Source organism: Arvicanthis niloticus, chromosome 16, assembly GCF_011762505.2.
Source record: "Arvicanthis niloticus isolate mArvNil1 chromosome 16, mArvNil1.pat.X, whole genome shotgun sequence".
NCBI lineage: Eukaryota > Metazoa > Chordata > Mammalia > Rodentia > Muridae > Arvicanthis > Arvicanthis niloticus.
In genome coordinates this window covers 54,453,487-54,525,575 of record NC_047673.1, presented here as the reverse complement: position 1 = coordinate 54,525,575, position 72,089 = coordinate 54,453,487, and the positions used below count along the sequence as shown (strand labels likewise).

General features: G+C 42.5%; 1 long non-coding RNA gene across 1 annotated transcript; it reads left to right on the top strand.

Annotated features, from left to right (window-relative positions):
- Positions 1-32,866: 32,866 nt before the first annotated feature.
- Positions 32,867-56,672, top strand: LOC143434708 (uncharacterized). Its single transcript, XR_013104432.1, has 2 exons — positions 32,867-33,000; positions 53,898-56,672. It is a non-coding gene; the product is annotated as an uncharacterized LOC143434708 (long non-coding RNA).
- The last annotated feature ends 15,417 nt before the right edge of the window (positions 56,673-72,089 follow it).

Here is a 72,089-nt window from a genome sequence, read left to right as displayed (position 1 = left end):
TAGGCAGGGAGAGAACTGAGCACAGCAAAGGGTTTGGATAAAACTGGGAATCAGAATAGTGTCCTAACCCTTCAACTGTCTTGCTAGGAGCTTGACTTCTACATCATGCCTTTAAAGATGAGACAGTAATGTTCAATATGAACATCTACACTTGGTGCGCCAGGACTGTTCTACGAGGGTATGTCTTAGTATCTTAGTAGATACCTAGTGGTATCTTACTTTATGTTTGTTTTGGTATAAGCCAGATCCCAAACACAGCCTAAATATTGCTTTCACAGATAAAATAAAGTATGATGAATTTTATCTTAAATAAAGTATTTATTCCTGACAATTTGTTTTGTTTGGGTTTTTACAGTTTGGTGTTGTTGTTGTTGTTGTTGTTGTTGTTGTTGTTGTTGTTGTTGTTGTTGTTGTTTTGGTGGTGGTAGTTGTTAATGTTCATGTAGTTCTTACTGTCTTGGAACTCACTATGAAGATCAAGCTGGCCTCAAACTCACAGAGGCAGATGTCTCTGACAACCAGGTACTGGGATTAAAGGTGTCACCACCATGCCCTGCCCTCCTGGCAATTTTAAAATAACTCATCCAACAAATGTTATGAACAATTCTAACACTACATATTAGAATTTCTTTTTCAAATTCTAACTAAGAGTTGACTATAATTTAGTTAGTAAAGTGTTTGCCTAGCATGTAAAAAGCTCTGAGTTCCATCCCATGAACTGTGAGCATAGTGGCACATACCTGTCACCCTAGGTGAAAGCAAGAGAATCAGAAGTTAGCCTTGGCTTAACAATGAACTTATGGTCAGCCTGTGCTACATGAGATCCTGGGGGTTTGCTATTGTTAGCAGGAGTGATAGTTTCAGTTTGGTTTTTTGTTTGTTTGCTTGTGTTGTTTGTTTGTATTGTTTTGTTTTGTATTGTTTTGTTTTTTTGAGACAGGGTTTCTCTGTGTGCCTTTGTCTGTCCTGGAATTTGCTCTATAGACCAAACTGACCTCAAACTCAGAGATCCACTTGCCCTTGCCTCCAGAGATCTTGTTTTTAAAAGCTCTAGATAGTAATTCAAAGTATAAGGGAAATTTTTATGAAAAAATGTATATATACCTATAAACAACATATAAAATAACTAGGAAGAGAAAAGTCATCACAACTTTGGAGAACAACGCCCAGGCAGAAAAAGATGGGGGGGGGGGTGGAGGGTGATTGTCTACTTCAGTTCTCTGTGAAGACAGCACCATCTAGTGGTCCATGTTAGCTTGACACTTTAAAGATATTTCTTTAACTTTAAAATGATGTGATTTTTCACAGCTATTCAAAATACAGAGTTGTAGAGCCCCATCCCAATGGATACATCTACAATACAACTCCTGTACCTTAGGCTCAGGGAATCATTGCAGAAAAGGAGCAAGGAAGATTGTAAGAGCCAGAGGATCGGAGAGTCTGCTGTGAGATTGACTACACCCCCCTAAGAATGCCAGACACTACACAACAGCTCAATAGAATAAGAAGAAATTGTCTCAAAACAGACATAAATAATCAAAGGTTTTTAAAATAATATACCTTCATAACTATGTAAAGTGTTCACGGTGCAGGATAATCTCCAAGATGTAGAAAATGAAATTTTAAATACAGAAAATGTGAGTTATAACATCCCTACTGTGCCTTTTTAAGGCACCCTGTTAGATTATATGCATAGAATCTCTATGGCTGGGTCCACTGACCAAGAACACTGGTTCTTTTCACTGAGAATAGCTGTACAGCCTTTAAGGTGGGAGTGAGAACAAGAAACTTTCCTCATGTGACATTTTCTAAATTTTAGCTTCATTATTATGAGGTAAAAAGTTTTGCCAGGCAGTGGTGGCACACACCTTTAATCCCAGCACTTGGGAGGCAGCGGCAGGTGGATTTCTGAGTTCGAGGCCAGCCTGGTCTACAGAGTAAGCTCCAGGACAGCCAGGGCTACACAGAGAAACCCTGTCTCAAAAAACAAAACAAACAAAAAAAAAAGTTTTAGATTTTTGCTGGGGCAATGTAGGCACAGACCATGTGGGAGTGGCCAACCAATATTTAGTTTAACTTGAAATCCACCCCTAGAGCCCGTTGCCTGTACTGCCTGGAAGGCTAGAGACTAGATATTGGATAGTCCAGAGACCTAAGATAGAACGAAGCATGACAGACAGGGGGGAAAGGGCAATGAAATGTTTCCTAATGATACTCTGTATACTAATAGATCCGTTCCTGGTCCAATCATCATCAGAGAGGCTTCTTCCAGCAGCAGATGGGAGTGAGTACAGAGACCCACAGCCAGACATGGGGAGAGAAGGTCTAAATAGAAGGTCTCCATCACATGCTTCCCCTCCGAGATGAGGGGAACCCAGGGGCAAAGGTGAAGGAAAGACTGCAGGAGTCAGAGGAGATAAATAACGCCAGGAGAACATTTCCCACTGAATCAATAAGGCAGGGCTAACATGGGCTCACAGAGACTGAGACAACAAGTCCAGGACCAGCATAGATCTGTACCAGGTCATCTGTGTATGTCACGGCTGTTAACTTGGTAGGTGTTATGGGATTCCTAACAGTAGGAGTGGGTATATCTTTGGCTCTTTTGTCTGCTCTTGAGACTCTTCCTCCTGTTGGGTCGCCTTACCCAACCTCATTGTGTGTTATTGTATGGTGTGGTGTCCTGCTTGGCGTTCATTTCTTGGGAACCTGATCCTTTCTGAAGAAGAAATGGACAGGGAATGGACCTGGGAAGAGAGGAAGATGAAGGGAGCTAAGAGGAGTGGAGGGAGTGGAAACTGTGGTTGTGGTGTATTACATGAGAGAATCGTATGTTTTTGATTTTTAGAAGTTTTATATTTTATATGTGTATGTTTTTCCTGAGTGCCACGTAAGTTGTGGACCCAACTGAGTTCTCTGAAAAGGCAGTAAGTGCTCTTACTCACTGACATATCTCTCTAGCCCCCAAAAGATTTATTTATTTTTTATGTTCTCTGTATGTACATGGATCACATGTGCCTAACACTGTGGAGATCAGAAAAGGGTGTTGTTTCCCCTGGAACTGGAGTTATATGGGTGCTGGGTCTCACCCGGAACCTCCGCAGGAGTAATACGTGCTCTTAAACTGATGAGTCGCCTCCGCAGCCCTGAAGTTAAAAGCTCTAAAAACAGAAAAACCAAGGGGATTTTCCTCTGTGCTGCTGTCAGAGCCTAGTGTTATGTGTCTTCTATTCTTTAGATGTTGTATCTGACCACAGGTTAAAGTGGGCTTTCTGTTGAAGTAAAACTCATCAAGACAGAGAATCAGATTATCTCTTCTTTGTGCTGGTCTAGAAACTATCTCAAATACACTGGGACAAACCAAACCGGAAGTTCTCTTCGATGAGAAAACAGCAACAACAAAAAATATCCCTATACTGTCCCACTCCGCAACCTCACTTCTGACTGAGGCCCCGGGGACTCCTGCTTTCCTAACTGAAAGCCAGTAGTGTCTCAGCCCAAGAGAGGACTTACCGCTAAGACATGCATGAAACCTGGAAAAAGAAGCTGAGATCTCAAACTATACAATAACAAGATCAATGGCATTACCAACCATGCATCATACAGTGACCAATGGAGTAGCATACCTGGCTGTCATCAAGCCCTCATCATGACATAGTCAGAGATGCTTCAGTGGATGGCAATGTCCATGCAAAGACTAGTAGTTGTGTTGAAAATACAACCAACAGGAATAATGATCAAAAAGTTTTAAGTGAGGTTGTAGATCGGGCCATGGAAGGGTATCCTAGTTCTTGGGTTGTGGGTGTTCCTAGCCTTTACCAATAGCTGTCGTAACCAACGTGGACCACGAACACCCACATGTCTACGAGAACTGTCCTGGCCGAGTCTGCTAAGCAGGTATACTTCCCATGAGGCTTGGCGCCAGAGCTCTCTCTTCTCAGCGTGCGCTGTGTGCTCTCCGCCTCCATCCTGCCGGTATCCAAAGACCCCAAGATGGTGGCCAATCTCGGCGTATGGACCTGTCCCCATGAGCCCCCACCTGCTGCGTACCCACCCCTATGATGGCTGGAGCCCAGAACGGAGATTTTCACCAAGAGCCCTGTGCCCACCCCTCCTACCCTGAGACATCCACCCCTGGCAAAACACGGCTTGACCAATGTAGGACTCGATCACCCATGCAACCAAGCAAGTACAATAACTTTTCTTCTGCGGGGTGCTACCAGAGCCTCTTTCTTCTCCCCTCCCCCTCTGGCTGTGGGCTAGCCAGTCACACTCCCACATGCCTCCTCATCTCGATCCTTCCTCGGCCTCTCAGCGGTCTGAGAGCCCAAGGACTTGAGACCAGTCGGTCTCTGGTCACCTCCAGGGATCACCAATCCAAGAGCTCTACACCCCACTGAACTTCAGACTAAGTAAATCTTCCCCCGCCAAATGGGGCCCATAGCGCCTGCCGGTGCGGTGTGGAACCAACTCAGTAAAAGCTCCCACACTTCTGCTTCTGCCATGCTGAGCTACGGTTCCAGTCGACTGAGCTGTGACAGACACATGGACTCATGAGACAACACAGACACACACCCATGCACAAGCCTACCTCGTTCCCTACAGGTGGTAGAGGACACAGGCAGAGCCAGCTCCAAGATTGCCTCCTCCCCACTGGTGCCCACAAAAAGCCTCTCCACGAAACTCCAGGACAGTGAGTAACCCCCAGCCTAGTTCACAAGACTAGGCAGGCTTCTTTCTGTCTCTCCCCCCCCCTCCTTTCTCTCTCCAAGTATTCTTTGCTAGCATCTTCTCTCTAATTCCTAGTGTAGAGTGAAAAATTATAAAGGCCATTTTATGAAATATGTGTAGATTTTTCGCCTTACAGAACGCGGAACTGAAAATAAGATTTCAGGCCTTCACATTCCAGGTAAAGGACACTTGCTGGATTACATTCCTCAAGCCTCACCCAAGGCAGGATGACATTCCTGATTACAGATAAAGATGCTACCACCTAGGTGGGGCTATAGCCCTATAGCCGGAAAAAGTAAAGATAGTAATCTGAAATGGCAGGATAGGACACAATAGCATGGTGAAAACCACATTTTTGAGAAGAATGAGTGTGCAGAGTGATCTCACATGACTCTAGATCATTTGGGCTAGATTCTCTGAAATGTTCCACTGTTCTTGGTTACCCCTCCCTTGGTCTTCCCAGTGCTATGTTCAAAATTTGTAAAACAACCAATCATGTGTAAGCGCTTGAAAATGCAACCATTCATGTGTAAGCACAAGAAATGCCTTCCTCCCCCCAACCCCATGCTATAAAAGACCCTTTAACCCACCACTCGGGGCCAAAACCCTGCTCTTGGAGCTAAAGAGCTTGTCGTTTTGACCGCCGGCTCTTCCCCTAATAAACCTCTGCTGATTGCATCCAGGTATGGTTTCTTGTGATTTTTGGGTGGCTGCAATGTCCTAAGACTTGAGGAAGGGTCTCCGAAGTTTGGAGCTCTTCATTAGCTACCACTAGTTCCTGCCTAGTTCAAAAAGACTAGGTCTCTCTCTCTTTCTCTCTCCATGTGTTCCTGGTCAGCTTCTCTGCTTTAACACCTCTCTCTTCCTCTTTCTGTCTCCCCCTCTCCACGTGCTCTCCAGCTCAAGGACAAGATGGTGGACTCCCTAGCCTCCACTTTGCCCATTCCCCAGCTCCACAAAAAGGGCTCCTTCACAGCTAACAGCTGTCTTTCAAGCCACAGCACCTGCTGTGACCCTCCTTCTAAGACCCTCCTTCTTTCCCTTGGTCCATTTTGTTTTAAACTTTCAGGAGCACTGACTTCAGTCTTTTGTGCTGCCTGCTAACATAAGTTTCTTTCTCTCTTTCTCTCTCCCCATGTGTTCTCCAATTCAACAAAATGGCGGGGACTTCCTAATTTTTGCTCTCTGCCCCTCCCCCCCAGGGGTGCCTGCTAGCTTTTCAAGAGCACTGACTCTAAACTCTAGTCCCCAGTGTTTCTCCTCCCAGGGAGTCATGCAGCCTGCTAACATAGGCTAACATAGGCTTTTCCCCTTATTCTCCGTCATTTGCAGCGACCATTTAGTTCAGCCGGTTTGCCAGAAAAGCAGCGGGTCTGGGACCCTGCTTGCTCCCTTCTCCACCTTTGCCTTTCTCTCAGCTAAAAACACCAGGCTGGGCCTGGTTGCCACGCGTCTCTCCCATAGACACAGCCTTTCACTCTTTCTGAGTCTTGGCTCTCCTATCAAGCCTATATGTCTCTTCCTCTAAGCTTTCTTCAAAGTTAGCCTTTTTCTCCTTCTCTACATTTAAGATTTTTTTAAAAAAAAAAAGGTGAATACAAGACCTCTCTGCCAGAGCACCCAGACGCCACATGGCAGAGCAAGGCCCTCCCCCACTGCTTCTAAACCCGCCATTAGTGCTTCTTCTCCCCAACAGGAAGACCTACAACATTTTTTTCAAGCAAAAATTTTAAATGTTTCTTTTTCTCCCTAACAGGAACACCTACAGCAACAATGTCCGTGCTTTTCAACCAAAAATTTTCTTGTTTTAAATGTCTCCTTTTCTCTCTAACACTCGTGAGATATGCCCAACATTTTTTTTCAATTTTTAAGATTTCTTTATGGTTCAAAAGTCATCTACTCTGCTTCCACGGGTTAAATCAACATGCTGGTCAACATTTTTCAGCTTTTAATTAACAACTAGTTCCCTTTTATAGACAAACTGTTGCTGCCTACCCCAGATACATAATTAACATGATGTTTTTCTTCTTCAGCCATCCAAAGCAGACTCAAAGGTGCCTTCTAGGACTAAAACTTCCTCAAACACCCTTTTATTTTTCTAGGATCTCAACGACAGACTATGACGTGCTTGCTCCCAAGTAGCCTAAAGCTTGGTACACACCCTTTGCAGACATCCCCCTGCCGGGGTGCTGCTTCCCTGTTGTGATTATCCTATAGGTGCTCCCACAAGTCCAGCAGAGACAACGCCATCTCCTGGAACCTGCCTGGGACACCAAGCTACCTTCTTCCAGCCACCTTTTCTGACTGAAGACCCCAGAGACGCACACTGAAGACTCCAGGGACACATGCCAGACCCAGAGACGCACACTACAGAAGACAGATCCAGACCCTCCAGCTGCAGATGAACTCTTTTGCCAAAGTCCAATAGCTAAAAGTTACATGTTAGTAAGAAAAACATAATGTCTGTCTAGATTAATCAGATGTTATTACCCTCAAACTGTACAACCTGTGTTTAATTGTTTCAATGATCCCTTGCCTTCCTAACCCCCACTCCCAGCTCCCCTACCCTGTGGCTTAACTGTGCCACACCCTATGGCCTTCATAGTGTTTTCTTTTGATTCCCTTATCCAAAATTTTCACTAAAAGAATAAGATGTTGGGCCATAAAGAGATGGTTGGTCTCCCTGGTAGAGCGCTGGGTTTGAGATAGCCGGGGACCCAACAGGACATTGCCTGTCAGGAGCATATATCACCCCATGCTCCCAGATTCCAGACTACTCCATGTGGTCCACATCTCTCATTAACACAGAGTTGCCCCTCCTTTTATGAAAGAAAAGAGAGTGGGATGTCGGCCATGGAAGGGTATCCTGGTTCTTGGGGTGTGGGTTTGGCCACACCCCCAGAACCCAGGCTCCTGACACAAGGTCTAATCTTCATTCAACCTGCGCCCTTCAGTCATGTACACAGGTGGAGGGCCTGATAAACAGGCCTCAGGCCCTAGAGAGATTTACATACTAATGAGGTACCTGAAGGCCAGAGGGTGGGGTCAATTAAGCATTCCTCCCCAGCCCCTCCTTCCTCTTCCCCTCCCTATTTAACTCAGGACTGCCCTGGGTTTTGGGGGGTTGTGCATCCAGATCCATCCACCATCCACCATGTCAATAAACCCGTTTTGGAAACTCAAGGACTTTCCCGTGTGTTGGGCCACCTGTGAGCAGCTGGGCCTAACTTCCAGCTGGAAGAACCCAGAGCATTCCCAGCCAATTACACACAGCCTGGCTTGAGGAACCCTGGGTTTCCCAGCCATTTTTACCTACAGATTTTGGGGGGCTTTGTTTGTTTGATGGTTTGCTTGTTTGATGGTTTGTTTGTTTGTTTGAGACAAGGTTTCTCTTATTGCCTTGGCTGTTCAGGAACTCACTTTGTAAATCAGGCTAGCCTTGAACTCACGGAGCTCCACCACATGTGAGTGCTGGGATTAAAGGCATACACTACCACAGTCAGTGTATGTTCTATTTTCTTCATTTGACCATTTTTGGACATGATCTCATGTCAAAGAGTCTACCATCTGGAGGGTGTCTTTGAACTCATGATCCTCATGCCTCCACCACCCAAGCGCTGGGATCACAGGTGTGCACCACTCAAATGCTGGTTTATACAGTGCTGGGGATTGGAGCCAGGGCTTTGTGCTTGTCAAGCAAGGATTCTATCCACTGTGCTGAAGCCCCAGCTCCTGTAATGTTACCTTCACCCCATGGTTTTCAGCAGCGTTCACAGTATCTTGACACTTAACCAAATCTGTGAAAGACATACAGCCATGAGTGGTGCCATTTACAATGGGAGATGGTTACAGTGACCCAACATTGGTGAAAAACTAATAAAAATGAGTTGGAGGAAAGAAATAAGGAGCCCTGCATTTATTTTCAAATTAGGCTATTGTTCCTGGCAAAGGACAGAGAAGGCCTGGGTTACATGCAGCAGGATTTTAAAAGATTGGAAATGTTAATTTTCTTAGTTACTTTTCCTGTTGCTATGATTTAAAAAAAAACAAAAACAAAATACCTTGACCAAAAGCAACTGACTCTGGCTCTCAGGTAAAGGGTGCATTCCATTATGGTGAGGTAGCCCTGGAGGCAGGAGCTGGGGGAGCCATTTGCATCTCAGTCTGGACCCAGAGAGCAATGAACACTAGTGTTCAACCGGCTTCCCCCTCTTTATGCAGATGAAGACCCAAGTCTGCAAAATGCTGCTGCCTACTTTTAGGGTGGGCCTCCACCCTCGATTAGTCTAATCTAGATAATCCTCACAGTTGACCCCAAGATTTGTCTCCTAGGTGATCTCAGATCCTAGGAAGTTGACAATATTAACCATCATAATAAGTCATTGTGTAAGTGAACTAAACTTTTAAATGTATTTTGGAACTAACTATATAATATGTAATGGTAAAATTATGTTTCCTGATTAAGAAGATAGCCACCCTCTGGAGTAGAAAGGAGGCACTAAGGCTCACTATTGGCACATCCCCGCAATCCCCACATGAGAGACAGCATTGCTGTTCTCCTGTGTTCTAAGCCTGAAGATCCTGCAGATTCTTCTGAACGCTGTACTCTCTCAGTAGACACTGAGCATCTTAGGATACCTTGGATTATTTTTACCATCCTAGAATAGTTTTAAATACAAGAGCCAGGGATTGTGCCAGTTGTGACAACTCATGACTTTTAGCCCAACGTTCAGGAGACAGAGGCAGGAAGATCAGGAGTGTGAGGTCATACTCAGCTATGGCGGGAGTTCAGGGCTGGGGTGGCATGAAGTCCTGTCTCAAAAAGCAAACCAACCAAAAACCAGAAGAACTACAATTTTTCAAATGCTTTGGTTTTTATGACAAACAAAAAGCAAGTCTCCAACAGAATGCTGCAACTGTCATCTGGACAACGCGACTGCTCTCTAGTAGAAGACATGATAAAGTGTCATATGTGCTTCAAAGCTTGACAATCAGCTGTTGTTAGCAGATGTGCTTGAAGTGGATGCTATGGCCTTAGGGGGACGACATGCAGCACTTCACCCTTAGGATGCTGTTAACAGTAGGTTTCTATACTCCTGCTCCTGATTCACTGAGGGTTTTTAATCACAGAAGTACTGTTGAGAGGTTAGATGTAAGACTGTCACATAACCATTAAACATCCTGACTAAGGAAGCTCTGAAAGCCCTTGAAGATTCCAGTCTCAGCTGCCAGGAACTGCTTTTTCAGTCAGAGGAGTGTTCCTAGTATTTGTGAGAAGGTGAGTGATTGACATACTCCAGATTTTACCAAATAGAGGAGAGCTTTCCAAACCCATATCATTATATACTCAGAGTGTGTGGAGATTTTTTTGCTTGCTTTCCCCACAAAGAGCTGTTTTGTTTTGTTTTGTTTTGTTTTGTTTTGTTTTGTTTTGTTTTGTTTCTCAAGAGAGGTTCTCATATATCCCAGGATAGCCTCACATAGCTCAGGCTAGCTTCAAACTCAATATGGAGCCAAAGATAATACTAAACTTTATTTTGTTTTAATAGAAGAAAGAGTTTACTTTGACATTTGACTCCAGGGGGATAAGAATCCATGATGGCATAGTGGAGAAATGGTGGCTAAAGCAGAAAATGAAGATATCATATCTTCAAACTGAATGCATGAGGCAGAGAGAGTGAACTGAGAATGGCCCCATGGCCTTGAAGCCCATCCCCATCTGATGTTGACTACATGACAATCCATATGGAAATCTGTGACAGCAGCAGAAACTGGCCTTGATATAGGGGGAAGGAACAAATCTGGGTGTGTGTGGAATGGGGTGGATCTTGAAAGAGTAAATAAGGTAAGGTGTGGTGGAAAGAATTAAAACACAATGGGCTGGAGAGATGACTCAACAGTTAAGAGCTCTTCCAGAGGTCCTGAGTTCAATTCCCTGCAACCACATGGTGGCTCACGACCATCTGTAATGGGATCCTATGCCCTCTTCTGGTGAGTCTGAAGATAGCTACAGTGTATTCACATATATACAATAAATAAATCTTTTTTTAAAAGAATCCAAACACAATGTACAAAATTTTCAAAAACGTAATTTATTTAGATCCCTTAATATTTAAATCCTTCTGTGATTAGCCTTTTGGAACATGTGCTGCAGGTAGATTTCATTTTTTAAAAGGCACAGTAACAGATACAAGAGAACATGAACAGCTTAAACAAGACATTCTGAAATATCTGAGCATCCATTATACAGTTCAATCATGATCAATGATGGAGCCTTAAAGGAAATATATGAAGAGTAAAGTATAGTACTCTGAAGTGCCAGCTGTCGAACACCTCATAAGAGACAATAGGACAATATTCCTTCCTCTATGATCACTATTTAGTTCAGCTGCATTGTGAATACCAATCTTGGTTGCTGAAACACCAAGGGTACAACATATCCACTGTATTGTTAGTCAGTGTTCTCTAGAATAACAGAGCTTATAGAATATAAGAATATATATAAATTACAGACACACATATGGGATTTACTACAGCAACTTACAGGGTATGGTCCAGCTATTTCAACAATGGCTACGTATGAACGGAAGGTCAAAGAATCCAGTAGTCTTTCAGTCCATGAGGCTGGATGTCTCACTGGTCTTCAGTATATGCCAGAATCCTGAAGAAGTGGGCTCTAATGCCAGTGAAGAAATGGACTTGCTAGTGAGAGTGAGAGCAAACTGGCAAAGAAAGGCTTCCTTCTTCTGTGACCTTTTATATAGGCTGCCATCAGAAGGTGTGGCCCATGATCACCTGAAAAGATCTTAATTAAAAGTGTGTTTTCTTATCTAAAAATACAGATTACAAGTGGGTCTTCCTACTTGAAATGTTTTAACTAAGAAATATATCCCTCAGAAGTGTGACCATCCATTTCAGTTTTAGTTGCTCACATATGTAATCAAGTTGAAAACCAACAAAATTCATCATACTGTCCATGAATTAAAGCAACAGAAGTCCAAACAACAAGGTGTACACAAAGCAAGTCATATTTGAGAATTAAAAGTCAAAACTGACCAAATAATGCCACAGCAGAAGTACACAGGCCACCAAGCAATTCAACTCAAAGGGGAAGCTGTAAATTCTACCATTTGCATTTATGAAGAAAGAATCTTATTATGATGCCATATCCCAAAATGAGCTCCCTCTGAGCCAAGTGGGAGTAGAACTGACTATTCTTACATAGTATTGATGATGAAACTGCAGAAGACATATTGGGGACTGCTTCTCCAGAGCTCAGATTCAGTCAGCAACTAGCCATCTTGCCAAAGGATTGATTGCAACAATGAGTGAGTCTCTTTTTTACCCAGTCCATCATTTTGTTGACTAACGAGAACCTCTGTCATCTATCCTAACTAAAACATTTAGTTCTGAACCTGGCTTTAGGATGAATGTCAGCTGATGACCATCCACTCAAATCTTTTCTCTCAAGGTAAATAGCCAGGACTGGCTATGAGACTGTAAGTTTTCAATCCTGTCAGAAATCCAGAATGACTGAGTTAACTGAAATTATGGGAAGCACTAAGCATAGCTTCTAAAACTTAGCCAATTTATAGAGACCTCTGAACACCTGGACACTCCCTCTACTACAAAACGTTGGAGCATCTGTTCTTCCGCCTTCTGGCTCAGGATCATCTGACAAACCTTAGTGCTGCAGAATTATTAAGGGCTGATTACTCTGTCTAGGCAGATATAATCAGTCGACTATTCTGCAAGTGTGTCCTTTTCTGGACAGTAATTTGTCTGTAGAAGGAAAGAGGCAACTCTTGTCTAGTGGCTGTCTCACAACAACTGGAGTAACTCCAAAGATGCTCAATTTCTTCTTAGAATTCAATATAGGAAGCTGTCAGGAGCAGACAGGTCTCTAATCAAAATGAACATTAATACAGAAATGTTTGTCACGTCAATTCTGTGGATTTCTGATGTTTTGAAAACCAACTATCCATGTAAGGTAATCTGGACTGTTGTCTGTTAACTCCACTCAGCTATTTCTAAATAAAACATAGAAAACACCCTAACAATAAACTCCAAGCCATGAATTTGCTATAGTCCCTTAACTCATAGGCTGACCATCTCAAATCAGTTAAAAAAGTTAAAGAAGGACTGGGTCTAAGCCTTGTATTCCTAAATGTGTTATACTGGTACAATGCCTATGAGAGTAACAATATTCATCTCACTCTTATATCAATAAGAAGCTCGTACCAATGAAAACCTTAAAATTTGTAATCAAAGTAAATTGGTGCCGTTTAAGAATTTATATCTTCATCTTGATACTAATTATACAGATTTCTACTAATAGGTTATGGCTATGCAATAAACCCTAGCTAATCCTCTCTATCCCCCTCAAAACCACTACTTTTCCCTAGAAAGACAGCCCAACATTTACCACCTTAGTCCCCAAGCCCAGGGAATAGGGGCGCTGACTCTTCATTAGCTTCTTCAAGCTGATTATGGGCGTTGAGATATTAGAAGAGGAGTGGGAGGAAGAGCAAATTGATATGCCTCTGATGCTGTGTCTTCACTGCCTCTAGATGCAGTTCTGAGGAACCGCCAGACTGACTTCCAGAGTGGTTGTACCAGCTTGCAACCCCACCAACAATGAAGGAGTGTTCCTCTTTCTTCACATCCTCGACAGCATCTACTATCACCTGAATTTTTTATCTTAGCCATTCTGACTGGTGTGAGGTGGTATCTCAGTGTTGTTTTGATTTGCATTTCCCTGATGACTAAGGATGTTGAGCATTTCTTAAGGTGCTTCTCGGCCATTCGTGTTTCCTCAGTTGAGAATTCTTTGTTTAGCTCTGTACCCCATTTTTAATGGGGTTATTTTGTTGTTTGGCGTCTAATTTCTTGAGTTCTTTGTATATATTCGATATTAGCCCTCTATCAGATGTAGGACTGGTAATGATCTTTTCCAAATCTGTTGGTTGCCGTTTTGTCATGTTGACAGTGTCCTTTGCCTTACAGAAGCTTTGTAATTTGATCAGGTCCCATTTGTCGATTCTTGCTCTTAGAGCATAAGCCATTGGTGTTCTGTTCAGGAACTTTTCCCCTGTGCCTAGATATTCGAGGGTCTTCCCCAACTTCTCTTCTAATAGTTTCAGTGTATCTGGCTTTATGTGAAGGTTCTTTATCCACTTGGAGTTGAGCTTTGTACAAGGGGATAAGAATTGATTAATTTACATTCTTCTACATGTTGACCTCCAGTTGAGTCAGCACCACTTGCTGAAAATGCTGTCCTTTTTCCACTGGATGGTTTTAGCTCCCTTGTCAAAGATCAAGTGACCATAGGTGTACGGGTTCATTTCTGAGTCTTCAATTCTATTCCATTGATCTTCCTGTCTGTCTCTGTACCAATACCATGCAGTTTTTATCACTACTGCTCTGTAGTACAGTTTGAGGTCCGGGATGGTGATTCCCCCAGAAGTTCTTTTATTGTTGAGAATAGTTCTCGCTCTCCTAGGTTTTTTGTTATTCCAAATGAATTTGTAAATTGCTCTTTCTATCTCTATGAAGAATTGATTTGGAATTTTGATGGGTATTGTGTTGAATCTGTAGATTGCTTTTGGCAGGATGGCCATTTTTACTAAGTTAATCCTGCCAATCCGGGAGCATGGGAGATCTTTCCATCTTCTGAGATCTTCTTCAATTTCTTTCTTCAGAGACTTGAAGTTCTTGTCATACAGATCTTTCACTTGCTTGGTTAGATTCACTCCAAGATATTTTATTTTATTTGTGGCTATTGTGAAGGGTGTCATTTCCCTAATTTCTTTCTCAGCCTGTTTATCCTTTGAATAGAGGAAGGCTACTGATTTGTTTGAGTTGATTTTATATCCAGCCATGTTGCTAAAGTTGTTTATCAGGTTTAGGAGTTCTCTGGTGGAAGTTTTAGGGTCACTTAAGTACACTATGATATCATCTGCAAATAGTGAAATTTTGACTTCTTCCTTTCCTATCTGTATCCCTTTGACTTCCTTTTGTTGTCTAGTTGCTCTAGCTAGGACTTCCAGTATTATATTGAATAGGTAAGGTGAGAGTGGGCAGCCTTGTCTAGTCCCTGATCTTAGTGGGATTGCTTCAAGTTTCTCTCCATTTAGTTTGATGTTGGCTATTGGTTTGCTGTATATTGCTTTTACTATGTTTAGGTATGGGCCTTGTATTCCTGATCTTTCCAAGACTTTTAACATGAAGGGATGTTGAATTTTGTCAAATGCTTTCTCAGCATCTAGTGAGATGACCATGTGGTTTTTCTCTTTGAGTTTATTTATGTAGTGGATTACATTGATGGATTTTCGAATATTGAACCATCCCTGCATTCCTGGGATAAATCCTACTTGATCTTGATGGATAATTGTTTTGATGTGTTGATGGATTCGGTTTGTGAGAATTTTATTGAATATTTTTGCATCAATATTCATAAAAGAGATTGGTCTGTAGTTCTCTTTCTTTGTTGGGTCTTTCTGTGGTTTAGGTATGAGTGTAATGGTAGCTAATAAATGAGTCTCAAGGGAAATTCCTCACAAGTTTCTCTTACCTGTCTTATCTGTTCTCACTTGACCCTTTACTGTTAACTCCAAGACATGGAAGACATACAACAAAATCTTTTGAGATTTCTGTAACTGTAATTAAAATTCTTATATAGTAAAAGAAATAGTGAATGGAAGAAGGAAGGAAGGAAGGAAGGAAGGAAGGAAGGAAGGAAGGAAGGAATATAAAAAGTCATAGTTTTAAGGGTTAAGGGTGCAGCTTGCTACTAGAGTATGCATTTAACATGTGGAAATCCCTTGGCTGGCTCCCAGCAACAGATCAAATTTTCTGTTCCTGTGGAATATGTAGAGACAGAGCCCTGTAGCATCTAGAAGTGTGTCCCAGAAGGGAATGAATGATTAATGATGTTTCACTTCCTAGCTTGACTGGAGACACCAAGGGTATTTGGCCAAGACTTGGAAGGGCCTTTGATTCTACCAAGATGGCTGTAGCAGTGAAGGGCTCCAGCAGGCCCGAGCATGGCAAACATGGAATCAATAGCCCAATAGCTTTTTCCCTTTTCCCTTCTCTGTCCTTTCCTAACAGTAGGTTACATTCCTAAAGCTGGGCCCCAAGTTCTGTTCCAACATTTGGCTACTGATTGACTCCCGAGACAAAACATCAAGATCCAATTGTTGGGAGCCGACTTTAGTAGAAATCGGCTAGATCAACTTTGCAGCCATCTGGAACCATATACCCTGATGAAAGACTTGGTTGTCAAAAGCTTATAACAGCTGAAGCACGGGCTAGAGCGATGGCTCAGCGGTTAAGAGCACTCACTGACTGCTCTTCCAGAGGACCTGAGTTCGATCCCCAGCAACCACATGGTAGCTCAAAACCATTTGTAATGGGATCTGATGCCTTCTTCTGGTATGTCTGAAGAGAGTGACAGTGTACTCACATACATTAAATAAATAAATAAAATAAATCTAAAAAAAAAAAAAACAGCTGAAGCACACTCTGATAAATATATTGTTTATCCCACATAGCTTGTTTTGCTGTTTAGTGACCTCAGCTGTATGGTGCACGTGGTAAAGTGTCTTCACCTGTGTTCTCCTGCTTGTGTATATAAATACCTCAGAATTCCCTTCAATAGGAGAGACTCAATAAGGGAGACTTGAGAAAATAGAAGAGACTGAATCACACCCTGTCTTGTCTCCATTCTTCGTGTCTCCTGCCCCAAGAGCCACACTCTCTCTTGACCAGAGCACTTAGCCCCAAAAGTGTTGAGAAAAAGTGTTGAGGCAGAGTGTGGGCCTCAACATCCAATAATCAAAAGTCATCGCTTGCCTAATATATCCAATGAAGACTCACCAGCTCACCCTAGCACACACTCCCTTTTTTCTCCTTAAAAGACCACTCCTATCATTACTTACCTCAACTCTTAGTTGCTGGGAACAGTAACTGTGTCAGTGTCACCCTCACCTTCTAACCCTTAGCTATCACGAATGAGCAACTCCATCCATGGTGACCAGCGTCCAGATTGGAGGTTGGTGTGGATTCTGTTGAAGGTGAGGGTGAGGAAGAAGGAGCGGAAGGCTAGTCCATTCCTCCAGCCACTGTATCATGTTAACTCGGGACATTAGCTCCAGCATTAGCTGCAGGCATTAATTCTTCTGGGCCGTTTCCATTCTGTGACCATGTCTTCTCCATGTGTACCTGTAAGTTGTCCATGATGTCTCAAAGTAAAAGCTTTAAGAAAAGGAAAAAAACAGACTCTTGCAAACAAACAAAAACACCTGCTTGGTGTCTGGGTGTGTCCTGTACTGACACTGAGGGGCTGACCCCAACCCCAACCCCTTCAGTCAACCTTCACACTGATTGAGGTCACATAGAGCACACTCTCGACAAGGCTGGGTGTCTGGCAGCCTGTGCTTCCCACCCCACATCCTATTGTTTTTGTTCCAGCTGTTTCGGGGCCATCAAGACAGTCCCAGTGAGTATTTAACTTGAGGTCCTACCTAGTGTTTCTGAAACTCTCTCCTTTTTCTTTTAAATTGCATTTGTGTGTGTGTGTGTGTGTGTGTGTGTGTGTGTGTGTGTGTATACACACATGTGGAGGGCAAATGTCAACTTGCAGGAGTTAGCTCTCCCCTGCTGCCTTGGAGGTCCCAGGGATGGAACTCAGGTCATCAGGCTTGGAGGAAAGTATCTTTACCTACAGAGCCAACTCACCAGCCCATCTTTATTTATCTTCAGTTTATTCTAAGTTTAGCTTGGTGTTTCTGTGTGGCATCTGCCACTCTCTTCATTACATTAATTTATTTCATAATATCCACCTGATCTTTCACAGGGTTTTTTCCTTCCTTCCTTCCTTCCCTCCTTCCTTCCTTCCTTCCCTCCTTCCTTCCCTCCTTCCTTCCCTCCTTCTTTCCTTCCCTCCTTCTTTCTTTCCCTCCTTCTTTCCTTCCTTCCCTCCTTCCTTCCCTCCTTCCTTCCCTCCTTCTTTCCTTCCATCCTTCTTTCTTTCCCTCCTTCTTTCCTTCCTTCCTTCCTTCCCTCCTTCCTTCCCTCCTTCTTTCCTTCCCTCCTTCTTTCCTTCCTTCCTTCCCTTTCTTCCTTCCTTCCTCACTTATGCTTTACCCATATTTACACTGCTATATACATCCACTCAGGTATATACTGTACACACACTACAAGTTAAGATCTACATATGAAAAAATATGCATTTTTTGTCTTTCGGAGCTTGGGTCACTCAATTAATATAATACTTTCCAGATCCATCCAAATAGTTTTCATAGCCTGCAGATTTTGGATAGCCAGGGAGCAACGTACTGTAAGGCAATCTCAGAAAGCACTGAAAGTATGCAGGAGAAAACAAAAAGCAAACTCAGCACGCGGCAACGAAGTCTGAAAGTTACCTGTTTTCCTAAATTCTAAGCATTCTAATCATAGGCTGTATCCTTAAAGTTAATGAATTGACCACAGGCACATACGTCATGCCTATAAGCTGCTTGCGCTCCTGCCCATGGGTAGTGTTTGCTCGCTCCGGGTCGTATATATAAGTGGTATTTGCAGATAGGTGTGTGATAGAAAGAACAAACATCTGAATGTTCACACCACTTCCTGGTTCCTTGTCGATTCTTCACAAGGAAATGAGTTCTTAATTTATTTATTCTTTGCCTTGAGAGTACAGATTCACCTTGAAGGAGTCCTGCTTCAAAGACACGGGGAGATTAGCGAACTAGCACGGTCAAGTCAGCATTAGCAGGACCTGGAAGAGAGCGAAAGAGAATGCTTACCAACTACGCAGCCTAGTCCTGACCCAACACACGGAAAACTCTGCCTAACCAGCCTCACAGGCTCCTTCCTGGCTCCTCTCAGGACAGGAATGTTTCTGGTAAGTGTTTACAAAATTCCAGTATTTTCTCTGCCATAGAATGCAACTTTACCGTTTTACTCATTCATATTGACTATTAAGATGTTTTCCTTATCCGGATACAAGAGCCTACTGCTTGTGCCTTCCTGGATATTTTTCTCCTGAATATTTTAACTGTAAAAGAAATATGACTCAAAGGGAAGGGGGACAGTGCGTGCTTTGCTGGAAACGACTCCTGAAATGGCTTTCCTTCTCCCTTGCTAAGTTTCTCTTGCACTTCCTGATTTTTCTTCCCCCAAGTTAGAAAATACGTATTTTTATTTAATTCACGAGCAGTTAGGCAAACTGAATTGACCCACAGAGCTTTACTCAGAACTTGTACTTTCTTACTGTGGAAAATACAGTACTATGAAACAAGAAACAATTACATGGAAAAGTGCTGAGAAATACAGATAAATAAGGCCCTTCTTATTTCAATAATACAATTAAAAGCAGATAAACAGTAGCATTCCCTCTTGAATATGTCTTTACCTTTTATAACAAACAGCTGATAAAAACCTGGGGCCAACATTATTTTTTCTTCATGTTCAACCTAGAAATTTTAGGGAAGATACGCAGGCATGTACATGTCTCCAAACTTAAAACTAACATATCAGATTTGTACATAATTCAGTAAGTATGGGAATTTTGTTTACATCAGGACAGAGTGGAAAAAAATACATTTTTAAGATTTTTAAAGGCTCTTTGGGATTCAATACTTACAGTAAATGTGTGTGTGTGTGTGTGTGTGTGTGTGTGTGTGTGTGTACACTGATAATGTTATTTTTTCCTACCTAGAAGTCTAGCCTAGGGTCCCTCTCTGCACCCCCAAAAGCAACTCTATTGTCTATTTTAATACAGAGACATTTAACGTGGCAATTGGTGTTTTGACCAATGTAATACAAACTCGTGTCAAGGTATAGAATGTCACTCTCGCTTTATATCTAGAAAGTTACTCATTCTCCTATCCAGTCAGTCATTATTCATCCCCACAATGGCAAACACTGCTTTCTTCAATACACTATGCACACACACATGGCCTTTTAAAGACTTGTGTTGCATCAGTATTTATTTCTTTTTAATTGTTGAATGGTATGCTATTGTGTGAATGCATGACAATCTATATGTGGATTTTCTGGTTGAGAGACTCCTGAGTCTAATTCAATTTTGGCTATTGTGAATAAGCCAATTGTGAATCCATGAAAGTATCTCTCTGGATGTGTTTTCAGCCTCTTGTTTAAATATATACGAATAGAACTGCTAGGCTCTAAAGTAACTGTCATTTTGATAGTACAAGACGCTTTGCATAATTTTAACACCCTCGAAAGCATTGTTTGAAGTCAAGTATAGTAGCACATATCTTTAATCAGGCAGACTGATCTCTGTGAGTTAGAAGCCAGCCTGTTCTACAGTGAGATTCAGACCAGCCAGGGCTACATAGTTAGGCCCTGTCAATAATAATAACAACAACAACAGTAACAATAACTAGCAGTTGGGATTCAGTACACGGTATCAGTAGGATACTCGTGTCACTAGAACTATTACAAAAAAGCAAGCAAACAGTTTTATCTTAGAAGCTACAGGTAACAAACAGAACAGTTTAATGGATTTCTCTCCTTCATGTAATTCCATCACTAAGTTGCCCTCGTTACCATGAAACAATTACTTGCGATCTACTTTTGAACTTTAGCAGGGCTTATCACATCAGCTTACAAAGCTAGTCAAAACGTGGATGCCCTTTGGAATTTAGCAATCCAGTCTTAACACACTGATATGCACACTATGAGGAGCCACAGGTAATTCTCTTACCTGCATAATTTATAGCTACATGGAGTTGGGTCAGTACAGACTCTGTCACCCGCAGTGCAGAGTACAGGAGGTTGGCTGCACATCAAACTCAAGACTCAATTTAATAAAATGTCTATTCCTTTGCTTTGGCTCTGTTCCCCAACCCCTACCCCATGCCACCATTTCTGGGGTTTTAGAAAGTAGTGTCTACAGAAGGAACAGAAAATACACCCCTCCTTCAGACCCTGCACTGCTTGAGACAGTCACAGAGAGTTGACACAAGTCAGGAAGTCATGAAATGAGAGACTCAGAAGCACTTGGAAGACAGAGAAGCAACTCTGTAACTTTGAAACCAGCTAGGTCTACACAGCAAATTACAAGCCAGCCAAGCCTACACATTAGGACCTTGACCCAAAGGAAAAAAAAAAGTTTAGGGCACTCCAGCATCAACCTGGACTCTGGGATCCAGGTCTAACATCCTAAATAAACAGTGCTTCTGAATCAGGTGTGGTCCTGCACTCCTCCTGTCTTTAACAGCTGTCTGAGTCATTTAAGATACATTAATGGATGCCTAATTTCATCAAAATGACTAAACACATACATTCAACAACCCTTAAAGAAAGCCAAGCCAAGTGGTCCATATTCTGCATCCTATCACTCTAGACAGAGGATGACTGTGAGTTTACAGTCAGTCTGCCTCAAAACAAACAAATGAAAAGTGCCCAGGAGGTAGAGGCAGAAGGGTCAGAAGTCCAAGGTCATTTCATCTACAAGTCCAAGGCTAGCCTGGGCTATAAGATAAAAAGCATTTCTTTGCGTGTGGCACACAATTCACCTCAATTCTATCAGACTAAAGAGCACAGAACACTAGGCTCTGGAGAGATAAGATTCTATCCTGCCAAAAGAAGGACCACTTTGAGGGTTGGAGAGATGGTTCAGTGGCTGAGAGCACTCACTCTTCTTCCAAATGTCCTGAGTTCGATTTCCTGCATCCACAGTTCACAATTGTCTGATACCATCTTCTAGTAAGCAGATGTATATGCAAACAAAATATCTATACATATATTAATAATGTATAATGTTTATGATATGGTTCTATTATATAATATATATTACTGATATTATATATTATTAACATTATATGTAATCTTTATATATTAAATATTTTTTAAATGACCACTCCGAAAAGTTTGCAAAAGGGCAGTTCTGCAGGTCTTTGCTTTCATGCTCAAGTCTGAGCTCAAATGAGTCTAAGTGAAAAAGACCACGGAGATCAATTATTTTTCAGTTACAGGATTCTGATGATTTCGCTTAGAGTATGACTGGTAACGCTGCTATTCCCAGCAAGAACCTGAGCACAGTGAGCCTACACTTAGGGAAGGCACCCATAAAGGTCTAGGGATGCACACCTCAGAGATCTAAGGAGATCTAGTGAGCTGCTGATGCTTCCTTCAACAACATAAACGTCTACCACCTGAAGGCTTCTGTGAGAACAACCAATAAGAAGCACAAACACTTGCATGAAGTTTTAATTCTTCCAAGTTTTTATTTGCCAAGATTGTCCAACAACTATCTCTTATAACTACAAATAATTTGAAAAGACAGGTTTAAAACAAAACTATAGTGATGCAGGAATTAATATTAAACTGAAACTCAGCCAAGTGTGCTGACACAAACCTTGAAGCCCGTTACTCAGGGTCGCTCAAGTCTAGGCCAGCCAGAACTACATATGGAGACTTTGTCTCAAAAAAAAAAAAAATTATTAATGAGTAAATAAACTGAAAACTCTGTAAAAGTTTTGCTGGGCAAGGTGGCACAGGCCTGGAATCCCAGTACTTAAGAGGCAGAGGCAGGAGGATGGAAAGTTCTGGACAGGCCTACATTAAAGAGATAGAGAGAAAGACAGAGAGATTGACAGACCTCATGCCTGTAAAGAAGCACTTGGAAGGCTGAAGCAGAAAAACTGAGATAAGTTTGTATCCCATCCAGAATAACAGTGCATTTGAGACCAACCTGGTATGCAGTGTGAGATCCTGTCTCAGAATTAATAATAATAATAATAATAATAATAATAATAATAATAATAATAATAATGTATTATTGTATATAAATAATATTTTATATTTATATTTATATTTATTTATATAATATATATTACTTATATAATTATATAATAGAATATATAGAGAAAAAATGTTGGAATAAAACACACAATATGTACATGGGGGAGAATGCTCTTTTTTTCATTCTTACTTTATTTTGATACAAGGCCTCACAATGTAGCCCTGGCTAGCCTGGAACTCAATATATAAAACAGGTTAGTCTCAGACTCATAGAAATCCTTCTGCTCGTATCCCAAGTCTGAGACTAAAAGTGTGTGCCACCAAACCCAGCATGTCACTTTTAGAATAACCATGTAGGGGGCTGGAGAGACGACACAGTTCTTAGAACGGCTTGTTGCTCTTGCATAGAACCTGAGTTCAGTTTCTAGCACAACTGCCTATGATTCCAATTCCAGGAGATCTGACTCCCTCTTACAGTCTCCTAGGACAGTCACAGCCACGTGCACATATGGACACACACACACACACACACACACACACACACACACGTAAAAGAAAATGTGTCTTTAAAACTCAAGTAAGCAGAGCTGAAGGTTACTCAGTGATTAAGAACACCTGTTGCTCTCTAGAAGAACTAGTTTGGTTTTGGAACCCTGTCAGGTAACTCACAAATGTCTGTAATTTCAGCCTAAGGGACTGTGAGGGTCCCTGCAGGCATCGATGCAAGCAGTGGTTGGAAAAGAGATAAGAATGAAAACCCAGTACAGAGTGATTTTGTCAACCTGGATCAAACCAAGGAGTCTACTGCCGAGTGGTTTATTTCCAATGTATTTAAGCCCAGTATAATTGGGGGAGAGGAGGGTTCCTGGTGTAAACCAATTGCTGGTGCATAAGAAGTGTAATTACATTGAAACTCGGGGAACTTGTCATTTCTTCCAAGAAGATGGCTTCTTGAGATATGCCACCTGTACAGGCTTAAGGGACTTAGAGTTTGGTCTAGTCTCAGACATCCAGATAGCACAGCAGAGCCTCTGCCTATAAGAGTCATTTAGGTGACCAGGTATCTCGGGTCCTGGTTGTGGGAGCTTGCTGTGGCCTGGCCCAACCGATAACACAGATGCCAGGCTAGTAATCGCCTCCACGTCTCGGTTTTTCAGGATGGAAGAATAGGGTTTTCATCTTTCTCACTGGAAAGACAAGCCTAGGAAATCTGTGGGCACAAAGGGTCTGGATCCTATGTTCCCAACAGGGGACCCAATTTCCTCTTCTAGTCTCTGTGGTACCCATGGAGACACAGACACATACATACATGCGGGTGTGCATGGAAACAAACAACACACTAATTAATTAACTAACCAATCAATCAATTAATCATGTAGCCTAAATGTGATGGCACACTTATGGTCGCAACACTCAGAAGACAGAGGCCAAAAGATCAGGAATTCAAGTTCATTCTTGGCTTGGTTTTATAGTAGGCTCAAAGCCAGCCTGAGCTATATGACATACCGTGTCAAAAAAAAAAAAAAAAAAAAAAAAAAAAAAAAAAAGTAATAAACACACACACCAAGGGAAAAAAATTCATGGAGCTAAAAGAAAATTTTAAAATGGACCAAATACAAATTGACACTAAATTTAAAAGAATGTTTTAAAGTGCAAATCTGCAATTCTTGGCAGGCACAGGAAGAGAAATGAATGTCAATGACTATGTTTATTGAGTCCTACCAAATGTCAGGCGCCATTCAACATGTCTCATTTCATATGCCCCTCCCTAGAACTCCAAAAGCTGACATTCTAAACTCCTGTATAAACAAACACACTGATAACAGTGTGTGTTGCTCCTATAGAACAGAGAATCTTGTTCCAGGCAATGTCTTCAGCATAACAAAAGGGAAGGCAAAAATTGCTTGCTCATTAAGCATGTGTGTGTATATATATAGGAAAACATCAAGCAGCACCCCTTAAATGTCTACAATTTTTATATGCAATTATACCTCAATAGAGCCAAAAAGAATCGTGTGGGTGGTATAAATCTCAAAAAAAAAAAAAAAAAAAAAAAATCCGTAGCTATGGGATAATAAGAAAATAATAGAGAAAGATCTTACATGGGTAGGATAGGAAATTATTTCAGCCTGGAGTTATGAAATTAAGTGGATATAAAGACTCAGGGTGATGGTGACACATGCCTTTAATCCCGGCACTCAGGAAGCAGTAGGGAGGGGTCAGATCTCTGAGTTTGAGACCAGCCAGGTCTACAGAGCAAGTCCCAAGACAGCCAGGGCTATATAGAGAAATTCTGTCTCCAGAATAAGTAAGTAAGTAAGTAAATAAATAAATAAATAAAATTTTCTAGGGATTGGAGAGTTATATTGGCACTTCAAAGAACACATTGTTCTTACAGAGGACTCAAGTTTGATTCCCATAACTCATGCAGGTAACTCCTGGGGGATCCGACACTCTGGCCTTCACCAGCACCTGAACATACCCACATGCAGACATGCACAAATATACATATGTCATAGTTAGCATTAGTATCGCTGTGATAAAGCACCATGACCAAAAACAGCTCAGGAAGGGAATGGTTTATTTCACCTCCATGCCTACATCTCAGTCCCACCTCAAAGGAAGCCTGGGTAGGAACCGAAGCAAAGGCCATTCGGGAATGCTGCTTACTGGCTTGCTTCCCTTGGCTTGCTCAGCTGCCTTTCTTATACAGCCAAAGCCCACACGCCTAGAGATGGCACTGCCTACAGTAAGTTAGCCCCTTCTTCATTAATTAGCAATAGGGAAATGTCCTCTGAGTATGGTGGTCCACACTATCCCAGTGCCAGGAGGATTTCTGAGTTCAAGGCCAACCAGATCTATATAGTGAGACCATACCCACCCACAGTTCCCCTCAAAAAAAAAAAAAGAAAGAAAGAAAGAACAGAAAAGAAAGAAAAAGAAAATACCCTTATAGACATGCCCACAGGCTAACCTACCAAAGATAATTCCACAATAGTTAATATTCTTATCTGCCTAGGTGTGTCAACTTAACAACAAAACTAACCAAGGCACATGCAGTTTCAGTTCCAGGGGATCTGATGCTGTCTTATTTAGGATTCCTATTGCTGTGATGAAACACCGTGACCAAAAGCAATGTGGGGAGGAAAAGGTCTCTTTGGCTTTGGCTTCCGTATCACAGCTCATAATTGAGGTAGGTGAGGGCAGGAACCTGGAGGCAGGAGCTGATGGAGAGGCCAAGCAGGGGTCTGCTTACTCATTTGCTCCTCATGGTTTGCTCTGCCTGCTTCCATATAGATCCTGGAGCCACCAGTCCAGAGACAGCACCACCCACAATGGGCCTTTAACTACCAATCACTAATTAAGAAAATGTGCTATGATCTTGCCTGCAGTCTACTCGTACGGAGGCATTTTCTTAATTGAGATTTCCTCCCCTCGGGCGTTTTTAGCTTGTATCTATCTGAGCAGGCAAACCACAACACATATAAGTAAGTTTTTAAAATTTAGAAAAAAAAAATGAAGACTAAGATAAAACATAGTCGGTAGAGTATTTGTTTAATATGCATAAAGCTTAGGGTTTAATTTCCAACACTGCATAAACCTGGCACAGGGGAGCACACCTATAATCACTCCAGAGGTGGAACAGGAGGATCATACATGTAAGGTCTCCCTCAGATACACAACCAAGTTCAAGGCCAGCCTGTGATATCTGAAAAAGTAAACTGGGGACTAATGAGATGTCTTCGTGGTAAAGCGCATTGGCTGCTTTTGTAAAAAACTTGGCTCAATTCCCAACACCAGCGTGGCTGCTCAGCCATTTGAAACTCCAGTTCCAAGGGATCAGATGCCTCCTGCTGACCTCTGCAGCCACCAGGAAAGTACATGGTGTGCAAACATGCATACAGGCAAAACACCCTCATGTACCCATAAAATGATGATGATGACGACAACAAGGATGACAACAACAATAGGAACAAGTAAACATTTGTGAGGCTTCATTGGGAATCAGGATATGGACAGGCACTCAAATTCAGGAGATCCGGAGCTGGCATCCTTTGGAGTCCAGTCAGTCTAACCGAAAGTGTTGTCTTCTCTGTTTTCGTTTGGTTGCTTTGCTTTAGAAAGAGTGAGAAACAAAAGAGAGAAAGCTGTTAAATTCACCGTCTTCATGATAAAGTAACTCTCTACCTCCATACTTTGGAACCAAATGGTACGAGCTGCTTAGAGGAAGATTTCTGCTCACCTGAAGATAATTCCTGACAAGCAGGACCATGTGTGTATTAATGATTTGCATATCCTGGTGATGAATCCCTGGTCACTAGGGAAATTCAAGCACAAGGAGCACATTGATTTCATAAATTCTTTAACGGGCAATTCAATGATTGCCTGACATTGGAGATAACTGTGTTGTGTAATGGGTTAGTGCCAGTCTCTGCTTTAACTGAAGCCCATGGGAATATCTGCACATTATACAACTTCCTTCTCAAGACCCTTGAAGTTGAGGAAGAGAGCTGGGCAGTGGGAGGCAGAGGCAGGCCGAGGACAGCCAGGCCTATACAGAGAAACCTTGTCTCAAAACGAGAAAGAAAAAGGCTGGTGGGGGAGGTAGCACTGTCTCATGGGATTGGGGTTGAGGGGAAAGGTTTGGTCATTTTCTGATGTAGCCAACCACCGTTAGAATTCCAATACCAAAAAATATTCCTTGGCAACCAGAAAGTTTACTTATTTGCTCTGGGTTGTGAATGAGCCCTTTATTTGAACTCTGGCAGATGTTTTCTTTGGGTTAAGGCATTCATTTTACCAGGGACTCTGGCCCTCACACAAGGAAGGACAAGAAGGGTCTGTTTGTTCTCCGTAGGCCCCAAGCCATCCTATGGTGCCACTCAAGGATGCTACATCACAGAAAAGCAGAGTGCGGAGTGCGGAGTGCCAGAGAGAAAAGAGCGGCAAAGGGCACAACCGTCTGACCAGAGGGCGAGGGCACAACCGTCTGACGAGAGGGAGAGGGTGGGAAGGAGAGCCAGCCCCTCCCAGCACACCACCGGTACTGTTGAGACTGCGAGGCCATTTCCAAAATGAGCTGTTAACATGCCACAGACTGCCTGATCTTGCTGACATTTCTGGACATATCTGCAGCACACATTTTTCCATCCCCGTGAAATTCAGATTTTTACACTGAGTTGCATGCCTGTGTGCTTTTTTCATGGATGACCAATCAAATCAATGAATACTTACAGAAATTTTTATTATAGGCTGGGGATGTACCTCAATGGGTAGTGTGGCCGGGGTTTGAGCTCACACAGCAAGGATGGCCGTGCAGACCTTTAACCACAGCACCCGGGGAATCACGCAGGAGAATCAGAAGTTCAAAGTCATACTCCCCACATAAAAAGCTTGAGACCGGCCTGGGCTCCATGAGACATGGTCTCAAAAAAAAGAAGAGACAAAGAAAGGAGTTCTTACTACATAGAAGCCATTTTTCTAAGCCCTCCCATGGAGGTGAACAACAGACGGCTGTTTGTGGGCCTTTAAGTTCACGGGGCCGTACAGACAACCAACAAAATCCAAGGGATCATAAACGTGACGACTATCAGTTCTAAAGGCAAGTAAAGCAGGGCGGTGCAGTTGGTTTGGTTTGTCAGGCACTCTTGTAGCCCAGGCTGGTCTTCTGTTACTAAATAGGACTTGCAGGTAGCCCTCACCCTGAAGACGAGCTGAAGGGAACTCATGGTTCCTTTCTGCATCAAGCACCCTGCTTTGCAAACTGTGTAAGGATGCTGAAGGGATGGGCACGTGGGCACAGGCCCTGAGCACTCCTAAGAAGCCCTGCTCTCCTCCCGGTGTGTCTGACCCATACTGCTTTGCTTCTGCATGAAGTTTCCTTGCTACTTTGCAAAAAAAAGAAAACATAAAAATGAAGTATCCACAGAACCAGTGTATGGAGTACACAATCCAAGAGAAAAAAAAAAAGCCACTGTTTGTTTCCGTTGTTCCTGCAAGAATTTCAAAAATGGGAAATGGTAGGGAAACTCCAGAAATACAATGTGTGCGTGTGCATGTGTGCGTGTGTATGGTGTTTTATCTCTGTGTAGTGTGTGTGTGTGTGTGTGTGTGTGTGTGTGTGGTGTGTGATGGGTGGTGGGTGTGTGTATGTGTATGTGGTGTATTTGTGTGTATATGTATGGCATATGTGTGTGGTGGGTATGTGTTTTTGTGTGTCTATGTGGTATGTATATGTGTATGGTATGAGTGTATGGTGTATTTTATTCTGTGTATGTGAAATGTATATGTGGTGTGTGGAGTGTGAGTGTATGTGTGTGTGTGGTATGTGTTTATGTATGTATATGTGGTATGTGTATTCAGTATGTGTATGTATGGTGTGTGTGTGGTGTGTTTGTATGTGATATGTGTTTATGTATTTGTATGTGGCATGTGTGTGTGGTGTGTGAGTGTGCAGTATGTATAATATGGGTTTACTGTGTGTACGTGAAATGTATATGCAGTGTGTAGAATATGAGCATATAATGTATGTGTGGTATTTTTTTTTAAAAGAAAATTCTCAGTTTTACTTTTTTTCTCCTAAGAGAAGGTTTTCTGTCCTATTCTTCACACAAATTCAAGAGCTCATACTAATCTTGAACATTTAATTTTCCTGCCTCAGCATCTCTGGTGATTGGTATTATGACATGCAACTCCACACATCTCAGAAGTACTTGTGAACAAGCAATCCTACATTTAAACCACATAACAAAAAAAACAAGAGCATGCACAAACACATAAAGGTTCTTTGGGAAGCTAGGGGGAGCTGTTGCCGAATACTTGTAATCCCTGACAGAAGGAAGCAGAGGAGAGGCCCAAAAGTTCATCAAAGGCATCTTTGCTACACAGTGAATTGATGACCAAAATGAGTGATGAGAGAATTTATTATTTATTTTATTTTATTTTTACAGTCCAGTCATTGTCCCCCTTCCAGTCTGCCCTCTCAAAGTTCCTCATCCCATTCTTTCTCCCCTGAATCCGAGAGGATATTCCTCCATCTCATGCCACCAGGCATTTTCACTCCCTGGGGTCAAGTCCCTCCAGAGTTAGGTCCATCATCTCCCACTGAGGTGTGGTATGTGTTTATGTATGTGTATGTGGCATGTGTACATGGTGTATGTGGTGTGTGTGGTGTACATATGGGGTATGTGTATGTATGTGTATGTAGTGTGTAAGTGTGTGGTATGTGTGTTATATGTTTATTGTGTGTATATGGAATGTGCATGTGATGTATGTGAGTGTGACTGTGTGTGTATGTGGTGTGGGGGGTTGTGTGTGGGTGTTGTGGTATGTGTTTATGTGTGTATAAGGTATATGTATATGGGGTGCTTATGTGTGTGAACACACTGGAAACTGAACCCAGGACAGCACATATGCTAACCATATATTCCACCACTAAACTGTGCCCCCGCCAGCCTGAAGACAATACATGTTGACTAGTGCACATGCGGATGATAGTGGTAAGAGCTTCTTTTGTGGAATTAAGGTCATGGCTGCTGAGAGTGCCTGCTCATGGGCTCTTTGCCCCCAAACCTCCAACAGAAGTAATTAGGTTCCTCCTTGGGAAGTCAAAGCATCTGACAGTATCACCTACTGTGTCTTTTCACCCAGCTTTCCATCGAAAAGGAAACGGTGCTACTTTTGTTTATTGTTAGTAGAATGACAGCCTGGGAGGTGCTGATGTGGAAAGAGCTCACTGTATGTGGCCTATGTCCAGAAAACATGCATGATTATCTCCATCCTGAACACCTACACTAAGGATACAGCTCAGCTCTAAAGGACCTGCCCAACAGACACAGGCTTAACCCCCTGGCCACCAAGTAAGCAAATAAATAGAATGTTATATAAACCAGGCATGGAAGCACAAGCCTGTAGTCCTAGCACTGAAAAGGCTGGGGCAGGACAAACACAATTTTAAGGCCTGCCTAGGCTATATGACATGACCCTGACCCAAAATAAACAAGCTAACGTGGGTTTTTTTATTTTGTTTTTGTTTCAGTTTGTTTGTTTGTTTGTTTGTTTACTTTGAAACAAGGTTTTACTCTGTAGCCCAGACTGGCCTAGAACTCACAGAGATCCACCTGCCTCTGTCTCTTGAGAGCTATGATTAAAGTCATGCACCACCACACTCAGCAAGCAAGAGTGTTATTCCAAGCATGGAATGAAGCTGGAGGATCTGTAAGGTCATCTTACACTAGCGTGTGGTACCATACAGGCAATAACTTGGCATCCCTGAATTCAGTCCTTCGGTCACTTCCTTCTTTTGCCATCTACATGCAGGTGCCAGCAGGTGGCACCAGACTTCTCTTTTCCTGCCTCCTGGGTTTTCCTGCATATTGGCAATCAAAATAAGTTCTGGTTTCTGGGACTCCACAGCAGGATTAATAATCTTCACAGTCCTTGAAGGAACAGATGTGATCCATCCGATTTCAAAATATTAATAAGTTACAAGATGTGCGTGACCATGTTTCTCTACTGACTATGGGATTGACATTCTCCACACTCAATTCACACAATTCTGTGGGATGGTTTTAGTAGTGAGCCTCATATCCTTTGAACCTTGGGGTCCCCTCTGCTCCCTCATACAGCCAATAAGAAGCCCTCATTCTCCTGCATGCCCCTCAAAATGAATCCTGTGATATTTTCCAATTACCATTTTTCCTTCCATCTACCCTGCATTTGGAAACACAGTTATTATCAAAACCTGCTTCAGTCTGTCTTATCCTACTAAAGACCTGTGTTCATTTTCTTAACGGGGCCAGGGAAATGAGTCAGCAGGTAAAACACTGTACAAGACTCATGACCTGAGTTCCATCCTCAGAACCCATAGAAAGATGGAAAAAGAGAAACAGATGTCACAAAGTTGTCCTGGGACCTTCATACTCATACTGTATAGCAGGTGCGCGCACACACACACACACACACACACACACACACACACACACACAGAGAGAGAGAGAGAGAGAGAGAGAGAGAGAGAGAGAGAGAGAGAGAGAGACAGACAGACAGACAGACAGACAGACAGACAGACCTAGCTTTTACCTCCATCTTTGGCCCAGAATTCCACTGTGAGAATGTGTTGAGATCATTTGAATACCACACTCAGAGGAAGCTGAGGCCTGGGGGAAGAAACTGACAATTACTTCCTCACAGACCAGATGAAGGATCGAAATACGGTGGGAAGATGTGACCACTCTTTCTGTAAGTGTCTTCAGAATTCGCCTAGGCTCTTAGCAGTGTTTTAAATGGTTGGCATTTATCTAGAAGACAGAAAGATAGTCAGCAGTTGTTCCGAGCAAGATAATGCTTCCAGCTGTGCGTGTGTGTGTGTGTGTGTGTGTGTGTGTGTGTGTGTGTGTGTGTGTATGCATGCATGCACCTGTGTATACTAACCTGTGTGTGCATGGGCTCTTGCAGAGATGCACGGCCACAGTGGGCTTTTTTCCTTTCATTAAAGTTATATATATATATATATATATATATATATATATATATATATATATATATATATTCTGTGCATGAGAGTGCAGTGCAGGTGAAGACAGAAAAGGAAGTCAGGCCCTGAATTGAACTACATGCAATTAAGAGTCACTCCACTAGGTGGATGCTAGGCATCACCTCAGTGCATACATACTCTTAACCGCTGAGCCATCTCTCCAGCCCCAACATGTGGGTTTTTGCAAGGATGCTGAGATCAAAACTCAGATTCTCTTGCGTTTTTACCTACTGAGTGTTTTTACCTCCAGCCCTAGTGCGAGGATCTTTTTTTTTTCATTTCTTCTTAAGATGTATTTATTTTGATTTTATGTATGTGAGTGTTTTGTCTCTGTGTACTTATGTGTACCGTGTGCAAATATGGTAGCTGGGGAGGGCAGAAGAGGATGTGGGATCCCCTGCAATGAAATTAAAGACAGTTATGAGTCACCATGTACATGCTGGGAACCAAATCCAGGTCTTCTATAAGAGAAGCCGGTGCTCTTAACCCCTGAGTCTTCTCTCCAGCTTCCTTCTCAGCTTTTGTTTATGTGCTTGTTTTGGCTGGATTATGTTTCTTAGACAGAATGTTGACGCTACATATTGCACAGGCCTCAGCTCACACTTACCATATCCTGGCCTCCCCAGTACTGAAATAACAGCCACACCACACCACACCACACCACACCACGTCATACTTTATTTTCACCAATGCCAAGTACACTGTGCTGGGCACATAGACGTTTTGGTAAGTCTTACCACACATGTGTTCGATTCTAAAATAAATCATTGCTGAGCAGTTTGCTGGGTTACCGTGTCCTAAACCAATGTTTGTTTCCTGCTGTAGGTGAAAACACCGTTAGTCTTCCATGGAGCTACCATTCACCAACCTGGAGGTGGCGTTCATTTTACTGGCTTTCTTCATCTTTTCCTTGTTCACTCTGGCTTCCATTTACACCAGCCCTAATGAGAGGAATGAAGGTAAAAAGAAAGGGGGGGGGAGCTTCCTGGATGCTGTCTTTTCCTTCACAATCGTGCATGTGTGTGAGCACGAGTGTGTGCGTGCGCGTGTCATTTACATGGGAAAGTCAGCATTAGGATTCCTTACACAGATTCTTTGTCAGGGTCTGGAAATGTAGCTTAGTCCGGGCTAGGGCTATAGGCGCAGCTGATATGGTGCCTGCCTAGCATACAGGAAATGCTCAGAAGTGCATATGCCTGGTGCAGTGGCATATATCTCTAATCCAGCCCTCTGAACTAGAAGCCAGAGGACCAAGAGTTCGAGATCTAGCCTGGAACACAAGAAACTCTGTCTTAAAAATTAATTAATTCTCATCAAAGCTCAAACATACAAAAAAAAATCTATTTTGAAACTCAATACCATGTTTTTGCCAGTAATAGCAAATATTAAAACACAGGCATATCATCTAAATGAGTGTGCTAGGTAGTCTAGGTTCCACCAAGATTTATGCAGAATAAATGATAACTTACGAGCATTTTGGAGACCCAAAAAATTGTGCATGTATATATAAACACATCCCAAGGTCATTTTACATATTTATAGAGAATAAGATAAATTCATACACAAGTTGTGCTTGTAGATTTTTGGTTTTGTTTGTTTTGGAGACAAGGTCTCACTATGTGGCTGTCTTAGTTAAGGTTTTACTGCTGTGAACAGATACCATGACCAGGGTAAGTCTTATAAAAGACATTTAATTGGGGCTGGCTTACAGGTTCAGAGATTCAGTGTAGTATCATCAAGGTGGGAACATGGCAGCATCCAGGCAGGCATGGTGCAGGAGGAGCTGAGAGTTCTGCATCTTTATCTGAAGGCTACTAGCAGACTACTCACTCCCACACAGCTAGGATGAGGGTCTTAAAGCCCACACCCACAGTGACACACCTACTCCAACAAGGCCAGAACTCCTAATAGTATCACCCCCTAGCCGAGCATATGCAAACCATCACAGTAGCCTGGGCTGACCTAGGACTTACTATACAGACCAGGGTGACCTTGAACCCACAGGGTTCTTTACCTCCCAAGCGCTGGCATTAAAGACATGTGCTAATATGCCTGTCTGTCTTGGTGGTGATTTTTTTTGTTGTTGTTTTGAATTTTTACTTTTTATGTCTATGAATGTTTTGCCAGCATCTATGTATGTACGTGCCTGCCTGGTGCCTGAGAAGGTCCAGAGAGGCATTGCACCCCCTTGAACTGAAATTACAGATGGTTCTAGGACCCTAAATGGGTGCTAGGAACCAAGCCCAGGTCCCCTGCTCTACAAGAGCAGCAATTACATTTAAACTCTGGGCTATTTCTATCCCTCCTCCTCTTGTTTGTGTGTGGGGGGATAACCAAATCTTTCTCGTAGATTCTTGTCTTTAAGGAGTACTGTCTATGAAATAGATTGTCTCAGAGATGCTCAGCGCTTCCAAAACTGATTAGAAACACAATCAAAAGCTGTTAGAACACAAAAGCCCCATTCAACTGATACTCAGATGCCTGCTGACACCTAGTGTGGGAAGCCTGTTTGGAACCTATACAGCCTTGTTACTGTTTCATAGATTGTTTCTACTGTGCTGATTAAAAGGAATTTGAGCCACACTCACTCTAACTGGATAACAATGTGTTTTCCTGGGGGGGGGGGGGTGAACTTGTGGCTGGTACGGATTTCCTGGTATCTTGAAGCAAGACTATTGCTACATTGGTTCTTGTGATCTTGCTCTTGTTATGAGCCAACCTAGAAGATTGAAAATTAATTTTTTGGTCTCAGAAGTCAAACACGTAGTCAAAATTTTGAGTTTACATTTGTAAAGCAAGAAAGGTAAAACCAATTATATATATATATATATATATATATATATATATATATAATTTATTTGTTGAGGCAGGATCCTATGATGATATAGCCCTGTCAGGCCTGAAACTCACTACATAGACCAGGCTAGTCTTGAACTCATAGAGATCTGCCTTCCTCTGCCTCCTAACTACTGTAATTAAAGGTGTGCACCACTCCCAGCTTATTACTTTTGAAGACAGTAGTTTACACTTAGAGAATTTCATGTGTGTACACAACATCCTTAGATCACATCCATCCCGTGTTTTGCTCTTCAACTCCCCACAGACATCTCTCCAACAACTTCTCTCCCAGCTCCATGTCCTCCTCTCACTTGCTTGCTCTTCTTTTCTTTTCTTGCCTTTTCTTTTCTTCCTTTCCTTCACCACTGAGTTCAGTTACACTGCCTATATGTGGATGCAGGACCATTCTCTGGAGCTTGCTCATCATCTACCAGTGGCCACACCCGAAACAACAAGTTCTTCCCCAGCTCCCAGCAGCCACCAACTGTCAGCTGTGTTTCTGCTAAAGGTGGGGCCTCAAAAGCCAGAGCAAAGCCCATCACTTTGTAGGCTACATTTAAAAACTAATTTCAAAAAAATACATTTGGAGGCCAATGGTGTATTTCAGTTGGTAAAGTGCTTGCTAGGAGGCACTAAGTTCTACATCACTCAGTACCACATGAATCAGCTTGTGTTGTTGGAACTAGTCATACCACTGCAGGGGAGGTGGAAGCTAGAAGGCTGAGGATATCTTGAGCTTTCTAGAGAGTTTGAGACTAGCCTATGCCAAAGATTCTGACTCAAAAAATAAAGAAATAAAAAAAAAAAAGGAAGCTTCTTGTTACAGGATTATATATTCAATGATCATTTACCATCTGAGAAACCTGTAGACATGCATGTAAATCCATCCACGGTAATTTCCTTAAACCTCACCCAGGAAAGGCGAACATCTGAAAAGCATCTGTTCCTCAGACACTGCACCCAGCCTTTTGTTGTAGGAAAACCCCACTCTCATGTTTCACAGCAGGCTTTATCAGGAAGACCTGTGTACCCGACTCTTAGCTAAGGCCACTCGATGCAGGGCAAACAGAGGCCGTTCCATCTTGTCTCCAGCAGTTGACACAGACTCTCGCATACTCCAACTCTTTGTCTTATGGATGTTTTCACTGAGATTAGAACTGTTTGTCCTTCTGAAGCTAGCTGAAGACAAAGATAAATATTTCCTGTGAAGCTAAAGGAAGGAGAGTCCTCTTGATAGCAATGGTCCTAGGAGTCAGTCACTCACCTGTACCTCAGATACCCTTCCCTGTACCAGGATAAAGGAAATCCACCCTGCTGAGGCCAGGCAGCTTCGCATCTGGCATGAAGCCCACATAACACTGGGTTGACTCACGACACTCTCTCTATTTGTTCATTCTTTTTTTCTCTTCTCTTTTTTTTTTCCTTCTTTTTTTTTTTTTCATAAAAATAGGGTATAGTTCCTATGTATGAGCCTCTCAAATGGGTCTGATGCAAGGCCACATAGTCTTAGGTGAATTGTAACTATTCCTTTTCTGGAGGAAAGCAAGGAATGTTTAGTATAAGACCCTCGCTAGGAGGAGGCCAGCGTGATGGCTAAAGCCTGAAGGTATGAGCTCAATCTATGGGACACGCATGGCAGGAGAGAGCTGACTCCCATGGCATATATAGTCATTCACACAGTACACACATTCACCGGTGCTCTCTCCCTCCCCTCCCCTCCCCTCCCTCTCCCTACCTCCTTCTCCCTCCCTCCCTCTCCCTCCCATCCCCTCCCCCTCCCTCCCTGCCCCCCCCCCATCTCTCTCATGGACATTCATAAATAAATAAATAATAGTAATTTTAAAAAAATAATCTCCCTTAAAACTATAACTCAGTAAGAACAGAATTTAGGGGCAAAACTCCATCTCCAGAGCCCCACTGCTCACCACAACTCATGATTGATGTCTCCTGGAAAAGGGAAAACAGGAAAGAACCAGATGAATCATGTCCACATAAGGACAAGTCACATCCACATAAAAATAAAATTATTGAGCTGCTAAGATGGCTCATCAGTTAAAGTCACTTGCGGTCAAGCCTGATAACTTGAATTCAAATCCCAGAGTCCTCCTGCTGAATAGGTAGCATCAACTCCTGTAAGTTGCTCTGCTGTGCCACACACTTACATAAGTAAATAATCAAATTTTGAAAAATTAAATGCTTTATCTCCACTGATCCATTCCCTTGAAAAGAAAAAAGAAAATCAATAACAAGCAAACCAGGTAAAGCAATATTTTACACAAAGTAAGATGAAGCACTGTGCCTACCGTCGCGAATGTTCTATTATGTGCAGATTTGCTTGGTTTTAGTGTGTGCTCGAGCCAGCTCTTAGAACAGTGCCTGGGATAGAAGTGCTTCTGAAAAACTCATTACTGGATGCCATAGCAAATACACTCAGCCTATTTCGTTAGGCAATCTCACTGTGTGCTTTCCAAATTCATTAGCACGATGTATGCTTTTCTCTCTCACACTGTACTTCTGCCTCCTGACTCTTCCGTAATAACAGTTTATAGCTACTTAATCTTTTAAGCCTGTCTAAATCTATGAAGCAGATAATATTATTATATGTAACAATCCCCAGACATACCCACTGCAGTTTTTTTTACATAAAATTCCATGCCATGGAGCAGAAACCATCGTAGGCTGCTGTGTACACAGAGACAGCATCCAGTATGAGCTAGGCTGGTGATTCGCCCCTGGAGTCCTGGCTCTAACGAGGTGAAGACAACATGATCAGGAGCTCAAGGCCAGCCTGGGCTACATAAGACCCAATCTCAAAACGGGGATTGGGGCTGGAGAGATGACTCCGTAGCTAAGAGCACTTAGTGCTCTTGCAAGGGGACCCAAGTTTTGTTCCCAAGTGCTGACTCTATCACCTGAAATTCTAATTCCAGGGACCCTGATACCCTCACCTGGCCTCCTCAGGCACTAGGCACCTACATGGTACATGTATATACATGCAGGAAAACACTCATACACATAAAATAAAAATCTTTAAAAAAATACTAATAAGAGCTGGGCGTGGTGGTACATGCCTTTAATCCCAGCACTCAGGAAGCAGAGCATGGTGCATCTGTGAGTTGAAAGGCAGCTTGACCTACACAGCAAGTTTCAGGACAGCCAGGGCCATACAGAGAAACCCTATTTTAAAAGATAATATAATAATAATAATAATAATAATAATAATAATAATAAATAAATTTTTAAAAAGCTATTATCTGAGTCACCTATAAACACCCTCCAGTAAACTGTGTCACACAGGTCACATTAATTCAGAACAGTACAAATCTATATAGATAAGCACTGGATGCTGACGCTCAACGTATAGTTGTTGACCCATCTACAGCATTCGCATGTGATATGCTCATGAACTACATATTCTAACCTCAAATAAAATATAAGCTGCACAGACATATGTGTCTGACAGAAGAAATCACGTAACGCATGCCAGAGTCAAACACAGATAGGTTTGGAGGTGGGATGTAACCAGGTGATGGATTATTCACCCAGTGTGCACAGGGGCCTGCATAGCATGAAAAGCACCTCTGCACAGATAGGTTTGTAGATTTCCATTCTTGGTGTTATCCAGAGTACTGTGTCCTTTCTTGAGTCATAAAGAACCATTTCCATCTGTTTCTATCCTTGGTTTTCTGAACCTCATTGTGCAAAGCTGCAGCAGCAGTTTAGAAGAGACTAGAGAAATGGCAGGTATCTACTTTAAAGACTAACCCACTGGGTAGCAGGTAGGAGCCATTTCCTGCCTGGGTTATATTGTCATCCACCTGCCTTTGAAAGCTGCCTTGTCTAACAAGCAGGAGGAAGTGATAACTTGTAAGTGACCCAGGAGGGAATTATAAGGACATTCTAGGTAAGTAACGATCCTCCATCAAAGGTGTGTGCACAAGCTCCTGACAAACAGGAGCCGCCCACATCCCCATGCCAGACACTCCCTTCCAGGGGAGCTGTGGGAACTGCCAGGTAGAGAGCCTTTGTGACTTCATCCATGAAGCTCAGAACACCAGACAAGCACGGAAGCCAGAAGCTGAGGGTCATGGGTCACCAATTCAGATTAAGAGAAAACTTAAATTATCTTAGAGTTCTTTAGCTAGAATTGAAAGCTTTGCATACATTAAGAATTCACTTAAAGTCTGCTGTAGTGGTACCCATCTTTAGTCCTAGCACTCCGAAGGCAGAGGCAGCCTGGTCCACATAGAAAGTTTCAGGACAGTTAGGGCTTTATAAAGAGACCCTGTTTCTTATAACAACAACAATAATAGTAATATAAATTTATAGAACTAGAGAGATGGCTCAGTGGATAAGAGCATTGACTGCTTATCCATGGGACCAAGGTTTGATGCAGAGTACCCACAAGGCAGCTCACAACTCCAGGTCCAGAGGATCTAACATTCTCTCTGACCTCCACAGGCACCAGGCACCACGCTTGATATACAGACTGCATGCAGGCAAAAATATCCATATAAATCCTTAAAGAATTGATTTCTAAGGCTAGGGAGATGGCTCAGCAGTTAAATGCACTGTATACTGCTCTTCTAGAGAACCCAAGTTCAGTTCTCTGCACCTCTATCAGGCAGCTCACAAACTGCCTGTAACTCCAGCTCCAGAAGTACCTGATGCCTCTGGCACCTATTTACATACACACACACACAAGAGAGACAAAGACAGAGACAGAGACGGAGACACAGACGTTTAAAAATCATTTCAAGTCCTTGGTGATACTATACAACTATAACTACATTGTTTGAGAGGGAAAGGCAGTAGGATTACCAGTTCAAGGCCAACCTAGGCTACAATACGTGGGGAGAGGAGGCCAAACAAGTTACTGAGATGTTTCAACTGCTGCTGTTATGCTATGCCAATATGACCAAAAAGTATTACAGTACTTTCTAACTAGAAAGACCCGTTGGAAGGACTGGTAGGAAATAGATCAGGGTGAGTCAGGCACCCATCCCTACTCCTCATAGTATGACTAGAGTAAACTCTAAGGGACATGAGACTGCCCTTCTTCATCTAGAAATTAGTGAAGATACATTGCCTGCCCCCACAGAGCTGTTGTGTGACCCGATAAAATGTGATCCTATGTTTAAAGCACAGTATCTCTTCTTCAAATTGCCTTCCTTTAGTGTTGGTACCTCTTCTTGATGAGGTCACCTGTGACCTTTGACCTTTTCTATAGTGTGCTTTTGTCTGTGTCTCTGTGTTAGAGTCTATGGCCTCTTGAGCAGACTGATGTCTTTGGTGTTTTAAACTGAATTTTCTTTGGGCATTTATCTTATACACACACACACACACACACACACACACACACACACACACTTTACTCAACTCCAAATAATTTGAGTTGCCTGTAATGAGTTTCACATTTGTAGTAGTTTTTCTAAACTATTTCCAATTTGGTTTTGTTAGGTTAGGGGTTGGGGTTTTGCAGGGGCTTGGGAGTGTTGTTGTTTTGAAGGGGACTATGATAGTCAGCTTTGGTTTATGAATACCTTTTGTAACACCAAATGCAACTTGATGGCAAGAAATATTTGTGGAGAGCATGCTTATAGGCATCATAATTCAAATATCTGTTGAGAACCTGTCATAGATATTATAGCTCTTCCTAAGAAATGAAACTTGCTTTGATCTGGAAGGATTGGCTAATACACACACACATACACACACATACACACACATACACACACATACACACACATACACACACACACATACACACCAAGTTCCAATCTGGGTGGCCATATCCTTAAAGGAATATTGGCAAAGATAGAACTGCACTGAACAAACAATTGTTCTACCCCCACCTCGACTGGATCAGGCTATCTTCTTACAAGGCCTGTAAATGCCTGCATAGTTATGTTCACTCAACAGCTGGTCACCGGGTCCCTCTGTTGACTGATGGGTTCACTGGCCTGACCACAAGCTTTTAAATATTCATGAGGTAAAATTCCTACACAAGCCAGTGAGCACATCATCTTTTGGTGCTGACATGATGCCAAACAATCACATTGGCCTCTCCTATGGACAGATTTTATGCCACTTGAACCATGTGTCAAGTTACCCTCTCCAGGGTCTATGCCCTCTGACAGCTATTATTGTAGACTACCATGTACACTCTACTGGAGCAGAAGTCAGATTTGTTTTGTTTTGTTTTGTTTTGTTTTGTTGTTTGAGACATGGTCTCACTGTGTAGCTCTGACTGGCTTGAAATTCATTAAATAGACCAGATTAGTCTCAAACTTACAGAGATCTATCTGTTTCTACTTCCAAGTACTAAGATTAAAGGGGTACACCACACCCAACCCTAGTAACCAATGTCTAGAGGGACATTTCTGAAAGCAGTGTATCAGAGTACACCTGTAATCTATTGTAACGCGCGCCCCCAAAATCCCTTTTCGCCCGCGAATAAGGACAGGAGGCGATAGTCGGGTTTACTGCCACGAGGAACTTTTTACTACTGCACACGATAAAGCGGAAAGACCCAAGAAACCGGAAGAGGGTCCCTTAAATACACCCTAGAGTGACGTATTCACTCCTGAATGGCTGCTTGCTCACTACCCAATATTACGCCTCGGGATAGGCCAGTGGTTTGGCGCTCTTTCTGCCTAGCAGCTGCGCAGAATGATTGTTTATTGCTGGGGAAACATGTGGCCAGCGCCATGTTGGAAAAACGCACGTGTGCAGCCACAGCGGCTCACTACAATCTATCATTACTTTTCATTGTCATCGTTGATAAGTAAAGAATCAATTAAAATATCTTGTCCTGGGTATGGTGGTGCACACCTTTAATCTGAAGAAAGGAAAGAGTCAGGGAATGGAGGGAAAGGGGAGGGAGACTGCAAAATATTTCTATCTGCATTTATTTCTGGTTATTTTTGGTGGTCATGGTCACAATTCAATAATAGTTGAAAAATAATTACCTTGTGACATCAAAAAATTTACACTGGGAGAAAGGGGGTGGAGATAACCCGGATATGAAGAACATTATTTTCTTTTTCTTTTTTTCTTTTTTTCTTTTTTTTTTTTTTCAAGACAGGCTTTCTCTGTATAACCCTGGCTGTCCTGGAACTCACTCTGTAGACCAGGCTGGCCTTGAACTCAGAAATCCACCTGCCTCTGCCTCCCAAATGCTGGGATTAAAGGCGTGCGCCACCACTGCCCAGCAGAACATTATTTTCAACAGAAGGCTTCTTCAGTCTTGTTTTGTTTCATTACATTTATTTGTATTTAGTGACTATGAGGACTGGTGAAGATAGGTATGTGAGTAAGTGTGTATTTGGGGAATTTAGGTGTGTGGGTTGAGGTATGTGTGTAGATGTAGGGGTGTGTGTATAGGGATGTGTGTGTGTAGGTAAGAAGACCAAGGAACACCTGTGAAGGCTATAAAAGAAACTTTTGAGAATCTATTCTCTCCCAATGCCATGTGAAACAAAAATTGACCTCAGACTGACAGGCTTGGCAGGAAGTGCCTTTACCCTCTGAGCCACCACAGCCTCCCAACATGTCTCTGTGTTCTTCTCTACGAATTTCTCAGTGTTGTATACGGGATGACCTGGGTTTGGTTAAATACAAATGACACGTCCTTGGTAGCAGAGAAAATGATCAGTAGGAAACGTACAACTAAGATGGCGCGATCTTCTCCACATTCGCAACACCTAGAGGCAGGCAGTGTTTCTGTCACCCAGGGTACTCCCATACTATGTAGTGGTTGCTGGGTCTGCTGACTGAGTGCTCCCAAGCATAGTTCTGCAGGTACCAGAGGCCACAGGATCAATGGTTTCCAGTGAAGTTGTTGGAAGAAGACTGACTACCAGACAACCTGATTCCCAAATTAGCAGTCCCCAAATTTGCTTCAGAAAAATGGGGAAAATTCATATTAAGAAAAGACTAAAATGGTCCCTCCTGGTTAATTTGTAGATGTTTTTGCTAATACAGATGTTGTTAAGACTTGTATTCTCCTGCAATATTTCTGCTTCTCACTGGACCTGATCTGCCTTCTGCCTTTATGAACAGAATTATCAAACCAAGGCTATAAATAGTACAAAGTTTGTCTTATCGGGTCACTCTGATAAGCCATTAACTTAAGAGAAAAGAGATAAGGCATAAAGCTGCCTTGGCATATTTCTGAAGCTAAGTTTCAAGTTTGTTTTAGATGCAATCAAGACAACACTCCCAACCTGCCTGTTTTAGGGAGTCAGGGTGATCAGTAGTCCTACAAATACAGGATTATCAGCACACTTAGTTGCAGGCTGATAGATGTGCAGACACAGCACATTTGTGAAAGCTGGTGACATATCATTCCTTCATGTGTATTCCAGAATGCAATCGTAGCATGCAGCCAGTAAACAGAAAGGCCTTCCAACAGAATCTAGGAAAAACAAGTCATTCCTGCTCTGTTCAGTGAACCCTCTCTGAAACTAAAGTCCCAGCAAATACCACTGGAGCTGTGGGGACATTGTCTGCATGCACCATCTCTCAGGAATCTCTTTTCAATATCTAATGCAGATAATTTCTTTCTTTGTTCAAAATCTTGACGGTAGTCTGAGAGCTGAGGAAGGCATGTCCCGAGGGTTAGGTTAACTGGTGGCACTGGTAACCTGGGTCCTTTTAAATGGAAGCTTATAAAAGGGTCAATAACTCTACAGCTAGGAAAAGAGCTTGAAGCTACAGAGGTGACAAAAGCTACTGGGCCTGGTGCCAAAGGCCAATACCCCACAGCTACTGGGGTAGCCAAGGAAGGAAGATCATTAATTCACAGTCTACTAGGTTTATAGAGTGAGTTCAAGGATGAAAAAAAAAAAAAAAGAGGCTAAGAATGTAGCTCGCTTAAAATTTTTAAAAAAAATATTCTTTTTAAAAAACATTTTAAGAATATAGTTCATTGATGAGCTCTTGCCTAGCATGGGTGAGGCCCCAGGTAAACACATGCATACACAGAATTAGATTTATTAAATTTGTTATACAGTGTGTGTTAAAGCTGGTGAGACGGCTGAGTAAGTGAGGGTGCTTGCTACCAAGTCTGAGGACCTTAGGCTCTGGGCACAGGTAGAAAGAGGAAACCAAATCCCAAAGTCGTGTTGTCCTCTGACCGACACACACACCGCCCATGCTTCTTAAAATATAGTTTCTCTTTAGAGTGAAACATTGGTACATATTTCCAACATGCAGGGCAGGAGTGGGAAAGAATACCAGTCTAAGGTCAGCTTGTGCTACAAATAAGAGTCTGTCTTGAGAAGAAGAAAAAAAAAGCGAACAATTACCATATGCCCAAGGAACTCTGTATGCCTAGTAGTTATATTCACACTAAAACATATACAACTCCTCCTACCATTATTTATAACTACTGACAAATAAAAACCAAAAAAAAAACAAAAAAAACCAACCAGGCTGGGGTGAATATAATCAAAATATTTTATGCATATGTAAGAAAATGTCTTAATGAAACCCATTCGTATGTAAAATTTACATACGCTTACATAAAATACTTTTCTAATTTTTCCCTTTTATTGAAAATATATTCTTTTCTCATAAAACATATCCAGTTTAGAGATTCCCTTCCCTCTACTCCTCCCAGTTCCCCCCACCTCCCCACCCTTGGAGATCCACTCCCTGTCTGTCTCTCATTAGGAAAGAACAAGCTTCTAACGAGTTACAACCAAGCATGACAAAATAAAATATAAAAATGTCATAAGATAAGACAAAAAATATCACATCAAAGATGGAAAGGACAAACCGACAGCAGGGAAAGAGCCCAACAGAAGGCACAAGGCTCAGAGACTCAGTCCTTCTCACCCCCAGGAGTCCCATAAAAACACTCAGCTGAAAGCCGTAATATATACAAGGAGGACCTGGTGCAGAACCGTGCAGGTTCTGTGCTCACTGCCTCTACCTTGATGAGATAGAAAACACTTCTAAAAACTAGAAACAAGCCAAATACTTTTCAGAGATAATCACAGGTAAGGAGTGGCCACTCTTGATTGTTGTCATATTAAGACAGTTGTACTGCACACCTCAGACTCTCCTGGAGCTCACAATGATTCTCCCACACCAGCCTTCCAAGTGCTAGGATTGCAGGCACGTGGCTCGATGCAGCACTCCAGCCTCCCCTCAGCCCTAGTGATCTACACTAATGATCTCTTGCAAGGCCAGGAGGCAGTGATTCCGTACACATCTGTTATTCCAGCATTTGGATGATAAAAGAAAAAGATTACAAGTTGGAGACTAGCCTGGGCTAATTAAGGAGACTCACACCCCTAACCTCAAACCCCACACCCAGACCCTGTCCTCAAACAACTCAAGGCAACTGTCAAATATCCCCTCTGAGACCAGTTATTTCTGATGAGCCGTACCCGTACCATGCTCAGTAAAAAGAAGTGCTAAAAGGAGCATCATCTTCCTCCTTGGAGAAGAGTTAGAAGCTGCCTGATGGGCAGGAGATCACCATTGGCAATGAGTAGATCCAGTGTCCAGAAGCTGTCTTCCAGCCTTCCTTCCTGGGCATGGAGTCCTGTGGCAACCATAAGACCACCTTCAACTTCATCGTGAAGTGTGATGTGGACATCGGCAAAGACCTGTAGGCCAATGCAGTGCTGTCTGGTGGTACCACCAATAATGTATCCAGGCATTGCCGACTGGATGCAGAAGGAGATCACAGCCCTAGCACCTAGCACAATGACAATCAAGGTCATTGCTCCCCCTGAGCTCAAGTACTCAGTCTGGATTGGCGGCTCCATCCCGGCCTCCCTGTCCACCTTCCAGCAGATGTGGATCACAAGCAGGAGTATGACGAGTCCGGGCCCCTCCATCGTCCACCACAAATGCTTCTAGATGGACTGAGCTGATTCTGAAGTATCAGTTTTCCCTGGCAAATCTACGCACCGCATGCTTGCCCCAAGAAACTGGAATAAGCCTTTGAAAAGAAATTTGTCCTTGAAGCTTGTATCTCATATCGGCACTGTATTGTAGAACTTGTGTTCAAGTTAACTGTCGTTCCCTTGGTATATGTGTTAATACCCTTGCATATCTTGATTGAGTCCTTAGTTCATGTGGCTCAGTCACTCGGTGGCTGGGGAGAGCACACTGTGGAAGAGAAATCCCCAGCCTGGTGGATCTCTGTGAGCACCACATAGTTGATCTGTGCAGGGTATCAACCGACAGCAGACTTTCAGGGTTTCTTCGAAGCTGGCAAGGATTCCTGAATCAGTTACCACTTCCATTCTTCCCGTTGAACAGAGCAGGAAAGTCCGAGCCTTAGGACTCTGTTTTTTTTCCTCCTGGCCGCCATGGGTTGTTACCTGCCTTGAGTTTGCATCGACACCTGTAAATATATTCATCCTTTTAATTTATGTAAGGTTTTTTTCATACTCAATTCTTTAAGAAATGACAAGTTTGGGTTTTCTACTGTCCAGTGAGAACATTAGGCCCCAGCAACATGTTATTGTGTAAAGAAAAATAAAAGTGATGCAGGAACAACAACAAAGTACCTTCTGGATGATTCTAATACTGGAGATTGACCAGTAGTTGCCAAGCGGAAAGGTTAGCTACAAAAGAACAGGGGAGTTTCGGGGGGGGGGGGTGTCTTGTTCACATCCTGATGCTAGTGATGAATTCTTCACTGTATATGTCTCAGGACTCATGAACCCTTCTATGTACAAAACAAACTTTACCTTATTTTTAAAAGTAATTTAAAAAATGTTTACAAGCACACAAAACACTATCTCTAGAGCAGTATAAATGACAAAATCTGAGGTTAAGACGTATGGCGTCAAGGGAACACTATCTAATCCCACACTAACTGGTAAATTCTCATATCAATTTCAAATAAATTCACATGAAATGGCCATAAAGCATACAAACAGGGGCCAGTGAGATGAGTCAGCACGTACGTCCCACGAAGACTGACAGTGTTTGATCGCCAGGACCGACACGGTGGAAGCAAAGAACCAACTCCCCAAGTTGTACTCTGACCTCCACGGGAGGGGTGGAGGAGGTGTACGTACACTCACACACACCACATACAGTGAAACCGTGTGTGTGTGTGTGTGTGTGTGTGTGTGTGTGTGTGTGTGCGCGCGCGCGCGCATATATAGACATATGTGTGTGTGTGTGTGGTCTAATTAAATTTAACTGGGAACAAAGTTTAACTGAATTTATCTTTAAACAAACACAGGAATTGTTGTAATAGGTATATAATCGGGAGTTTCTACTCCATCTTAGATCATTTGCTCCCAGATAAACGACACAAAACCTTTATACTTATGTTGAGCCTGTAAAGTACTAGAACTGAGCAGATATCATCCCTCTAAGCTCTTAGTATCTACTTCCCTATTTATAACCCCAAGTTGTGGCTTGCCATGTGCCATCTGGGCCACTCTTAACTCCAATTGGCCAGCCAGCCCTCATGGCCATGTTTTCACAGCTCACCTACCCATGGCATCCTCACCTCTCTCCACCTTCTCTCTCTTCTCCTCTCCTGGTTTTACCTCTGACCCGAGTCCAGGAACAAAATTTCTGCCTACCTCTCTTATGCCCAACTATAGATTGTAGGCATCTTTATTCAATCAATAGCTTTAAATTAAGGACAAGGTTACATAGCATCACTTGGTGTATGTGAAGATTTCCTTGTCCCTGGGGGCAACCAGATCTTGGTACATAGAGAGTTTCTCTGTGAAGCCCTAGCTGTTCTCTCTAGACTAGGCTGGCCATGAACTCAGAGATCCACCTGCCTCTACCTTCCAAGGACTGGGTTAAAGGTTTGTACCACCCCTGTACTCCCAGACGGTTGATCTTATATCAAACATTCCAATGAAATAAATTTAGAGAGTTCTTTTTTGTTTCATTTTGTTTTGTTTTTGTTTTTTTTCAAAACAGGATTTCTCTGTGTAACACTAACTATCCTGGAACTCACTCTGTAAACCAAGCTGGTCTGGAACCCAAAGATGCTTGCCTCTGCTTCCTGAGTGCTGGGATTAAAGACATGCATCACTGCTGCCCAGCGAACTTATAGATTTTCATTTCTAATATGAGATTGCATGTCAATAGAAAAGAATCCATCCCTCGGCTATTTTAGGAAATATAATATACATCTAGCTTCAGGGGGAAAAATCAGTGTGTACATTTTCTTTTTATTTATATGAACCTACTCAGAAAAACTTCAAAAGTGTAAAATAAAGAAGCAGCTTTCTTGACTTTAGGTGAGCTGGAAATATTGTCTGTTGAAAGGACATATGCTTTAACATAGGGGAAAGCCCTGTGTTCCCATCCCAGAATCAAAAATACAAGTTTTTAAAAATTACAAAGTACAGCTTTAGTGGAAAGAATAGCTAGGATTCCAGACATGACTTCCCCTGGATCATCCATAGTAAACCCTTCTGCCCACAGTCTGCTGACAGGCAAAACATGGTGGCCCTAAAACCAAGCAGGGAGTGCCAAAGCTAGCTACAAAGAAAGCTGGGGTCAGGAGACCAGCTGGGAAATAGGCCTAAGACTGTAGGAGTTGTAACCAGGCAGGACTTTCTCACTGTTCCCTGGAGAGAGGTAAGATATATGGATAGTAGACAAAAGACATTCCAAGCTGGACACCAAGACCACCCGCCTTTGAGTCACAGACTAAGGTCTCCTCCTTTCTCAAGCTCTGCCCGAGCTTCAGAACAATGAAGTTTTATTTATCTTTGGTAAATAAATCATTAAAATACCACTGGATCTTTATATTTTTGTAGACACATGTTACGTGTCCAGATAAAGTATTCCTTTTGACTCAGAAAACACCATTTGCTGAACATACAAAAGCTTTTGAAACGTGGCTTAATGACCGTAAACAGGAAGTTGGATACTTGATAATGAGTTTCATAGGAATAGCAAACAACTACTAGGCCAAAGGGCAAAGGAATAGAGCTTGGGCAAGCTAGAGGATGCTGCTTTGAGTATGATCTGTGAATGGTTTCCTTCCCAGAGGACTGGGGTGCAAGGAAGACTAGCTTGGCAGTCTCATGTTTCCCAGAAGTACCTGGGAACCAGAATGAGAGTCACTGTTGGACTGCTGAGAGGGTGTACCACAGCTGACCTCACTGCACTGACGGTGTGTGCCTTTGGAGACCTGTGGATTTTTAGCAAGGCCTGCTCAAAATGGAGCCATCTCTGCCACCATCCGATGTTCTGTAGACATTGCCTACCTGGGGGCTTTTGACTTGTTTATAATTCTCTGTATATTAAAACTACCTTTTTAATTTTTTTAAGACAGTGCTCCACTATGTAGCTCTGGCTGGCCTGGAACTCAGGGAAATCTGCCTCCCAAGTGTTAGGTTGAAAGGCATGTACCACTATGTCTGGCATAAATTTTGATTTAGTTTTGTGTGTGTGTATGTATGTATGTATGTATGTATCTATCTATCTATCTATCTATCTATCTATCTATCTATCTATCTATCTCTTGCCCCTCAAAGAGAATGAAATTTAGTTTCCAAAGAGTAACACATTATTCTTCTTGTGGTTTCATCTGTTCCTTCCTTTCTCTTTCCTCCCTTCTTTCCTTCCTTCCTTCCTTTTTCCCTTTCTTGTCTTCTCTATTCTTTGGTTTTTCTTTCCTGTCTCTATTTCTTCTTGTTCTAAGTTAAAAATATGAATCTGAGATTTAAAAATTAAAAAACAAAACTAAAGCCACTGAAGGCAGCCCCAACACTTCCTAGGATCTGTCCTCCTTGACTGTACCTCTCAAAAGAACAAGAGTTTGCTTGACTTAGAAAATGGAAGTTCTAGAGTGTTTTAACCTCGACCTCCAAATCCCTGTGTGTACACTTAGATTTTTCAAAACTTACTTTAATAAGGTTCTTAAAGGCTTTAACGTCCCTTCTAGCCCACCACCCACCAGAGGTAGTGGAAAGGAAAGGTTAATAGAGAAAAGGAGAATTTGGAACTGTTTAGAAGTATTTCTTTGGAGCAAATCCAATCTGCATCAGGATATCAGCAGTTCAGTTCACACAATTCAGCAGCAGTAACTTGATCCACTGGCAAACACCACTCACAGTCAGCAATGGGAGATCAATACAGAAGAAACTACAAAGCTCTGCCAATTGGCCTGAGTCTATAGAAGCAGCAAGAAGCCACCAGAACACCACCAGAATTTTTTTTGGTGCATGTCTCTCTATAAAGTCATGACAAACAACTATCAACAAAGAATGGCAAGGCATACCAATACCATTCAGCAACATCCACTGTCCACTGGGCTATGTTTATAACCTTTCCAAACATCATGAGTTCTCTCAAGCTTCTGCTCTAGCAGAGTATCACATGTCCTTTGTCCAGGCTGCCTCCTGAAAATTACCACGTGTCTGTTCCTAGCAAAACACTTTCCCACTTGTCTGCTTCAGCATCCTCTCATACGACAGTTTCCAGAAAAACATCACATGACACAGCTGAATCTCCAAAGTAACCAGAAATTTCCACTTCACCTATCATTCCAGAAAGAAAAAAAAAAAAATGTGCTTTACATAAACACATCACACTGCCTGTCACCTGTTCAAGGATACAACATCCAGCTCTGGCCGAATCACATCAGTGTCTGAAGAAGTCAGCCTTTCAAAAGAAAGACTTATAACTTAGCTTCGTCTTCTGATTAGACACATTTCTTTTTAACAACAGTGGACTACTTATGTACGATTGCACTATCTTGGGGCCACGTATGAGGCCAGGCTTTAAGAAGTGTAACACCATGTTCAATGAGACCTCCACACTCAGCCTTGGGATCACCCCTCTTCAAAGACTTTCCAGAACTTCGCTCTTTTATTCTCAGGAAAGCATTTTTTGACTCCTTTGCTTTCACTGAGTAACAATGCAAGCATCCCCAATGCCTTTAGAATTCTGTGATCCTGGCTTAGAAGAACAGTTTTAAACACTATTTAATAGATGGTGTTTCAGGGAGTCACTGCTGCACCTAACTGCTCTGCATTTGCTCTCCCACCCAAGAGCTAATTCTTCTGATTAACAATATTCAAAAGCGGGGCTACCAAGACGGCTCAGCAGAGAAGGGCACTTGCAGCCAAATCTGAGGACCTGAGTTCGGTCCCCGTGGGACCCACATAGTGGAAGAAGAGAAACAACTCCCACAGTTGGTCCTCTGACATCTACATGCATGTGGAGCAAGTAGAACTGTATCACCAGACAAAAAACTGGGAAGGTCGAGCACATTAAGGAACCCTGGCAATTCTCATAATTGAGAACAGTAGGTGTCTGAATCTGCTCCCAACCTGGTTCTTGGTCTGGGGCACGTGACCACAACACCCTACATGAGGCCTGTGACAACTAGCCATGTAGCATAGAGCCCAGAGTTCTCCATGCAAAATGAGGTATCTAGATGGGTCCCCAAGAGTTTAGTCAATAAGTTTCCCTTTCAGGACTTTCCTTCCTGCAAATGGTATTTAATCTCTGGTCCACCCTGAGTAAGTTGTATTTAAGTTTCACCATGAATAAACAGTTTGGACAAGCAAGGAGTGTCTCTCTTTTCAAGAACCACTGAGGGGAAAAGCCTTTGTTACTGAGCCACACTGCCTAAGTCTCCCTTAGAAGGCCCCTCCACGCTTCTGACATTCACCACTGAACTAAGCTGAATTCACTCCTCAGGGTTCCCAGCACAATGTCTGGGTGCCCAGGAGTTTGGGAACCCCAGCCTCAGACTCAGCCTGTGCAGAGACCCCTATCTTAGGCTGTCTTCTGCCTCCCCTGAGGGTGTGCAGGCGTTCCTCAAGCCCAGCACCACCATGGCTGAGAGGATGGAATGTAGCCTAGCTCCCTGCACTTCCTGCACAGCTTAGCAGATGAAAGCACTTGCTGCTCTTGCAGAGAACCTAGGTTCAGGTCCCAGGATCTACATGGTCACTCACAACCATTTTATCTCCAGGCCAGGGGAATACGTGCCCTGTATCGGCCCCCGAGGTCACTGCATGCACAAAGTGCACAGATATACATAAAGGCACAGCACTCTACACATAAAATACAAATAAGTAAATGCTACAGGAACATAATCTTTCCCCGGATACACACACACTCACACACATGCATGCGCACACTCATGCACACACGCACATATTCCTTTATTTTCCCGTACACTAAAACCATAGCCGAGTCATAAAAGAATTAACAGAGCCACAAAAAACTAATTCCAACAAGCTGCTGCTGGGGGAGCAAAATTACAAGTCGACTATTAGTGTCTCGTCCTAAGTGGTGTGACGGCACACCTATAATTCCAGCAGTTAACAGACCCAAGTGTGAAAATTGCACTGAGTTCTAGGCCAGCCTGAACTACGAGATGAGATGCTTTATATAAACGAGATTAAGGAGTAGTGGACAGGAACTGTGATGAATATGATCAAGACAAACTATTTACATGTATGACCTTAAAGATATCCTGGTGGTTTTCTTAAAATTTTTAAAGATGTTTTTAAATCCTGTACGTACATAGGTGCGCCTGGGTGAATTTCCGTGTCCCATGTACATGTAGGAGCCAACAGAGATCAGAGAGCATCAGAGGCCCCTGGAACCGCAGTGAGGACTGGTTGTGAGCTGCCATGTTCAGCTGGGAGCTGAACCTGGGTCTTCTACAGAATGTTCTTAACTTCTGAGCCATCTCTCCAGCCCAACCGCTTTTTTTTTTCTTTTTTTTTTTTTTCTTTTTTAAGATGGAGTCTCACCAAGTGGCCTTAGCCAACCTGGAACTATGTAGACCAGGTTATCCTCAAACCCAGAGTCCAGCTGCCTCTGCCTCACAACTGCTTGGATTAAAAGGCAAGCACCACCAGGCCAAGCCATAAAGAGTTCTAAAAATCATTTTACTCTGCCAGGTGTGGTTGCACATGCCCATAATCCAAGCACTTGGGAGATAGAGGCAGCAGGATCTGGAGTTTAAGGTCATTCCCAGCTATACAGTGAAGTACCAGACTAGTCTGGGCTTTCGTGAAACTCTGTCTCAGCAACAACAAAAATGATAATTTGAGGATTTCTCCCAAACATCTGCATGGGGCTGGAGAGATGGCTCAGCAGTTGAGAGTACTGGCTGCTCGTCCTTAGGACCTGAGTTCTATTCCCTGTACACACATGATGGCTCAGAGCATTTTATAACTTTAGTTCCAGGGTCTCCCATCCCTTCTTGTGCCTTCCATAGGCAACAGGCACACAAGTAGTACACACACATGCATTCAGACAAGACACTCATACACATAAAAATAAGTAAGTAACATACAAGATGCCATGACGATTGAAACTACAAATGGAAATCCGAAATCTTATGAACTACACAAACACTTCGCCTGGCATTATGCCGAATGACTCTATATTTAAAGGTTCTTTTAAAATGGATTGATCTTCAAACAATAACATGAATTCTAAAATTAAGTTACTTACACGTTTTACAGATTGCAAAAGCCCTATTAAAGTAACCTAATAACTGGTCCCATACGAGTAACTTGCTTTAAGTAACTTCACATGAACTTGTAAATTCTTAAGGCTGCAAATAAAGTTAATTAGCTTCAGTTTTGACTCTCATTACTCTTGTAACCATGGTTTCTGAAAAACAAAAGAAAACCTCAACGAGAACAAAGTTGGACCTTAACAAGAAAAATAAAAATGCCTACGGCTAGCATTTTCCAGTTAAATAAGAAATAACTTTATTCATTTGGGGTGTGTGTTAGCTTGGAACTTACTATGTAGCTCAGGCTGGCCTCAAACTCATAAAAGCCCCCTTGCCTCAGTGTCCTAAGTGCTGGGACTGCTCACCAGACTGACCTTGACCTCTTGATCTTGCCTCTGTAGATTGCACACAATCCAAGGATTCACCCCTACAGCCCCACTCTGTCCTCTTTCTCGCCAAGGGGTAAATCCACATTGTACCCAGGTCTTCTAATAACTAAAGTCAGTTTCTACTTGTTTTCTCAGTGGTTAACTTTGTTTGTTTGTTTGTTTGTTTGTTTGTTTGTTATAGAAGACGACCTCCACCTGAAGGAAAAGACAAGGAAAAGAAAAGAGTTTAAAAAGAAGAAAAAATGTTCAGAGGAAGAAGACAGAATTGAAACAATGTAACCATGACCTCAGCCACCTGTGAATGCAGAGGCTCCCCTAAGAATGCCTGCGGGGACTGCTCAACCTCCTGCAAGACCAAGGACATTCAAACAGTCTACAGATCATCCTCACGAGGACTCAACACGGGGAACTGGCCTTCATGCTCTCTTTTTGACGTCCTTGATCCAAAATATTTGTAATGCCGATTATAAGCACCTGCTGTATTAAAAAGGAATACAGTCAAAGTAAGATCTTTCAAGGAAGAGAAAATACATGTATTATAATCTAGTTAGAGAAAATAACAGTCTCTGGGGCTGTGGCTCAGTGGTAGAGTATTTACCTAGCGTGCTTAAGGCTCTGAGTTTGATTCCCAGCTCTGACAAAAAGGGGAGGGGTAAATAAATAAATAAATAGGTGAGATGGTGAGATGGTTCAGTGGTTAAGAGCACTGGATGTTTTTCCAGAGGTCCTGAGTTCAATTCCTAACAACCACATGGTGGCTCACGTATGGCTTTATATGCCATAAAGGGCTATAATGTCCTCTTTTGGCATGCAGCTGTACATGCAGCGGTACATACATGAATATTCATTCATGTATGAATGAATGAATGACTGAATGAATGTAAAATGACTTTTAAAATTAGGTACATATGTATGTATCTGAATGTACACATGTTCACATGAGTGCAGGTACCCACAAAGGCCAGAGGAGGGCATCAGACCCCCAGAGCCAGAGCCCTCAGGAGGCTGAGTCACCAGAATATTGAGACCTGCCCTCTCAGGTCCTCTGCAACAGCAAAGAGCCCTTAACCACTGGGCCACTGCTGCAACTCGAAGAACAGTATATTTTAACTGCTTTCCTTTCAACTGGATATGCACAGTGTGATTTATAAGCTGCAATTCTTCTGATGTAAAACTACAATTAACTATGTTGCTGCTGCTTCTGTAATAAGGACTTAATTATAGGACTTAATAAGGACTTCTGAAATAATTACTAAAGATAAAACCATATTTTCGCCGGGCAGTGGTGGTGCACGCCTTTAATCCCAGCACTTGGGAGACAGAGGCAGGCGGATTTCTGAGTTCGAGGCCAGCCTGGTCTACAGAGTGAGTTCCAGGACAGCCAGGGCTACACAGAGAAACCCTGTCTCAAAAACCAAACAAACAAACAAAAACAAAAACAAAAAAAACCCATACTTTCACAGCCCAAATTAGAAATTTAAAGTGTTCCTGTCAAATAGAAATATTATCATGGCTTCAAAATTTGTAAAGCCTAAAGTGATACAGTTTACAGAAATACGGGTCTTTGTGTGGTTGGGGGTGGGGGGGTGGACTTTTTAAGTGTTTATTGCATTTCTTTCCTTACTTATTTTGTGTGCCTGTGTACATGCATGCACATGACTCAATCTGCGAATGGAGATCAGAGAACAGTTTGCTGGAGTGGGAGACTGAACTCGGGGCTGCAGGCTTCACAGTAAACGCCTCCAGCTTGCAGTCCCGTCTCAGCAGTCCCCATATGAGCTTCCACAAACACACAGGTCTAGCACTATGTAAAGCAAAGTACATAAGCATGTAGGGGAACCTGTCATTCTTCACCCTTCTGTTTCCTGATATTCCAATTTCTATATGGTGGATATTAAGTCCTCACAACCGGTGGATATTAAGTGTCAGCAGTATCAGAGAGACAAAAGGAAGCCATGATATTACCATCCATAGCCAACTGTCCTGTAGCGAGAATCACAGAATCACAGGTACAGATCTCCACTACTGGCCGCAGAGACCCAGCACTGTGAGACCCACTCATCTGTGTCTCTCTCTGCTCTGTGCTTCTTGTACTCAGATGAGATCTAATACAAATGGAAACCTATACCATACGTTGATAGACATAGAACTATGGACCAACAATTTAGCAGACTTAACCAAGTAGTTCTTAGGTCAGAATACCAAAAATTTAAAGGTACTTGCTACATATAAAAAGAGGCAGGTGGGACGGCATTGCATTGTTTTTTAAGACGAGCAGAACATAGCACAGTGGTGCATGCCCATAATCCTGATATTCAGAGAGTGGAGGCAGAAGGATCAGAAATTCAAATTCACATTTAATATATAGAGAGTTTGGGGCTAGCAGAGGTGACATGAGACTCGGTCTCAAATAACAAACAGAACAGGCAAGCATAGGTAAATCTGGTCTTTTCTACCTTTTCTGATTGCTACAGAATTAATCCTTTTAATTTCAATGTTCTCCCTGAAAGACCAGGATAGGCGAGACCTTGGCAAGGTTCTTAAATAAGAGAGAGCATATTTTTCAATGCTTGGGACAAGTGCCTCTAAACAAGACTGCCTGTATTCAAATGCATTATGGTCCCTTTAAGTCTATCAGGTATGATTATCTGAGAAAGCAGGATGACCTAAAACAAACCCTTGGCCACTGACCAGTCCACTCCTGTCACCTCATCTTACTTCGCACTGTGTTGGGTGGAAAGGGAAGCTTTTGGCAATCCATAAAGAACACCAACTGGATAGATTTGAAGAGAGATGTAAAAGGAAGTCTTCCTAACATGTCTTCCTAACATTCTACAGGATGACACCTAAAACCTTGGGCTGTAGTGGAACATGCCTGAAATCCCAGTGTTCTAGATGTGGAGGCAGAATGAGCAGAAGAGCAAGAGGACAGCCTGGATTAGAGACCAAACACACACACACACACACACACACACACACACACACACGCACGCACGCACGCGCGCGCGCGCAAGCATGCACGCATGCATATGCACACACACACACATACATGCGTGCACATAGAAACAGACTCCTAGAAAAATTCAAATAAAAAAAATCATGCTATGAATTTGGTGTTTGTTGCAACTCTCAGGCCTTAGGGAGTCTACATCACAAATGCTTTCTGTTTCACTGTGTACAAAGCTCCAGGTTTCAGCATGCTTCTCCTCTCAATTCGCTTATAAACATGAAGATATACAGCGTGTGATTTTTTTCCCTGTGTAAGAGAACATTAGAAATAGGAATCCTCTTTGAATGTAATCCCTCTTAATAAAAATAAATAAATAAATAATTAATTAAAAAAAAAAAAGAAAAAAAAAAAAAAAAAAATGGCTTCCTGACTTAAGAACAACATTCAAATGGCTAAACACTAAACCATGAAAACCTTGGGGTTTGGCTAGACACCACCCCCAAGGAACCAGCTCTTCTTATTCTGTCCTGTGAGGCATTTAAGAGGCAGTAAACAAAAGCTAAGAATCGGAGGACTATGATGGCTAGGCATTGTATTTAATCGGGGGCCTCTCTCATGTCCACACAGAGAGTGAGCATCAAAGACAAAAATATGTTTACACAGATAAGAGAAAGATCGCACCAGGGACAATGAGCCACAAGATAGGAAGAAGCCAGGGACAGACTCTGAGTAGGTATCGTGTTCCCAGTAGGTAAACACTTTATTTGTGCTTTCCAATGGACAGAAAAGCATTCTGCTGTGCTCTCTGCTCATTCCTCACTATCAGTGATTTAACTGAGTAAAGACGAGCTTGCCCTAATTTGGGAAAAGAGGTCAAAAGCAGAACTTACAGGTTAGCCTTCTTCCTAGAAGCCTTTGTGTGCCAGGCATGTGTGACCGGATGAAACACTGAATTATCCAGAGGGCTCCATACTGACTTTTCAGTGTCCACCCGAGCACAGTGGACAGTGTCCAACAGTGACAACAGAAGCGAGCTTGAAGGAGAGTGAAACTGCCCATCCCTTGTTCGTGTTACCTGAACACAGAAAAACAAGAAACTTCATGGGCTGACAAAATGGCTCAGCAGGTAAAGGGTCGTGCTGCCAAGACTAATGACTTGAATCTGATCCAGAAAGAGCCACGTGGTGAAGAGAATGAACACATGCAAGTTGTCTTCTGACTGACACATGACCACACACACACACACACACACATCTTCCAGTCTCCTACTGTTATCAGAATACCCACATTTCTACAGCGTGATAAAAGTAAATATTGAATGTAATCTAGAGCGCCAGGTATTAAGTGGCTCCTGTAATCCCAGCATCCAGGATGGGTGCAGACAGGAGGCTCCGCACCCTGAATTTCTACAGTGACGTCATTCTCATTTATATCTTTCTCCTGGAATTTCTTTTTCTCCTGACATAGTCTTTCATAGCTTGCTTACATAGGTTCTCAGAGATCCTCCCCCACCAAGATTCCTAGTACATTTATAGCAGCCAAATGTGGACTCATGAACTAGAGAGCAAATACAAACCACTTTGTTGTTGTTTTGACAAAGGACAGGATCGACATAGCTCTGGATGTCCTGGAGCTCACTATGTAGACCAGGCCAGCCTTACACTCAAACATCTGCCTCAGCCTCCTAAGTGCTGAGATTAAAGATCAGCATTGCCACGCCCAGCTACATACTACTTTTAAAAGGTAGAAAAATAATGAACTCAATAAAGTTTAATTACAGAAAACAATGTGTCCTACTTCCTACTTCCTCCTCCTCCTCCTTTTCCACTAATTAGTTCTGTTTTGAGGCTGGGCCTCATGTAGCTCATGCTGGCTTTCAACTTCTAGGTAGCTAAGGATGAACCCTCAAACTTCTGAGCCTCCTGTCTGCACCCATCCTGGATGCTGAGATTACAAGAGCCACTTAAATACCTGGCTCTCTAGATTACAGTCAATATTTACTTTTATCACATTTTATTTTAGAATTTGAAGACAGTCAGATTACATTCGTCTTTGTTGTAGATTTACCCATTAAAGATGTACTACCTCCAACAATGGGCCAGAAAATGTGCAGATGAATAGCCATGCAACCTCAGGGACAAGGACAGGCTAGCCTTATGGAATGCTGGTCTTTAGGGATAATACTTCATAAACACATAACACACTAAGATATATATATGTATATATATGTATATATATGTATATATATGTATATATATATATGTGTGTGTGTGTGTGTAGTGTCAAAAGTACAGTGAGCCTGAGAGGATCTGGGAAAGACAAAAGGAAAGAGTGGAAAAACATGATCAGAAAATCAGAAAATATTCTGTTAGAAATAACAACATAGACATACATGCATACAACACACACACAACATTCGCCTGTCATTTTTCTCCTCAGGTCTTCATACTAGCTAAATTCACTGGGTGTAATTATCTTCAACAAATAAGAAGAATAAAGGAAATGATAGTTTATAAAACAAAAATGATTTTAAAGTGGTTTAATAATTTTTTCCAAAGATTGGCAAAAACAGCAACCTCTGTTAGTCGCTGAAACTCCCTCCAGCCCTCCCTCCAGCTCTCTTTCCTGCCCTCCCTCCAGCCCTCCTTCCTCTCCTCCTTGCAGCCCTCCCTCCAGCCCTCCTTCCTCTCCTCCTTGCAGCCCTCCCTCCAGCCTTTCTTCCTCTCCTCCTTGCAGCCCTCCCTCCAGCCCTCCTTCATGTCCTCCTCCTGCCCTTCCTTCCCTCTTCCTCCTGTCCCTTCTCCAGCCCTGGGTCAATAAAGTTTTTAACAGATAATTTGAAGACACATTTTAAATAAAAGTCTTTTCTAGACAGGATGACCCTGGGCTAATCTGGAAAGAAACAGAACATGCTTTCCTGCCGACTGCCTGTCTACAGCCTGGATCCCTTCCCATACAGGGAACCTCACGTGTCTAAGCTGAGTGACCAACAAAACCTCACCAGCCCTTGATGGCCATAGAAAATGCCCTTCAACAAGGAAAACATTCTCTTTGTGCTTGGGCGAAAACATGCAGCACGGGTGCTTTGCTTTTGTTGTGATTTGTTGTGGTTTGCGTGATGTAACTCAGCTGCAGCCATGTGGAAAACACATTTCAACATGCTGCAGATTCAGTTATTCACTCTCTCCACTGTGCTTCCATCAGTGCTGAGAAGGATGGCAACACTATCGTCAATTGCCTCAAAGCTTCATTGTCTAAGAAATAGATGGGGGTCCGGGAGTGATCTGTTTTGTTTAAAAATTCAAGACAGGGTTTCTCTGTATAGCCCTGGCTGTCCTGAAACTGAGTCTATAGACTAGGCTGGTCTGAAATTCAGTGATCCATCTGCCATTGATTCCCCAGAGCTGGGATTAAAGACATGTACCACCATACCTGGTCTAACATATAGTAATTTTTATTAAGTATCCAATTTATTACCCTTAGTAGATGTCTTCTGTGACCTATTCACACAAGGAAGTTTAAATCAATGTTGAAAGACACCTGAATTAATTAATCTTAATTTCTTGATATATTTTGTTGCATGTAAAAAACAGTGTCTTGCCGGGCAGTAGTGGTGCACGCCTTTAATCCCAGCACTTGGGAGGCAGAGACAGGTAGATTTCTGAGTTCGAGACCAACCTGGTGTACAGAGTGAGTTCCAGGACAGCCAGGGCTACACAGAGAAACCCTGTCCCAAAGCAAAAACAAAAACAAAACAGTATCTTAATCAGAGTTTCTATTTCTGCACAAAACATCATGACCAAGAAGCAAGGAAGGAAAGGGTTTATTCAGCTTACATTTCCACATTGCTTTTCATCACCGAAAGAAGTCAGGACTGGAACTCAAGCAGGTGAGGAAGCAAGAGCTGATGCAGAGGCCATGAAGGGATGTTACTTACTGGCTTGCTTTCCCTGGTTTGCTCAGCTTGCTTTCTTATAGAACCCAGGACTACCAGCCCAGGAATGGCACCACCCACAATGGGCTGGGCCTTCTTCCCCTTAATCACTAATTGAGAAAATGCCTTACAGCTGGATCTCATGGAGGCATTTCCTCAAGGGAGGCTCCTTTCTCTGTGATAACTCCAGCTTGTGTCAAGTTGACACACAATCAGCCAGTACAAACAGTTTGAGTTAATATTTTCTGTTTTGAGCTGGGTAGTGAAGTTCTCACCTTTAATACCAGAACTCAGGAGGAGAGAGGAAGGCAGATCTTTGTGAGTTCAAGGTCAGCCTAATCCCTCAAAGCAGCTTTCAGGACAGGCATGGGTACCAGAGAAATCCTGTATCAAAACACCAAAAAAAGAAAAAAAAAAATTTCTATTTTTCCCAGTTTTCCTAAAATGAATTATATTTTGTCCCCTCAACACCATAGATTATAAGGGTCATATTAAAAATCAAGAAAAAGCAAGGGAAGATGACTCATACCTTTAATCCCAGCACTCAAGAAGTAGAGGTAGTGTTATAGTTAGGGTTTTACTGCTGTGAACAGATACCATGACCAAGGCAACTCTTATAAAGACAACATTTAATTGGGGCTGGCTTACAGGCTCAGAGGTTCAGTTCATTATCATCAGGGCAGGAGCATGACAGTGTCCAGGCAGGCATGGTGCGGGAGGAGCTGAGAGTTCTACATCTTCATCTGAAGGCTGCTAGAATACTGACTTCCAGGCAGCTAGGATGAGAGTCTTAAAGCCCACATCCACAGTAACACACCCGCTCCAACGATGCCATGTCTACTCCAATAAGGCCACGCCTCCAAATAGTGCTACTTCCCTGACTAAGCAAACTCAAACCACCACAGGTTGACCTCTGTGAGTTTGAGACCAGCCTGATCTACATAGTGAGTTCCAGGACAGCTGGAGCCACACAGTGAGACCTGTCTCAAAACTACAACAAAACTACAACAGGAAAACTGGCTTCATTCCACACACCAAAATAAGCATGATTTCTCCTTATATTTAGCCTTCCTGCATTCCTCACTAAGTTATCGTCTTTATTTTTTCACATAAAGTTTAAAGGGCAGAGTTTTAGAGACCTAATGCATCCACTTTTCTTGCCTCTTCTGTCACTATCTGTCCTACTGAGGGTTTCCATCGCTATGAAGACACACCATGACCAAGGCAGCTATTATAAAGGACAACATTTAATTGGAGCTGGCTTACAAGTTCATTATCATCAAGGTGAAAGCATGGCAGTGTCCAGACAGGTGTGGTGCAAGAGGAGCTGAGAGTTCTACATCACCATCTAAAGGCTGCTAGCAGAATACTGGCTCCCACATGGCTAGGAGGAGGGTCTCAAAACCCACCCTTACAATACCATACTTCTTTCAACAAATCCAAGCTTACTCCAGCAAGGCCACACCTCCTAATGCTGCCACTCCCTTAGCCAAGCATATTCAAACCACCACATTCCACTCCCTGGACCCCATAGACTTGTTCAAATACATACATACATGGGGGCCACACCTAAACATAGCAAAATGCAAAACACATTTAGTTCAACTTCAAAAGTACCATAGTCTGTCACAGTCTCATCAATGTTTGAATGTCCAAAGTTCACAGTCTTGTGTTTTTGCAGTTCTGGTCCTTCAGTCTTAGTAATGCCTTCCGCCACTTTGCCCTTTTCTACTATTTCCCTTTGTCTGGCCCTTTGTACGTTTGGTCTCTGGAGTTGACCCCTCACTGATAGAGTAATAGAGAACCATCTCTCATGAAGACAGCTGAGGAGCCTCCCCTCTGTGGTCCACACATCTGCATCTGCTCTCTTCCATTTGCTGGCTGCCATGTAACCAGAGAGACCTTTTCAAACCATCTGCTCTTGGGTCCAGAGAATTGGCTCAGAGATTAAGAGCACTTGTTCTTTCTTTCAGAGGATTCAGTCCTTAATATTCACATGGTGGTTCACAACCATCTGTAATTCTGGGTCCCAAGGGATTCCTGGTTCTTTTCTGACCTTTGCAGGCATCAAACATACACAAGAGACACAAACAATCAGACAAAACAGTCAAACATATAAAACAAAACTAAATCTTTTTCCTTTTCATCTGTTCGGTAGTCGCCTAACTTCTAGTCATCCCATCTACCCCCACCACCACCACCACATACCATATCCTATCAGGTACCCTTCTGCCTTGATGGTCAAGTTAGAATCCCTGAAAGCCACCAAGGTCCTGAAAAAATCTGATACCTTTGAGATTGTCACACACATCTCAGGCTGGGCTCATCTTCACAGGCTTGGCCATACTGACCTTCAAATCCCTTACACTTAAAGGGATAGTGGTTCGTCTAGATTGTTTGTTTGTTTTGTAACACAATTGCACATGGTTTTGCTTTGCTTTAGAGGGGTGTGTGTGTGTGTGTGTGTGTGTGTGTGTGTGTGTTTTCCCTTCAGATATGTATGCCTGGTACCCATTCAAGTTAGAAGGTGTCATGGTTTGTATATGCTTGGCCCAGAAGGTGGCACTATTAGGAGGTGTATCCTTGTTGGAATATGTCACTGTGGGTGTGGGCTGCCCGGAAGTCAGTCTTCCACTAGCAGGCTTCAGATGAAGATGTAGAACTCTCAGCTCCTCTTGCACCATGCCTGTCTGGATGCTGTCATGTTCCCACCTTGATGATAATGGACTGAACCTCTGAACCTGTAAGCCAGCTCCAATTAAATGTTGTCCTTACAAGAGTTGCCTTGGTCGTGGTGTCTGTTCACAGCAATAAAATCCTAACTAAGACAGAGGGGTATATGGAATTTCCTGTAACTGTATTTGTCGACGATTGTGAGCCTCCATAGAAGTGCCTGGAACTGAATCCAGCTCCTTTCTCCAGGATCAGTTAAGTGCTCCTAACTGCCGAGCCATCTCTCCAGCCCTGATCACAGTTTCTCAACATGCACTCTGTAAACACTAAGGTCCTGGGAAAAAGTTCAGTCAGTAGAGCACATACACCTCAAGCATGTGACCTGGGTTCAATTCTCAGCATACTAGTCAAGGGCTGGTCCAGTGGCCGCACTTGCAATCTCAGTGCTGGGTGGATGGAAACAGAAGAATCCTGCGGGATTGCTGGCCAGCCAGGCTATCCTGATCAGGGTACACCAGGCCAAGGGAGGTCCATAGCATTTCTGAATAACCAAGGTTGTCCTTTGACTCCACATGCATACACTGTCATGCCTACACGAGCACATGTGCACACGGGCATTTAAGAAAAAGGTGGAAAGGCTGGGTAGGCTGCTGTTCTTTTGGCTCACACTTTCTTATGCCTGAAATGTTCTTGTCTACCTGGGTGACTCAGCTCTTTAATTTTTTAACATTTTCATATTTGTGTGCTATACATGTGTCTATGTTGTGTATATGTTACAAAATATAAACATTTAAACAGTACAGAGCAATCACTATCCTTCTAGTGTTAAAAGTCTCTTCTGGGCTGTATTCATAGAGAGCATGGGTGGTATAACACATGGGTGCTGAAACGTGTGTACAGAGGTCAGGGCCATCTTTCCAGGGACTTGACTTAGTCTATTAGGCTTCTGGGCAAGCACTTCTACCTGGTGAGCCATCTCAACAAGCCTGGTTGTACTTTTTTCCTTCTTTAAAATGTTTTGTTTTTTCTCATTCTGGTTTGGGGGACCAGGTCTCACCATGTAGTCCTGGATGGCTTTGAACTCATTATTTAACTCAGACTAGAACACACGCTGATCCCTCTGTCAGCCTCCAAGTACTGGGATTGTAAGTGTGGGCTCTCACATCCAGCACTGACTCGTTTAGAGCTCTTTTCCACAGACTCCAATGCACTGTGCTTTTAATACCTCTCTAGTTGATTTGGGGGTGATTTTCTGCAGTCCTGTGGTTTGAACCTGGGGCCTTGTCCTACAAATCCAATCTACCACTGACCCATCCCCTGCAGGCTCCTTCAAATTCCAGCTGACAAGTCTATCTTCCCAAACTTTTCTCCCTCTCCCCCACCCCTTCTCTCTCATATAACCTCATATGACTCTAGCTGGCCTAGAACCTCTATGTAACTGAGACTAGCCTTGAACTCCTGATCCTCTGATCTCTACCTCCCAAGAACTGGGCTTACAGGTCTGTGTCACCATACCCAGGAAAGCCTTTACTTCTGCCCACTTCATAGATGCTCTCTATGAAGCGTGTTTGAAGCGCAGTTATACCCAACAATGCTTCCATTTTGTTCTGCTTCTGAAAGTGTGAGGTGAGACCGACTTTGGAGAAAAGCCAAGCTGAAGCTCATGGGCACGCGCTCTCTAATTTGCCAGTCTCATGAACTTCTTTAAAATCAAAAGAAACAGAAGCATGAAGGCAACCAAAATGAGCAGCTGACTGGGAGGAGCCCACCACTCACGTGAAGCAATAAAGACCTGAATGACCCCAAATGTTGGGGGGCTTATCTGAACCTCACCATGTAAGACCATCCTGCATTAGTTAAATGGCTCCCAAAGAGGAAACGGACCTTGAATTATCTAAAGAAACCAAGTCCACCATTAACCTGAGCTTTGATGATCTGATGTGCTACTGGGTGGGGATCAGAGCAGAGGAGGGGGCAGGGGAGATCTTTTTCTCTCTCTTCCTGGACGCTGAGGGCCTGAAGCTTTTCCAAGAGCTAAAACATTGCAGAAGGCCCTCTGATGTCTTATCAGTGTTTACTTGCTTCTGTTGGTTAATGGTGGTCTGGGGAGGACAGCCAGATAAACTCTCATCATTGTTTCAGTGTCTCTAAAAGGAGCGGCAGGAGGTCTGAGAATGTAGGTCAAAAGACATCTGAGTGATTGGATGGAGACAGTATACAGTAGCTACAGAGACCAAAAGTCACTCGATGTGCATATTAATAGAGAGTTTCTGAGTGGTGCTTTGGAGCCAAAGGATCATATCAAATAATGAACTCTGTGGCAGAGTGTTCAAATTCATTTTGTTTTGCTGACGGAATCACTATCATGATTTAGTTCCTCTTTTAAATCATGAGAAGTAAAACATGATTGAATATTGGAAAGCGGCCTCTTCTGGATCTAGAAACACATTCTCCTTTGACTTTGATATAAGATGTATGTGCTATGAAGATGCTCCAGTACGAATGGCGCATGCGCCATGAGAGTCGCCAGCATGAAAGGCACATGCGCCATGAGATGCATCAGTATGAAAGGCGCATGCGCCATGAGATGTTTGCCTGGTACTGGGTAATACTCCTTTCAAAACTCACTGAGAAAAGTCTTTCTTTCCAATTCCACTGATTTCTTTTTAATTTCTAGATGTTGGTGGCTTATCAGATAAAACCGTAGTGTTCTTTTTTATCTGAAAATTATTCTTTTGAAAGTGAATCTAAGGTGTGATAGCTCAGACATCTAATTATGGAACTCTGGAGAAAGAGGCTGGAGAAAGGACACAGATCATTGTGATCTACCTTTTTGAATTCTAGGCCAGCCAGAGCTAAATAACGTCTAGCCTGGCCTTTGAAGAGGAAAAAAATAGCAGATATCCTGTCTCAAACAAGATGGAAAGTGAGGCAGAACATCCAAGATTGCCCTGTGACCGCTATACATGCACCTTCTCACACACACACACACACACACACACACACACACACGTACACACACACACGTACACACACACACGTACACACACACACAAAGATTAGTAAACTGTAGCTCAGTGAAGAAAGGCTTCAGACTAAGTATTTCGAATGATTATGGCGAAGAAAAGCCTAAAACATTGTTACTTTAGATTTTACTTAGCTGTTTAGTAGTTTTTAACAAAAAAAAATGTAAACCATTTTGTTATTTGTTTTTTCCAGAAAGGGTTCTCTGTGTAGCCCTGGTTATCCTGGAACTTGTTCTGTAGACCAGGCTGGCCTCAAACTCGGAGATATGCCTGACTCCAGAACACTGTAATCAAAGGCAGGCACTAGCACATCCAGCTAAAACTTTGATATATTAATAAAGCAATAATGTATACATACATATAATTTAATCTGGAAAACAATTTCCAGAGTATTTTCTAGTTTGGTTTATGGTTTATTACATTAAAAAAGAATCTTGTCCAAGATCCTGGATTCAATCCCCAGCACTAAATAGATAAAGGATAGATAGATAGATAGATAGATAGATAGATAGACAGACAGATAGAATTTTATTTGCAAAGCCAGGTTCTCTAGCAGGAGCATTGCAAATTCAAAACCACATGGGTAACATAGTGAGATATACAAATGTTAAAATAAAGATAAAACTAAATCTTGTTTTATAGATTTGTATATCGAGTTTTATAAAGAAAGATGACAATTATAATGGGGAAATCTTGTTTTCACTTATTCAATAACTCAATGCATACTAGCAATGTCAGGAAATAGAGTTGTCAAATGTCATAGCTTCCACAATATCCTAACGCCTTACTTCCATTGTACACTGACAGACTAACAGAGTTTTGGTCTCATTATTCTTGCCCCATGGTAAAAGTGAACTACTGCATACAGCATCTCTCTGCATTATGCTTTAAGCTCGCAGATCATGGATCATGCTTGAACACATCACAGCAATTCACATACAACATCAAACAGCATTTGGAAAAATAGTAGTTCTCCAACTTAACGATTTTTTTTGTTTTTAATTTTCGTGTGTGTATGTGTGTGTGTGTGTGTGTGTGTGTGTGTGTGTGTGTGCATGTGCAAATGTAAGTGGTTAAGCTATGGCTGTTTGGGGGAGACAGTTTCCTTCCTCTACTATATAAGTCCCAAAGGTCAAACTAGGGTCCTTAGGATTGGTAGTGAGCACCTTTAGCTCCTGGGATGTCTCACCAGTGCATAACACCATTAACACTATTTATATCGTCAGGAAACCTTCACAAGATGCTGGGCCGAGGGACCTCTCAGTTCATCTCTGAATCAACCTATTAGAGTCTGGTTGCAGAAAGGGGATCTATTATGATGTGCCAAGTCTTACAGACAGAACTAAAGGAGTAAGAGTAGCTAAAATGTTTCTCCCAAGATTAGGTTTAATATTTTGAAAAGAAGAACTTGGTCCAGAGTAGAGACAAAATTGATTTGAAAATCAAGTCATGAAGACAGATTGTTTGCTGATTATCTAGAAGACCTCGTAGTGCCCTGTGGAGACATAAGAAAACAAGAGAAACTCTAATGCTTCTAGGGGGCCTAATTTCTTACCAGAGACTGCATCACAATCCAAAGATGTAAACAGTCTAGGGGTATAACTCACTGGGAGAGTGCTTGCCTGCCTTGTATAAACCCCTGGGTTGATCCCCAGTATCGAATTTAAAAAGGGCAAGGTGACGCAGGTCTGGAAACCCAGTACTGAAAGTTAGAGGTAGGAAGACCAAAAGTTCAAGGTTATCCTCATCTACATAGCAAGTTTGGGGCTAGCCAGGGCTATGTGTAACCTTGTATTAAAAAGAAAAAAAAAAAAAGGAAGGATAGAGGGAAGGTAGGAGGGAGGGAGACTGATTGATTGGTTTTAAGGTATACAATACTTATAGAGACTAGAGAGATGTCTTCATGCCTAAGAGCACAAAACTCAAATGCAGTTCCCAGCACCCATGTCAGGCAGCTTACCAACGTGTTACAACTCCAGCTCCAGGGCTCTGGTCCTCCTCTGACCTGCCCCTGGGTATCTTTACTCACATACGTGTACAGAAACACGCCTGCACATAAATGTGAAATAAATCCTCTTCATAATATTTAAAGTAGAGGGCTGGAGAGATGGCTTAGTGGCTAAGAGCACTTGTTCCTGCAGAGGACCTGGGTTCCATTCCCAGCACCCTCATGGTGGCTCACACCAATCTGTATAACCTGATAGTCTCTTCTGACCCTCATGAGCACAAGCCACGATAGTGAGGCACAGATATACGTGCAGGCAAAATGTCCACACACATCAGTAAAAATAAACCAATCTTTTCTCTCTCTCTTTTTTTTTTAAAGAGTTGCTTTAAAGTGGTTGCTGGGAATTGAACTCAGGACCTCTGGAAGTTCAGCCAGTGTTTTTAATTACTGAGCCATCTCTTCAGCACGCCTACCCCCCTTCTTCTCTCTCCCTCTGTCTGTCTGTCTGTCTGTCTGTCTGTCTGTCTCTCTCTCTCTCTCTCTCTCTCTCTCTCTCTCTCTCTCAATCTCTCTATCTCTCAATCTCTCTCAATCTTTAAAATACTTGTTATGAAAGTGACCATTTTCCAATGTGGTGTTTGGGGGAACCTCAAAGATTGCTCTTCCCTTCTGGAAAAACATCCTTTTCTAGAATGTTAACTCAGGTTGAGGATAGGCCCCAAGTTCAATCCCCAGCCCTGCCAAAATGAAGCAATAAAACACAGACTGAACCATCTCAAGCCTCTCTTTCTAATATTGTACTTAGTGACAACACTTAGGTTTTCAGCTATTCTCACAATTCCAAAATTCAAGAAGTCTGAAAATCAAGCTTCATCTTCCTTCATAAGACACGGGATATTCATATGACCACAGTCTGATAAGATCTGACTTGAAGCTGTTCATAGCCTTCCCCCAGCCAGAGGACTATTAGTGCTATATCATTAAGGTGGTCAGCAGGGCAGTTTGCAGTTAAGAATCTTGAGTACACACCAACTCTGCCACGCCACAGACCACAGACAAGCTATCCAACCTCTCCTGGCCTATCTAGAAAGCACAAAGACCTCAACTCACAGGTATCCCTCATATGGTCTTAAAGTTTAAAACCTGTAATACAGATGTATAAAGCATAGTGACAGGCACACAAGAAAAGAGGTGTAAATGGTCACATCCATCAGGTCCATCTCAGGAACTATCTTGATAGCCTCCCTGTAGCCTTTAGTCTCCATGGCAGCTTCGTTATTTAAGTTAACCATTTTTATTTAAAAATAAATAAACGAATACAATTTGTATTGGACTGTGTGTATTCTAATTTATGATTGTTTTTTCTTCTTCAAAACTATTTCTTCATCCCACTGTTAAACAGACTTTCTTCCATTTATGTCATCGGCTGTCTGTATGCATCCTAGATAAACAAAGGAACTTCTGAGGATCATCCAGATGCAAACAACACCAGCCCCTTCCTTCTTCCCATACAATCAGAGCAACAGGGAGATAGTACCTCTAAAACCAGAGAATAGAGAAGCATGTAAAAGCACTATGTAAGCAAACCTTGCAGCTAACAACCCTAGGCACCAATACCAATCTTAGTCACATTTAACATATCTACTTGGCAGGACTGTGCTGGAATGGGGGAGTATTATTTAACCAGCTAAGGTGCTAGGTGCCTTTCAATGGCCAAATTGACATGTGACAGGAAGGGAAGGAAGCAATGTGCCTTTCTAACTAGTTTGCAAACTGCTCCCCTAAACTATTGGAACGTGGTTTTATTGAAGCTGTAATCACTCCCTCACAGAACATGGCCACAGTTCTGTTTACTTTGGGTTGTTTTCCTGCTTTTTCCTCAGTATTTTTTTTCCCACGAGACATGGGAGGAGACGAGCGGGATTCGAACACACGAGGTAGAGAGAGAGCGCAGAGGGACCCGCGCCCTTCTCCTCAGTATTATTATTCTTTTTTTTTTTTTTTTTTAATTTTTTCTCATCTTACTCAGTATCTTCTAGACAATAAGAGCAAGATGGTTAGTTCCTGAGAGTTAGATGCTTCTCAGTCTAAAATAATTGCAGTATTCTCATAGTTGGAATGTTGTCAAAGGAAATTCGCCCAGAAAGTTTGGGAAGATAGAAGAAGGAGAAGGAGAAGGAGAAGGAGAAGGAGAAGGAGAAGGAGAAGGAGAAGGAGAAGGAGAAGGAGAAGGAGAAGGAGAAGGAGAAGAAGAAAGAGCACCTGTAATCTACCTTAGCCAGAAAACAAAGCACTGGAGATATAGTTGAGATGTAGACAATATAGACTGTTTTTTACCCAGCATATGTGAGGCCCAGGGTTCAATCCTCAGTTCTGTAATTAAGTCAATAAGTACATGGATCTCTCTAATGGAGCTATCGAGATGGTTCAGTTGATAAGAACAGACCATTGCACACCCCAGCATCCACATCCGAGTAGCTCACAGCAGCATATAAATGCTCCAGGAGGATCCCACACCAGAGATTTTCCACTACCTGCATTCACAAGCTGTACACATAATTAAAAGTAAATCTTTTTAAAACACAGAAGTAGATGTAGCTGCTACTAACAAGAACTACGTGTCTGAAATGACATTTATCTCACTCGGGAGGCATCACTACTGTGTTGGAGGGACAATGGATGCCACAAAAATCACACCATGCAACACAAGAGATTTACTGGGAGACTGGGCAGATCCACAAAGAGCTGCCTCTGAGCCGGGATGTGAAGAGGCACAGAGCCTGGAGGCACCGGCTTTAGAAATGGTACGGCACACTCACACGGAGCAAATCTGTGATTGAGGTGGCTGGCACTAAATCACTGAAGGCAGGCCTGGAATGTGTGTGGTTCCTAGTTTACCAACAACTGCCCTAAGCTTATGACAGAAAACTAAGACTGTCTGCCTGCCTCTACCTCCCCAGTGCCACATTAAGTGTGTGCCACCTTACCAGGCCCAGACAACTAAGTCATGAGAACCAACTGGTTTCATTCAGTGCCTTGTAGTTATTTTTGACATCAGGCAGATTTTGTAGATAAAGGGAAAGCAAGCCTTTGACTGGGTAAGAATTATCTCAACATCCACTGGACCCACATCCAATCAAAGTACGGTCCATGCTTGGGCTGATGGACCAATCTACCATTTTGCTCTAATTACACAAGGCATGGATGTGACTTGTATTATCTCCATCAGAAAACACTAGACCCGGGCCCTTTAAGTGTTCCTTGGGTATCCTATGTGCCTAGCTGTCAGCCTACAGTTGGGCAGGGTCACTCAGTGTGTTGAAGAGTCCATGGCATGGGATGATGCTCCACAAACGGGAACAGAAAGTAAAGTCTAACCAGCAAGTACAAGATTAAAGTGCTTCAGCTACATTTCAGCTCTGCCAAAATGATGCCTGACAATTATTTTAAATCCACTGTTTTCTTTTGTTAGGATTTATCTATTTATTTTATGTCTATGAGTGTTCTATCTGCATGTATACCTGCATGCCTAAAGAGGGCATCAGACCATATTATAGAGAGTTGTGAGCCACAATGTGGTTGCTGGGAATTGAACGCAGGACCTCTGGAAAAGCAGCCAGTGCTCTTAACCGCTGAGTCATCTCTCCAGTCTCAGATGCATTATCTTTGTTCTCCCCCAAATCAATGTATAGTCAAATTACAAATGCCTATTTTCAGTAAATGATTTATTTTCTACTGTTTTTTTTTTTTTCCAATTTTTCTTTTTATCCACGTTGGCCTCAGCCTACAGAAAACCCTCTGACTTACAGCCCAAGTGAAAAGCAGAAAAAAAAAACATGAAT